Consider the following 72,089-nt stretch of genomic DNA (forward strand, 5'->3'; position numbering starts at 1 on the left):
ACAGACACCCCAAAACACACTACCAGACATGGACCTGCCCACTAGAAAGACAAGATCCATCCGCATCCAACAGAACACAGACGCTAGTCCCCTCCACCAGGAAACCTGCAAAACCTACTGAACCAACCTTAGCCACTGGGGACAGACACCAAAAACAACGGGAACTACGAACCTGCAGCCTGCGAAAAGGAGACCCCAAACACAGTAAGTTAAGCAAAATGAGAAGACAGAAAAACACAGAGCAGATGAAGGAGCAAGGTAAAAACCCACCAGACCTAACAAATGAAGAGGAAATAGGCAGTCTACCTGAAAAAGAATTCAGAATAATGATAGTAAAGATGATCCAAAATCTTGGAAATAGAATGGAGAAAATACAAGAAAATTTAACAAGGACCTAGAAGAACTAAAGAGCAAAGAAACAGTGATGAACAACACAAAAAATGAAATTAAAAATTCTCCAGAAGGGATCAGTAGCAGAATAACTGAGGCAGAAGAACGATTAAGTGACCTGGAAGATAAAATAGTGGAAATAACTACTGCAGAACAGGATAAAGAAAAAACAATGAAGAGAATTGAGGACAGTCTCAGAGACCTCTGGGACAACATTAAACGCACCAACATTCGAATTATAGGGGTCCTGGAAGAAGAAGAGAAAAAGAAAGGGACTGAGAAAATATTTGAAGAGATTATAGTTGAAAACTTCCCTAATATGGGAAAGGAAATCGTTAATCAAGTCCAGGAAGCACAGAGAGTCCCATACAGGATAAATCCAAGGAGAAACACGCCAAGACACATATTAATCAAACTATCAAAAATTAAATACAAAAAAAAGTATTAAAAGCAGCAAGGGAAAACAACAAATAACACACAAGGGAATCCTCATAAGCTTAACAGCTGATCATTCAGCAGAGACTCTGCAAGCCAGAAGGGAGTGACAGGACATATTTAAAGTGATGAAGGAGAAAAACCTACAACCAAGATTACTCTACCTAGCAAGGATCTCATTCAGATTCGATGGAGAAATCAGAAGTTTTACAGAAAAGCAAAAGCTAAGAGAATTCAGCACCACCAAACCAGCTGTACAACAAATGCTAAAGGAAATTCTATAAGTGGGAAACACAAGAGAAGAAAAGGAACTACAAAAACAAACCCAAAACAATTAAAAAAATGGTCATAGGAACATATATATTGATAATAACATTAAACGTGAATGGATTAAATGCTCCAACCAAAAGATGCAGGCTTGCAGAATGGATACAAAAACAAGACCCATGGGCTTCCCTGGTAGTGCAGTGGCTGAGAATCTGCCTGCCAATGCAGGGAACACGGGTTCGAGCCCTGGTCTGGGAAGATCCCACATGCCGCGGAGCAACAAAGCCCGTGAGCCACAACTACTGAGCCTGCGCGTCTGGAGCCTGTGCTCCGCAACAAGAGAGGCTGCAATAGTGAGAGGCCCGCGCACCGCGATGAAGAGTGGCCCCCGCTTGCCGCAACTAGAGAAAGCCCTCGAACAGAAGCGAAGACCCAACACAGCCATAAATAAATAAATAAATAAACTAATTAAAAAAAAAAAAAAAACAAGACCCATATATATGCTGTCTACAAGAGACCCACTTCACACCTAGGGACACATACAGACTGAAAGTGAGGGGATGGAAAAAGATATTCCATGCAAATGGAAATCAAAAGAAAGCTGGAGTAGCAATTCTCATATCAGACAAAATAAACTTTAAAACAAAGACTATTACAAGAGACAAAGAAGGACACTACATAATGATCAAGGGATCAATCCAAGAAGAAGATACAACAATTGTAAATTTTTATGCACCCAACAAAGGAGCCCCTCAATACATAAGGCAATTACTAACAGCCATAAATGGGATAATCGACAGTAATGCAATCATACTAGGGGACTTTGAAACCCCACTTTCAAGAATGGACAGATCATCCAAAATGAAAATAAATAAGGAAACACAAGCTTTAAATGATACATTAAACAAGATGGACTTAATTGATAATTATAGGACATTACACCCAAAAACAACAGAATACACATTTTTCTCAAGTGCTCATGGAACATTCTCCAGGATAGATCATATCTTGGGTCACAAATCAAGCCTTGGTAATTTTAAGAAAATTGAAATCATATCAAGTATCTTTCCTGACCACAACACTATGAAACTAGGTATCAATCACAGGAAAAAAAATCTGTAAAAAATACAAACACATGGAGGCTTAACAATACACTACTTAATAACCAAGAGATCACTGAAGAAATCAAAGAGGAAATCAAAGCATACCAAGAAACAAATGACAATGAAAACACGAGGACCCAAAACCTATGGGATGCAGCAAAAGTAGTTCTAAGAGGGAAGTTTATAGCAATACAATCCTACCTTAAGAAGCAAGAAACATCCCAAATAAACAACCTAACCTTACACCTAAAGCAATTAGAGAAAGAAGAACAAAAAATCCCAAAGTTAGCAAAAGGAAAGAAAACATCAAGACCAGATCAGAAATAAATGAAAAAGAAATGAAGGAAATGATAGAAAACATCAATAAAATTAAAGCTGCGTGTTTGAGAAGTTGAACAAAATTGATAAACCATTAGCCAGACTCATGAAGAAAAAAAGGGAGAAGACTCAAACCAATAGAATTAGAAATGAAAAAGGAGAAGTAACAACTGACACTGCAGAAATACAAAGGATCATGAGAGATTACTACAAGCAACTATATGCCAATAAAATGGACAACCTGGAAGAAATGGACAAATTCTTAGAAATGCACAACCTTCCAAGACTAAACCAGGAAGAAATAGAAAATATGAACAGACCAATCACAAGCACTGAAATTGAAACTGTGATTAAAAATATTCCAACAAACAAAATTCCAGGACCAGATGGATTCACAGGTGAATTCTATCAAACATTTAGAGAAGACCTAACACCTATCCTTCTCAAACTCTTCCAAAATATAGCAGAGGGAGTAACACTCCCAAAGTCATTCTATGAGGTCACCATCACCCTGATACCAAAACCAGACAAATATGCCACAAAGAAAGAAAACTACAAGCCAATTTCACTGATGAATATAGATGCAAAAATCCTCAACAAAATACTAGCAAACAGAATCCAACAGCACATTAAAATGATCATACACCACGATCAAGTGGGGTTTATCCCAGGAATGCAAGGATTCTTCAACATATGCAAATCAATCAATGTGATATACCATATCAACAAATTGAAGGAGAAAACCCATATGATCATCTCAATAGATGCAGAGAAAGCTTTCCACAAAGTTCAACACCGATTTATGAAAAAAACCCTCCAGAAAGTAGGCATAGAGGGAAATTTCCTCAACATAATAAAGGTCATATATGACAAACCCACAGCAAACATTGTCCTCAATGGTGAAAAATTGACACCATTTCCACTAAGATCAGGAACAAGACAAGGTTGCCCACTCTCACCACTATTATTCAACATAATTTGGGAAATTTGAGCCACAGCAAGCAGAGATGAAAAAGAAATAAAAGTAATCCAAATTGGAAAAGAAGTAAAGCTGTCACTGTTTGCAGATGACATGATACTATACATAGAGAATCCTAAAGATGCTACTAGAAAACTACTAGAGCTAATCAATGAATTTGGTAAAGTAGCAGGATACAAAATTAATGCAGAGAAATTTCTAGCATTCCTATACACTAATGATGGAAAATCTGAAAGTGAAATTAAGAAAAAAACTCCCATTTACCATTGCAACAAATAGAATAAAATATCTAGGAATAACCGTACATAAGGAGAGAAAAGATCTGTATGCAGAAAATTATAAGACACAGATGAAAGAAATTAAAGATGATACAAATAGATGGAGAGATATACCATGTTCTTGGATTGGAAGAATCAACGTTGTGAAAATGACTCTACTACCCAAAGCAATCTACAGATTCAATGCAATCCCTATCAAACTACCAGTGGCATTTTTCACAGAACTAGAACAAAAAATTTCACAATTTGTATGGAAACACAAAAGACCCCGAATAGCCAAAGCAATCTTGAGAAAGAAAAACGGAGCTGGAGGAATCAGGCTCCTGCACTTCAGAGTATCCTACAAAGCTACAGTAATCAAGAAAGTATGGTACTGGCACAAAAACAGAAATATAGATCAATGGAATAGGATAGAAAGCCCAGAGGTAAATGCACGCACATATGGTCACCTTATTTTTGGTAAAGGAGGCAAGAATATACAGCGGAGAAAAGACAGCCTCTTCAATAAGTGGTGCTGTGAAAACTGGGCAGGTACATGTAAAAGTATGAAATTAGATCACTCTTTAACACCATACAAAAAAATAAACTCAAAATGGATTAAACACCTAAATGTAAGTCCAGACACTATCAAACTCTTAGCGGAAAACATAGGCAGAACACTCTATGACATAAATCACAGCAAGATCCTTTTTGACCCACCTCCTAGAGAAATGGAAATAAAAACAAAAATAAACAAATGGGATCTAATGAAACTTAAAAACTTTTGCACAGCAAAGAAAACCATAAACAAGACCAAAGGACAACCCTCAGAATGGGAGAAAATATTTGCAAATGAAGCAACTGACAAAGGATTAACCTCCAAAACATACAAGCAACACATGCAGCTCAATATCAAAAAAACAAACAACCCAATCCAAGAATGGGCAGAAGACCTAAATAGACATTTCTCCAAAGAAGATATACAGATTGCCAACAAACACATGAAAGAATGCTCAACATCATTAATCATTAGAGAAATGCAAATCAAAACACATTGATAGGGCTTCCCTGGTGGCGCAGTGGTTGAGAATCTGCCTGCTAATGCAGGGGACACGGGTTCGAGCCCTGGTCTGGGAAGATCCCACATGCCGCAGAGCAACTGGGCCCGTGAGCCACAACTACTGAGCCTGTGCGTCTGGAGCCTGTGCTCCACAACAGGAGAGGCCATGATAGTGAGAGGCCCGCACACCGCGATGAAGAGTTGCCCCCACTTGCCACAACTAGAGAAAGCCCTAGCACAGAAATGAAGATGCAACATAGCAATCAATAAAAAAAAAAAAGACTCCTCATTTCCTCCTCTTCCCCTTTAAAAAAAAAAAACACAATGAAATATCATCTCACACCAATCAGAATGGCCATCATTAAAAAATCTACAAACAATAAATGTTGGAGAGGGAGTGGAGAAAAGGGAACCCTCTTGCACTGTTGGGAATGTAAATTGATACAGCCACTATGGAGAACAGTATGGAGGTTCCTTAAAAAAGTAAAAATAGAACTGCCATACCACCCAGCAACCCCAGCACTGGGAATATACCCTGAGAAAACCATAATTGAAAAATAGTCATGTACCACAACAATGTTCATTGCAGCTGTATTTACAATAGCCAAGGCATGGAAGCAACCTAAGTGTCCATCAACAGATGAATGGATAAAGAAGATGTGGCACATACAAACAATGGAATATTACCTGCCATAAAATGAAACGAAATTGAGTTATTTGTAGTAAGGTGGATGGACCTAGAGTCTGTCATACAGTGTACAGTAAGTCAGAAAGAGAAAAACAAATACTGTATGCTAACACATATATATGGAATCTAAAAAAAAAAAAAAAAATGCTCCTGAAGAAACTAGGGGCAAGACAGGAATAAAAACACAGACCTACTAGAGAATGGACTTGAGGATATGGGGAGGGGGAAGGGTAAGCTGGGACAAAGTGAGAGAGTGGCATGGACATATATACACTACCAAACGTAAAATAGCTACCTAGTGGGAAGCAGCCGCATAGCACAGGGAGATCAGCTCTGTGTTTTGTGACCACCTAGAGGGGTGGGATAAGGAGGGTGAGAGGGAGGGAGACGCAAGAGGGAAGAGATATGGGAACATATGTATATGTATAACTGATTCACTTTGTTAAAAAGCAGAAACTGGGCTTCCCTGGTGGCACAGTGGTTGAGAATCTGCCTGCTAATGCAGGGGACACGGGATCGAGCCCTGGTCTGGGAAGATCCCACATGCTGCGGAGCAACTAGGCCCGTGAGCCACAATTACTGAGCCTGCGCGTCTGGAACCTGTGCTCCACAACAAGAGAGGCCGCAATAGTGAGAGGCCTGCGCACCGCAATTAAGAGTGGCCCCCGCCTGCCACAACTAGAGAAGGCCCTCGCACAGAAACGAAGACCCAACACAGCCAAAAATAAATAAATAAATTTAAAAATTAAAAAAACCAAAAATACCAAAAGGGGTGGATTTGGTCACGGTTTCTGAATCTGGGCTCAGTGAAGTTTTAAAAAATAAATAAATAAATAAATAAAAAGCAGAAACTAACACACCATTGGAAAGCAATTATACACCAATAAAGTTGTTAAAAAAAAAACCCATCTGTTCAATCATGGAGTAGGTGAGTGATTTTTTTTTTTTAATTTAATTTTATTTATTTTTTTATACAGCAGGCTCTTACTACTCATCAATTTTATACACATCAGTGTATACATGTCAATACCAATCACCCAATTCATCACACCACCATCCCCACCACCCCGCTGATTTCCCCCCTTCGTGTTCATACGTGTGTTCTCTACATTTGTGTCTCAACTTCTGCCCTGCAAACCAGTTCATGTGTACCATTTTTCTAGGTTCTACATACATGCATTAATATACGATATTTGTTTTTCTCTTTCTGACTTACTAAACCCTGTATGACAGTCTCTAGATCCACCCACATCTCAACAAATGACTCAATTTTGTCCCTTTTTATGGCTGAGTAATATTCCATTGTATATATGTACCACTTCTTCTTTATCCATTCGTCTGTTGATGGGCATTTAGGTTGCTTCCATGACCTGGCTATTGTAAATAGAGCTGCAATGAACATTGGGGTGCATGCGTCTTTTTTTTTTTTGGGGGGGTTTTTTTTTTTTTTTTAAACATCTTTATTGAAGTATAATTGCCTTACAATGGTGTGTTAGCTTCTGCTTTATAACAAAGTGAATCAGTTATACATATACAATATGTTCCCATTTCTCTTCCCTCTCGCATCTCGCTCCCTCCCACCCTCCCCATCCCACCCCTCTAGGTGGTCACAAAGCACCGAGCTGATCTCCCTGTGCTATGCGGCTGCTTCCCACTAGCTATCTATTTTACATTTGGTAGTGTATATATGTCCATGACACTCTCTTACCCTGTCACATCTCACCTCACCCTCTCCCCATATCCTCAAGTCCATTCTCTAGTAGGTCTGTGTCTTTATTCCCGTCTTGCCACTAGGTTCTTCATGGCCTTTTTTTTTTCCTTAGATTCTGTATATATGTGTTAGCATACTGTATTTGTTTTTATCTTTCTCACTTACTTCACTCTGTATGACAGACTCTAACTCCATCCACCTCATTACAAATACCTCCATTTCATTTCTTTTTATGGCTGAGTAATATTCCATTGTATATATGTGCCACATCTTCTTTATCCATTCATCTGTTGATGGACATTTAGGTTGCTTCCATGTCCTGGCTATTGTAAATAGAGCTGCAATGAACATTGTGGTACATGACACTTTTTGACCTATGGTTTTCTCAGGGTATATGCCCAGTAGTGGGATTGCTGGATCATATGGTATTTCTATTTTTAGTTTTTTAAGGAACCTCCATACTGTTCTCCATAGTGGCTGTATCAATTTACATTCCCACCAACAGTGCAAGAGGGTTCCCTTTTCTCCACACCCTCTCCAGCATTTTTTGTTTGTAGAATTGCTGATGATGCCCATTCTAACTGGTGTGAGGTGATACCTCATTGTAGTTTCGATTTGCATTTCTCTAATAATTAGTGATGTTGAACAGCTTTTCATGTGCTTCTTGGCCATCAGTATGTCTTCTTTGGAGAAATGTCTATTTAGGTCTTCTGCCCATTTTTGGATTGGGTTTTTTGTTTCTTTAATATTGAACTGCATGGGCTGTTTATATATTTTGGAGATTAATCCTTTGTCCGTTATTCATTTGCAAATATTTTCTCCCATTCTGAGGGTTGTCTTTTCCCCTTGTTTATGGTTTCCTTTTCTCTGCAAAAGCTTTTAAATTTTATTAGATCCCATTTGTTTATTTTTGTTTTTATTTCCATTACTCTAGGAGGTGGATCAAAAAAGATCTTGCTGTGATTTATGTCAAAGAGTTCTTCCAGGCTTCCCTGGTGGCGCAGTGGTTGAGAATCTGCCTGCCAATGCAGGGAACACGGGTTCGAGCCCTGGTCTGGGAAGATCCCACATGCCGTGGAGCAACTAGGCCCGTGAGCCACAATTACTGAGCCTGCGCATCTGGAGCCTGTGCTCGGCAACAAGAGAGGCCGCGATAGTGAGAGGTCTGCACACTGCGATGAAGAGTGGCCCCCACTTGCTGCAACTGGAGAAAGCCCTTGCACAGAAACAAAGACCCAACACAGCCATAAATAAATAAATAAAATTATTTTAAAAAATAAAGAGTGTTCTTCCTATGTTTTCCTTTAAGAGTTTTATAGTGTCCAGTCTTAAATTTAGGTCTCTAATCCATTTTGAGTATATTTTTGTGTATGATGTTAGGGAGTTTTCTACTTTCATACTTTTGCATGTAGCTGTCCAGTTTTCCTAGCACCACTTATTAAAGAGACTGTCTTTTCTCCATTGTATATCCTTGTCTCCTTTGTCATAGATTAGTTGACCATAGGTGCATGGGTTTATCTCTGGGCTTTCTATCCTGTTCCATTGATCCATATTTCTGTTTTTGTGCCAGTACCATACTGTCTTTATTACTGTAGCTTTGTAGTATAGTCTGAAGTCAGGGAGTCTGGTTCCTCCAGCTCCGTTTTTTCCCCTCAAGACTGCTTTGGCTATTCGGGGTCTTATGTGTCTCTGTACAAATTTTAAAATTTTTTGTTCTAGTTCCGTGAAAAATGCCGTTGGTAATTTGATAGGGATTGCACTGAATCTGTAGATTGCTTTGGGTAGTATAGTCATTTTCACAATATTGATTCTTCTAATCCAAGAACATGGTATATCTCTCCATCTGTTGGTATCATCTTTAATTTCTTTCATCAGCGTCTTATAATTTTCTGCATACAGGTCTTTTGTCTCCCTAGGTAGGTTTATTCCTAGGTATTTTATTCTTTTCGTTGCAATGGTAAATGGGATTGTTTCTTTAATTTCACTTTCAGATTTTCCATCATTAGTGTATAGGAATGCAAGAGATTTCTGTGCATTAATTTTGTATCCTGCAACTTTACCAAATTCATTGATTAGCTCTAGTAGTTTTCTGGTGGCATTTTTAGGATTCTCTATGTATAATATCATGTCCTCTGAAAACGGTGACAGTTTTAGTTCTTCTTTTCCAATTTGTATTCCTTTTATTTCTTTCTCTTCTCTGATTGCCGTGGCTAGGACTTCCAAAACTATGTTGAATAATAGCAGTGAGAGTGGACATCCTTGTCTTGTTCCTCATCGTAGAGAAAATGCTTTCAGTGTTTCACCATTGAGAATGATGTCTGCTGTGGGTTTGTCATAAATGGCCTTCATTATGTTGAGGTAGGTTCCCTCTATGCCCACTTTCTGGAGAGTTTTTATCATAAATGGGTGTTGAATTTTGTCAAAAGTTTTTCTGAATCTATTGAGGTGATCATATGGTTTTTATTCTTCAATTTGTTAATATGTTGTATCACATTGATTGATTTGTGTATATTGAAGAATCCTTGCTTCCCTGGGATAAATCTCACTTGATCATGGTGTATGATCCTTTTAATGTGTTGTTGGATTCTGTTTGCTAGTATTTCGTTGAGAATTTTTGCATCTATATTCATCAATGATATTGGTCTGTTATTTTCTTTTTTTTGTAGTATCTTTTTCTGGTTTTGGTATCAGGGTGATGGTGGCCTCATAGAATGAGTTTGGGAGTGTTCCTTCCTCTGCAATTTTTTGGAAGAGTTTGAGGAGGATGGGTGTTAGCTCTTCTCTAAATGTTTGATAGAATTCACCTGTGAAGCCATGTGGTCCTGGAATTTTGTTTGTTGGAAGATTTTTAATCACAGTTTCAATTTCATCACTTGTGATTGGTCTGTTCATATTTTCTGTTTCTTCCTGGTTCAGTCTTGGAGGTTTATACCTTTCTAAGTATTTGTCCATTTCTTCGAGGTTGTCCATTTTATTGGCATAGAGTTATTTGTAGTAGTCGCTTAGGATGCTTTGTATTTCTGCAGGGGCTGTTGTAACTTCTCCTTTTTCATTTCTAATTTTATTCATTTGCGTCCTCTCCCTTTTTTTCTTGATGAGTCTGACTAATGGTTATCAACTTTGTTTATCTTCTCAGAGAAACAGCTTTTAGTTTTATTGATCTGTCCTATCATTTTCTTTGTTTCTATTTCATTTATTTCTAATGTGATCTTTATAATTTCTTTCCTTCTGCTACCTTGGGGTTTAGTTTGTTCTTCTTTTTGTAGTTCCTTTACGTGTAAGGTTAGATTGTTTACTTGAGATTTTTCTTGTTTCTTGGGGTAGGCCTGTATAGCTATAAAGTTCCCTCTTAGAACTGCTTTTCTGCATCCTATAGGTTTTGGATCATCGTGTTTTCATTGTCATTTGTCTCTAGGTAATTTTTGATTTCCTCTTTGATTTCTTCAGTGATCTCTTGGTTATTTAGTAACGTATTGTTTAGCCTCAATGTGTTTGTGTTTTTTACATTTTTTTCTCTCTAATTGATTCCTAATCTCACAGCGTTGTGGTCAGAAAAGATGCTTGATATGATTTCAATTTTCCTAAATTTTGCGAGGCTTGATTTGTGACTCCAGATGTGATCAACCTGGAGAATGTTCCATGTGCATTTGAGAAGAAAGTGTATTCTGCCACTTTTGGGTGGAATGTTCTATAAATATCAATTAGATCAATCTGCTCTATTGTGTCATTTAAAGCTTCTGTTTCCTTATTTATTTTCATTTTGGATGATCTGTCCATTGGTGTAAGTGAGGTGTTAAAGTCTCGCACTATTATTGTGTTACTGTCAATTTCCTCTTTTATAGCTGTTAGCAGTTGCCTTATGTATTGAGGTGCTCCTATGTTGGGTGCATATATATTTATAATTGTTATATCTTCTTCTTGGAATGATCCCTTGATCATTATGTAGTGTCTTCCTTGTCTCTTGTAACATCCTTTATTTTAAAGTCTATTTTATCTGATATGAGTTTTGCTACTCCAGCTTTCTTTTGATTTCCATTTGCATGGAATATCTTTTTCCATTCCCTCACTTTCATTCTGTATGTGTCCCTAGGTCTGAAGTGTGTCTCTTGTAGACAGCATATATATGGGTCTTGTTTTTGTATCCATTCAGCAAGCCTGTGTCTTTTGGTTGGAGGATTTAATCCATTCACGTTTAAGGTAATTATCGATATGTATGTTCCTATGACCATTTTCTTAATTGTTTTGGGTTTGTTTTTGTAGGTTCTTTTCTTCTCTTGTGTTTCCCACTTAGAGAAGTTCCTTTAGCATTTGTTGTAGAGCTGGTTTGGTGGTGCTGAATTCTCTTAGCTTTTGCTTGTCTGTAAAGCTTTTGATTTCTCCATCAAATCTGAATGAGATCCTTGCTGGGTAGAGTAATCTTGGTTGTAGGTTCTTCCCTTTCATCACTTTAAGTATATCATGCCACTCCCTTCTGGCTTGTAGAGTTTCTGCTGAGAAATCAGCTGTTAACCTTATGGGAGTTCCCTTGTGTATTATTTGTTGTTTTTCCCTTGCTGCTTTCAATAATTGTTCTTTGTCTTTAATTTTTGCCAATTTGATTACTATGTGTCTCGACGTGTTTCTCCTTGGGTTTATCCTGTATGGGACTTGCTGCACTTCTTGGACTTGGGTGGCTATTTCCTTTCCCATGTTAGGGATGTTTTCAACTATAATCTCTTCAAATATTTTCTCTGGTCCTTTCTCTCTCTCTTCTCCTTCTGGGACCCCTATAATGTGAATGTTGTTGCATTTAATGTTGTCCCAGAGGTCTCTTAGTCTGTCTTCATTTCTTTTCATTCTTTTTTCTTTAGTCTGTTCTGCAGCAGTGAATTCCACCATTCTGTCTTCCAGGTCACTTATCCGTTCTTCTCCCTCAGTTATTCTGCTATTGATTCCTTCTAGTGTAGTTTTCATTTCAGTTATTGCATTGTTCATCTCTGTTTTTTTGTTCTTTATTTCTTCTAGGTCTTTGTTAAACATTTCTTGCATCATCTCGATCTTTGCCTCCATTCTTTTTCCGAGGTCCTGGATCATCTTCAGTATCATTATTCTGAATTCTTTTTCTGGAAGGTTGCCTATCTCCACTTCATTTAGTTGTTTTTCTGGGGTTTTATCTTGTTCCTTCATCTGGTACATAGCCCTCTCTGCCTTTTCATCCTGTGTATCTTTCTTTGAATGTGGTTTTTGCTCCACAGGCTGCAGGATTGTAGTTTTTCTTGCTTCTGCTGTCTGCCCTCTGGTGGATGAGGCTATCTAAGGTGATTCGTTCTTGTTCAGGGCAGGAGACACTAGGAATGAGCACTGCCTTAAAGGAATCCACAATCTGGTGCCATAATAACATAAACAAATGTGGCAGAGTTAGAGATGTACTGTGTTATTTTTGAGATGTACACAAAAACTATTAGGGCTCAGGGAACAATTCCTGGTCCTATGTTCTGTGGTGGGCATTAAGGAAAGGGTAACAGAAGGAACATTGCTGAACTGTATTTTAAGGGATGAAGGGGAGGCTTCTAGGCAGCATAGGGAAAGGCACAGAATCTTTAAAGGAGCTGGTATCCCAATACCAGTGATAAATTCAATGTAATTGAAGTGTAAAGTGAATGACTGTAGAGGCCTAAGGAGATCAATTTGTGAAACAGCTTGTATGCAAAGATAAAACCTTTTAACCCAACCTTAAGATAAGTCCTTAAGCAGGAGAAAGACCTGATTGGATCTATTTTTAAAGGTAATTCCTGGAGGAGGAATGAGCAAAAGAATGGTGGTGAAAGACAACCTACAGACTGGGAGAAAATATTTGCAAACTATGCTACCAACAAGAGATTAATTTCCAAAATATACAAATATCTCATACAGCTTAATATCAAAATAACAAACAATCCAATCCAAAAAAATGGGCAGAAAACCTAAATAGACATTGTCCAAAGAAGACATACAGAAGGCCAATAGGCACATGAAAAGATGCTCAATATTGCTAATTACCAGAGAAATGCAAATCAAAACTACAATGAGATATCACCTCATACCAGTCAGAATGGCCATTATTAAAAAGTCTAAAAATATTAAATGCTGGAGAGGGCGTGGAGAAAAGGGAACCTTCCCACACTGTTGGTGGGAATGTAAATTGGTGTAACCACTATGGAGAACAGTATGGAGGTTCCTTTAAAAACTAAATATAGAGTTACCATATGACCTAGCAATCCCACTCCTGGGCATATATCTAGAGGAAACTCTAACTCAAAAAGATACATGCACCCCAGTGTTCATAGCAGCACTATTTGCAATAGCCAAGACATGGAAGCAACCTAAATGTCCATCAACAGATGAATGGATAAAGGAGATATGGTACATATATATACAATGGAATATTACTCAGCCATAAAAAATAATTAAATAATGCCATTTGCAGCAACATGGGTGGGCCTAGAGATTAAAATACTAAATGAAGCAAGTGAGATGGAGAAAGACAAATATTATATGATATTGCTTATATGTGGAATCTAAAAAAATGATACAAATGAACTTATTTACAAAACAGAAATAGACTCACAGACATCGAAAACAAAGTTATGGTTACCAAAGAGGATGAGGCGGGAGAGATAAATTAGGAGTTTGGGATTAACATATACACACAACTATGTATAAAATAGATAAACTACAAGGTCCTATTGTATAGCACAAGGAACTATATTCAATGTCTTCTAATAACTGATGATGGGAAAGAATATGAAAAGGAATATATATATGTATATGCATATATATCTATCTCAATCACTTTGCTGTACACCTGATACTAACAAAGCATTGTGTAAATTGTACTTCAATAAAAAAATAAAGAATGGTAGTAAAGTGAGAGGTTAAGAGACTGTTAAACAGTTCAAATTAGAAAAGATTAACACAAGATAACATAAGAGCATAAAAGTGTTGTAAGAATGGCTATTTTTAGAGTAGAAGATGGTTTGGGAGTAGATCAAATAATTGATTTAAAAGAAGAGTGGAAGCTGAGAAGGAGCCCAAGTTTTCTAGATTAGGAAACAGGAGAGCTAATGAGTCCTCTGACTAGGGTAAGAAATAGAGAGATACAATAGGTTTTGATGGGAAGGTAATTAGTTAATCTTAGATTAATGAGAAATATCTAACTGGATGTGTTCAGTATGAGTTGAAAATACGGATCTGAAGGTCAGGGCTGAAGTTTTAGATTAAGTTATCATCAGCCTATTGATGGTAATTGGATCTGTAGTGATTGTCAAATCATCCAAGGAGAAAATATACTCACTTGCAGAGTGAGGAAAGATGGACTGCTAATTGCGTCCCTCAACCTCTATCCTCCCTCTCCTCCTAATTTTAATCTTGTGTCTAAGCGAACAGGCAAGGCGTCTTGACTTCTCCAGCAGCTTGGCCTGTGTGGCTTATGGGACATAGAGGATGTGCTCTATGGAATGTCCTGGAAAGTTTCTTAAGAGAGTCAAGGCACTCCTTTCTCTTCTGTCTCTCTTCCAGATTGCCCAGGACAGAATGTTTGGGACATGATGTAAACTTGAGGATGGAAGTTATTTATTACGATGCAGGCTTCCTAAAGACACCATGGGAACATATTCTTGTAGAGTTTTCCATCTTATTTAAGCCACTTGTGTCAAACCTAATCCCAACTAATAAAAATGAGTACTAATGTTATTGCAGTGAGAAACTCCTACATTTAAGGAGTGATCTGAGAAGGAATTGCCAGTTGCAAAGACTGAGAAAGGTGAGACAGAAGGGCATGGCATACTAGAAAGCAAGAGAGAAATACAGCTTGAAGAGGTAGATGGAGACAATGGTGGCAGATGTTTGAAAAAGATCAGGCAGAAGGGACTTGAATATAGGACCTTAAATTTAGAACTCCAAAGTTCCTGTTGACTTTTAAGAGAGCAATTTCAAGACAGTGGTAACCAAGCGAAAGCTAAGTTAAAGTGGACTTCTATGTGAATGAGAGTCAGAGGCTGAATTAGTATTTAATTTCAGGAATTAGGGAAATAGGGCAATAGGTTAAAGATAAGATAAAGTGGAAAAAGAGATGTTTGGTGTCTTTTCTCACGACCAAACTGTATCTCCAATTATCATGATTCTGCTAATATTAGCTATTGTTTATTAAATTAAGAGGTTGCTTATTCTTTGCTAATAAACTCAAAGCCTTCAAAATAAATGAGAAATGAATGGCTCTTCACAATCAAAGTTGATTTCATTTTGGGACCCAATTCTGTTCCTAATAGTGTGATATTCTGGAAAATAAAATACTTCCTACTTCCAACTCCAATTCTGTGGAGGCAGATGTGTGGGTGTAAAGGTGGTAGGCAGAGAAATACTATGGCACTCTAATGTCTGAAATGAATGAAAATCCTTTCAATTTTGAAGAAGTTCATATCCATTTATACAAAGATGTGGGGGACATCACTTATTTGTATGAAGGGTTTTCAACAGCACATAAGGAAATGCAAGAACACTGGGGCTTCATATGTGACTCATTTGCAAGCTCTTTTGCTCACCTTTTTTCTGCTCCCCAGGCACTGGACAAGAGCCCTGGCATCTTTCCTTCTTCTCACCCCTCCTGCCTCCCTCCTTCTTCTTCTCCCTCTCTTCCTTCCTACCTTCCTTCCTTCCTTCCTTCCTTCCTTCCTTCCTTCCTTCCTTCCCTCCTTCCCCTTCTTTCCTTCCTAGGAGAAAGGATGCATTTACATTAGGATAGAAACTTTGCAAGTGAGGGCAATGTACTGGGATCCCAATATGCTTGGAATATTTTAATACATTTCCAAGGGTAAGTGGCAAGTGGTTCTCACTAGAAGAAAATGTGAGTTAAAAATTGGGGCCAGGAGCCAAGTTCACCAAGATCAAAGATGATCTATTTTTAGATCAAATAAAATACTGACCAATGTCAATATGTTGAATTTATGGATATGGCATAGATCATATTTAGTGAGATGGTTTCAAACGAATGTCTTACTTTAATAACAAGTATTACATCACAGGATATACTTTATGATTGGTGAAAAATGAAGTCAGACGAATGTTGTGGGGATTTTTTATTAATGTGTAAGTTCAATGTTTTTGGACTACTTGTAAATATTTAAAAGATTTTAAATGCTTTTTTTCCGTGTATTTTTCTGCAAGAAATTGGTTAGACTCTGGGGAAAAAATTCGATGTGCATTATGGTCTTCATTGGAAGACTTAAGAAGTAGATAGATCTCTATTTCTGTTAGGAAAGAATGCTTCTCCTGCCTTGCTGGATTTGCTTGCCAACAGAAGAAATGAATGTACTTAGTAACTTGTAAATTCCTATACAAAGCCCAGCCAGTGTTCAGTTCAATGATTCATAACTTAAGATATTGGTTTAAAACCGTTCAAGTAGAATGGATGAAATTACTTTTTTACTTTACAATGACCCCATGACTTTGGGTGGTGTGGGAAATGGAGACGTTCTCAGAAAGCCACTCTAAGTGTTGCAGAGAGGACCTTCCACTCAACTCCCCCTTCCTGATGTACCGAGTGTCCCTTGGTGCATTTTAATAAAAATTTTAAAACCCACAGAGCTATTTTAAAGCTTAAAAATTCATATAACTTTATTTTTTAAAGCACTAATATGTCTCAGTTACATTTAGCTACAGTACAAAGAATAATAAAATAGCACCCGAGAAGTTTTAGTAGGCTATAAAGAATCTCGACTCCTATCTCCTCCTTATTTTTTTCTCCTCTTCACTAAACACAGAAACAGAGTGCTCTCACTGCCACTCCTTCAGCCTATTGTGTCCCAAAGGGCCGGATTTTCATGCGAACAGCCCTGAGGGAATAATCGGCACCTCTGAAGGGGACCCAGACCACTCCATTCTCAATCTCATAGGGACTGTTGTCCCTGGGGTCATAGGAGCCCCCGGGGTAGTAGATGCCATTGAGATTGGCTGCTTGGCAGTTGTTGTACCACCAGCCTCCTCCGTAGACTTCGGCACAGTTGTCTTCCCACTTGTCTGCATCCCTGTCGAAGGTGCTGAAGCGCATGCCAGCATGAGAAGTGTACTCTGTCCCTTCCTCTACAGAACCCTCAATCAGAGCATCACCTGCCGTGCCCTCATAGGAGGAGACCTGCAGGGCATAGCCTTCTGCCTCAGAGCCTACCCTCCAGTGATATTCTGCATAAGCCCCTTTCCCAGCCCAGTCTTCTAATTCAACCCGAAGGATGGAGCCTCTCAGGGTTAGTAAGTGGAGGTATTCGTTGCCTAGCCAGAATTCTCCTTCTCCCTTGTCATTTAGGCTGCCGAAACCTTTCTTGTAGTCTTGCCAGGTCCGGTTAAAATTCAGTGAGCCATCCATTCTTTGCTGGATCAAAAGCCATCCTCCCAAACTGGTCTCTTGATCACAATAAACAGAAAAAATCTTACTGGATCCCGGTAGCTTGATATTGAAAATGCCACTTTGGGCACCTGAAGGATGTGTTTGGAGGGCATCATAACAGTCTAAAAAAAAAAATTAAGCTGGTTGGAAGAACTTACTCTCATTTAACTTTACAAAGTTAAATGGCCCAGATTAAATGAAGGCAGATACTGGCTTTCTTTTCCTCCCTCCCTCCCTCCCTTCCTTCCTTCCTTCCTTCCTTCCTTCCTTCCTTCCTTCCTTCCTTCTTGCATTCCTTCCTTCCCTTTATAGAGAAAGGATGTGCTTACACTGGAATGGAACTTATGCAAGTAAGTAGCATTTTATTTACACATTGCAAGGGGGATTTTTCTCAATGAATTTGGAATTTCACTTGCACATACTGATTAATGGCAAGTAACCAGCAAAGATATATAAGCATCATTTAATACTAATATCACTTGTTTTTAACCTGATCTCAATGTCAACTGAGACATACACTAAAAATATGAATAATCAGTTGAGTGACAATTTCCAATGGCACACATTTTGAATGGTAAAAGAATTTGGTTAAACAAATTTAAAATTGAGTTCCAGAGGGATTCATTCATTCATTCATTTAACATGTATTTATTGAGTGCTGACTCCACACTGCTAGGCATTTGGGAATACAGAGATGAACATGATAGACAAAAAGTCCCTGCCCCCATGGAACTTACAGTCTAGCACAAAAAAATAAGCAAAAACCTGTAATTTCAATAAAGCGTGATAGAGGGCTAAGAAAGAAGTAAAAGGTGCTATGGGAGATACATTGTAGGAGTAATGAACTTAGTCTAGGGGGTCACGGAAGGCTTCCCCAAAGGAGAAGTGCGGATACCTCTGGCAGGGCGAGTTTTAGCATGGCCTCTCTTGGTGGCATGTGCTCCTTTGAAGCCAAGATCCTCTTCACTTCCGGCCTCATCTGCCATTTTATAGCCCTTGCTTTCAAACGTGGAGCCTCCTCTGTTGATAGTCATGCTACTGCTTGCAAACTCTTTGCCATGACTTGAAGTTTTACTACTGGAAGAGACCTCAGGTATGCCGCGGTGGTGAGAGCCGATATCCCCTAAGTCTGAGCCCATAGAATGGATCTTACTGTCAAGCTCTTTTAACGTAGAGGAGAAAAAACCATCATTGTGCCTACGAAAGAAATCATCTAGGCTACCCCTGCCAGGCAAGTCCAAATCTGTGTCACTACAGTCAGAACCATCTTCAGAGTTTACCACTTCTTTGGTTGTTTCTGTGTGACCATCGGCATGTGTAACAGTCCTTGTGATGACTTTAGAGCATGAACGACGAGTGGTGGTTGTGCGACCAGAAGTGACCTTCTCACTACCAATCAGAAGCTCTTTATCTCCTTTAGCAGTGACCAGTTTACCTGTGTGGAGCTCTTTCTTTGTCCCTGGACTTACATTTCCTGACACCTCTTCAAATGTGCCCCAGGGCACATCTGGGTTGGAAGGCCTGATGTTCCCATGCCCTGAGCTATCTGGCCTAAAACTTGCAGACACAGAACTTCCAGAGCCCCAAGTGCCAAAACCTCCGGACTCAGGGCGTCCAGTGTTCCAAGTGCCAGCACTTCCAGGATCAGGATGGCCAGTGTTCCAAATGCCACCACTTCCAGGATCAGGGTGTCCAGTGTTCCAAATGCCAGCACTTCCAGGATCAGGGTGTCCAGTGTTCCAAGTGCCAGCGTTTCCGGGATCAGGATGGCCAGTGTTCCAAGTGCCAGCACCTCCAGCTCCATAGATCCCAGGATTCACGTTTCCAATACTACCAGTTCCAGGCTTCCTGGGGCTTTCTGGTGTTGATCCTGTTCCATGAGATGCAGAATCTCCTCTGGCATGCCCATCTCCACCAAACCTCTCTAACTCCATTTTCATCTGCTGCATTTCCAGCAGTGCCTTCCACTCTGGAGGGGCCTCCTGAAGCTGGCTCTTGAACTCTCTGGTAATCGGGCCTGGAACTGGCCTCATTTTTATCAGTGGTAAATATTGACTGTCTCTGGAGGGAAGTAAGTCTATGGCAATAACCTGTTCAAGTTGCTTCTGCTGATCTTTATAGTCTTCCAGATCTACTTTATGTTCTAAAGCCCTACTGCATGACCCTTTGCAAGATCGGATCTTAATATCAATGTCCACCTAGAGGGGGAGGGGAAAATAAAGAAAAAAGGTAGCTATAATAAACTAGGTCTATTGAGTTCTTAGTAGTTAATTTATTTTTTGGAAACTGGTTTCATTTCTTTGACTTGGAGACCTACCAACCAATACTTCATTTATGTAGTATCCTCAGTGAAAGAGAGGTTGGGTATTCTAAGGCTGGCCAGGATAAGCAATAGAAACATCTGGATTTATCTTAGAATAGATCAAGAGCAAAGTGCTATTCCCTCTGAAAGGAGACACTGATGATGTGATCCTCTGTGAGACTGAGGCTGAAGACTCAGAGACACAGTGATGTCAGGGACAAGCAGGGGCTGGAATTAGATGCAAGGACTGAGTATTTGCTTTTGAAATTTACCATTTTACGTGCCCTTGGAAATTTTACTTAATAGCACTGAGTTTTTTTCTTCATCTGTAGAGTGGGGGAAATAATACTTACTTTGTAGGTAGATGATGGCTATAACACATTGCTTTACATAGAGTAGGCATTTAATGAATGACTATTGCCTTCCTTTCCCTGCTATTCAAAAACAAAGAAATCTGGGGTCAGAGCCACATAATTACTCACCTCCAGTCGTTTCATATCTATCAGCTGATCCCTGACATTTTTCTGCAGAAGGTGGATATGCTGTACTTGTTCTATAACTTTGCGCTTCAGAATCTCAATTCTCCTTCTCAGATCTTCTGACACTTGGCTAAATGTATTTTCATTGTCTGAAATGGCAAGTATGGGTACTGAAGTAGCTGCTGAGTGATTTGTTTGTAATTGCCAGCAAAAGAAGGAAATTTGCCTATGGATATTCCCCATTTTACTTCTATAATAGTTTGGACATTTAATTTGGGATTTCTAAATCTATTAGGCATTTGATATTTGGACAATATCCTGCAGTCATCCATGGATATCAATTAAGATGCCTTATTAGTAACCCAAATAAATGCAGAAGACAAAAACTCTTTGAAATTTTAAAGGCATAATTGGGATAAAATAATCAGTTTGATTACATTCCAATTATTTCATTATATCCTTAATCAAGGGACGTGAATATATTCTTGGATTTTCTTACTAAAAAGGTTTTCTTCACAGTTATAGATTTGAATTTGTTCCTAAGCTTTTTTTTTAGGTCAACAGGATCATGCACTTGCCAGTTGCTCTTTCACCATCAACTTTAAATTAGCCAAGTGCCTCCCAAGGATATAAAGAGTCAAGGCAAGGTTTCAGGAGCTGAGGCCTTACTAAACTCACTGCCCATGCCCAGAGTGAGTCCAGAGTTTCCTAGTCCTAATGAGACTTAGTCCTAGGCCAATGAGAAAGAGACAACATGGCTCTATATTTTAAATTAAACAAAACAAAACAAAGCAAAACACTTCATAATAAGCACGGTGGAGTCTGTGGGTTGCACTCCCAGCCCCACCACATGATAGCTTTGCACCTTTGAGCAAGTCCCCTGACCTCTCAGTTTCCTCCTTTGTTAGACAGAAACAGAAGTATCTACTCAAAAGGTAGGGCTCACCTTATTTTCCATGTATATTCTTTAAAAAGAACACACTTAAATTCTAATCTTTAGTCCAAAATGCTGCCTTACTTTGTGACCTTAAAGCAATTCTAAACTAACCTCCTTTTTGTGATAAAAATAACAGAAACAAGCCCCTTCCTTAAAATTCAGGGATATCATAAAGGTATATTTTTCTACATAAAGTACTTTGGAATAAAATCACAGTTGTAATAAGGAGACATCATATCTACTTCTGATTTTTGTTGTTTTTGTTGTGTGCTATAAAGCCAAAGAACTAACTGTAATACTTACTCTTAGAATTGGCAAAATCCCCTCTCAAAATATCCATTATATTCCTGATCAATGTGTTAGACTCCTTATTGTTCTTCTGATAATCAAATAGTGAATTTTTTAGTTTATTTATTCTGTTTGTAAAATCTTGATTGACTTCATCAATCAATCCTTTCATCCTGCAGCCAGAAGGGCATTTGTAGTTCTGGAATGAAGAGGAAAAATTACATTAAGAGTCTATCTCTTGGGAACAGACTTATGGGTGCCAAGCAGGAGGGAGGGTGGGGGGGAGGATCGGGAGTTTGGGATTAGCAGATGCAAGATAGTATATGTAGAATGGATAAACAGCAAGGTCCTACTGTATAGCCCAGGGAACTATATTCAGTATCCTGGGATAAAGTATAATGGAAAAGGATATGAAAAAGAATATATATATATATAAAACTAAGTCACTTTACTATACACTAGAAATTAACACAACATTGTAAATCAACTATACTTCAATAAAATTTTAAAAAATAAAATTAATAAAAGAGTCTATCTCTCTGATCCAGTATAAATTTGAAGGTTTCTATGAACCCCCACTGCTCCCCTCCCCAGTGTCTTCAGGTCATCTCTTGACCTAAACGTAGTTTAAGAGGGCTAGTCAGAGATCTTAAAGAAATTCTGGAATGGGGGTCCACTTAACCATAAATTAGAACCCATGAAATCCAGAGGTCATAATAGTCAGGTTCCTAGTATTTGCCTGAACATACAACTAAAATCCAATCTGTTAATCCCACCAATGACCCAGTGTCTCAGAGGTAATTTAAACAGTGCTCTCAGGACTAAGTTCCTTTCCATCTGTCTTCTTTAATTTGATATGTAAGGAGCTATTAGATTATTTCCCACTGGACAAGTTTTCTGTGACCTAAAGTGTCAGCCTGTGTGCGCTGCCAGCAGCACAGGAAAGGACTGTCCTGCTCTACTCCCTGTGCCTACGGCTCACCCAGTCTTCATCAGAGCAGAAGGGCCAGTTCGACTCTTTGCAGGCAGACTGCTCTTTTTCCACAAGCCTTGGGCCACGCACACCTCCTCCTTCAGCGATAAATTCACCTTCACTGGGATCTGCCGCCTTTAAGGATTCATAAACACACAAAAGAGAGGTCTTTAAGCAGATAAGGAGGAGAAGCTGGCATGCCTGTAAATCCCAAGCAAGGGATCCAAGGGGCTCTGCAAGCTTCAGGTTTCTTATCTTTGGAATGAAAATCCTAATGCCTATTTTGTGGAGTTGTGAGACTGAAGGAGATGAGTGTACAAATCTCAACTGTGTTCTACACTAAACAAGCATTTAATAAATGTTAGGAGTTGTAAAGGATCCATTATAAAAGGAAGATTATTTGAATCAACAAGCTTAGTTAAAAATTACCTTTACATTTTCATTCATGCCTGGAGATAGAAAAATAATGGAAAAACTCAGAGTTCTTTCTCCTCTAACTCCTGTTTTAGTAGGAAAAAACCTACACCATCTTAGCTTCAGGTCTGTCTCTCCTTCAAGTATCCACCACAATGACCTTATGGGTCTATAATTTGAGCAAGTATATACAAGGACACAAATGTAGCCAATTCAGACTCAGAAATGATTTTTGGGTTACTCACATAATAATTTCTTTTTATTTGAAATGAAAAAAAGTACACTGAGAGCAAAAAAAAATGGTCCATGACTGATACTTTTTTTGGAACACCTTATAATTAGAAATACAGATTTTTTTTAAAAATTTCCATTGTGATCAAGTGAAATAGGATATACAGATATTCTTCCAGCAAGATGTTATATCCTAAGAAATCAATGTTGGTTTTAGGTTTTAGCTATTTTTATTTTGTACCACCAAGTTACAAGGATTTTTATGACTATCAATCTCAGTGGTTTATTCTTATTAGTTAACATTTTCTGTCTCATTCAAAAAAATACCCCAATAATAGTAATATTAACTCAAGAAATCAAGAACAACTTATTTAAATGAACAAGTACAATCTTTTCATCTAAGAAATAAAATCATAAATCAAACATACATTGGAAAAAATGGCACAAAAATAAAAACAGGCAAAAATTAAATATTTATACCAATAAGGGAGAAATAAATGAAACATGCATTATGCAAAGTATAACTTTAACAAATGATATTAGTCTTGTTTCCCATAAAAATGTTTACTTATTATTTGTATAAGGGAAAAAATTATGTTAGAAACACTCTTTAGTTTCTTCTGCTCTGGTATTAGGGTTTATGAGCAATAAAGGAAAAGAAATAAAATGGAATAATTCACAGTCTGGAAGTAATTGAGATTTTGGAACATATTTACCAAGTTTTTATAAGATAGAAGTTGAAAAATCTTGTTGAATGAAGTTTCTCTTCTTTTGCATAGGTTTCTGGAGTCAAACTTTAGGAATTATTGCAATATTTGTAATATCTTAAAAGAATACAATTGCTTCCAAAAAACATATTGCCTATCAATTAATCTCTTCTAATTTTGCTATGTAATATGTTTTCAAAGATAACTAATTTGCTTTTTATTTGTCTTAAAGAAACACAAACACAACCTTTCAGAAAAGCTACATTAAACCACTGTTCTGCTTATTATGGATAAATAGCAATAAAATAATAACTAGGTTAAAAATTCTTATCATAAGAATGTTCTGTTCTGTTAACTAGCAATCCCAAGTCTTTACAGCAACAAAGATGGCAAAAATTTCTTCTCTTTGACAAAATCCAATGTAAGACCAAGCTATAGGTGTTGAAGATTCCCCTGTGAATTTATATACTTTGGTCCCGCTAAGTCTCCCTCTGAGGGTGATATTACCCTGTATTCTTGAGGTGTCAAGCCCATCTAGGGACTTGCCTCCTCTGGCTACAGCTTATAAAGCTAATAGTGTGTGAGGACGTACACATGGCTGACTCAGACCTGCAAGCTCTTTGTGGAATAAACACCAGAGAGAAAGAGAAGAGGAAATAAAGAAGGCCATACCTGAACTGCACCCATCACACTCAGGACCAGGCAGAGGAGCCTCACAGAAACCATCTCTGCCGTGGGTGGGGCTGGCTCAAGAGGAGCACTCCAGCTGAAAGAAAGGAGGACTGCCTTCACGCCGAGTTCCCATCACATTTAAGTCTGCAAGAGGTCTGATTAATCATTATCTTTGTCCCGTTGAGACAGTCAACATGCACCCTGCATCTCTTGCTCCTTCTGTAAAGTTGTTGTCCCAGAAGTTCTTGCTCAATTCCCTAAGCTTGTTTGCTTCAGATAAGCTGTTGCAAAGGTAGCCCAGTTCGTGGAAGATCCCACATTCCAGTAACAGGCTGATTTTGGGAATGCAAAGGGGAACATGGGAGGACCTATCTCTACTCGAGTACTTGAAAGAATATAGAGGGTGGTGGAGGCAGGCTAGCTGTAGCCCACCGGCAGAGATCTGACAACTGAGATTTCACTTTATGCAGGAATTGGTTGATCTGACTTTTGACTGACTGTGGTGATGAGCTGATCCTGAAAGCCTTCAGTAAGCTTCCTCTATCCAGAATGGTTAAAACAAGCAGCTCCAGGAGCCAAACATCCTAGGTTCATACTCCCAGCTACACCATTTCCCAGCTCTGCTTTTGGACAAATTACTTTACCTCTTTATACCCCAGATTCCTCATTTTTAAAATGGGGATAGTAATAACCTATCACACATGTTTTTATGAAGAATAAATGAGTTAATCCTTGTAAAGCCCTGAGATTGCCACATATCCAAAGGTACAGAAACTGGAACGAAAGAGCATTTTCATGGCACTTTATGTTCTCCAATAACAATTATTATTTCTTTCCAGTTTCTGTACCTTTGGACAAGCTAATTTATTTTCCCTGATCTTCATCTCCATATCAAATTTTCTTGTCTAAGAGTTGCCAGATTTAGCAAATAAAAAACCAGTTAAATTTGAATGTTAAATTTGAATGTCAGATAAACAGCAAATATATTTTAGAGTAAGTTTGTCCTGTGCAATATTCAGACCTATTCATACTAAAAATGTGTTGCTATTGTTTATCTGAAATGCATATTTAACTGGGCATCCTGTAATATGTCTGCCAATCCTACCTTGTCTCAAATGCTGCTTCCTATGTGAAGCCAATCCTGATCATAGTATAACAGCCAAAATGTATTGAGTGTTTACTAAGTGCTGGGGACTTTGCTGGACACTTTACATAGTACCTGATTTCATGTCTCCAATTGAAAGCAATCTCTTGTTCTTTCATACTTCTTTAGACTATGTACCACTCATGACATTTATTACTGCAGGAACATTGTCCATCTCTTCCACTAGATCATAAACTTGAGAACTGACATATTTTAATGGTCTTTATATTCTCCCCAAAAGGTGTGAGGCTTCATTGAGCAAGAAAGCATGAGCGGATTACACTGTTATGAAATTGAGCCCTGTCTCAGGGCTCTGTGGGAATGTGAAGCTTGCTGTAAATGGGTGAGAGCCTGGTACAAGGCAGCACCCTCCTACACTGCTTGCTCCATGGAAGGTTCTTTGTCTGATCAAGCTCACCTCTGATGTGGCTTTTTTGAAGCAGCTTTGGAGCTCAGAGAGAACTCTAGAGTCTTATGCAGGTTATGAAGGGCAATGACTCCATGGAAAGCTGGGTTACACTTGTCCACAGTGGTTGAACTAGCAAAATGCCAGGAATGTATAGGATCCGAGACTGACTTCCCCAGATGTTTTCCTCTGCCCACAGGAAGTGCCTTTCTTAGGGGTAAACATGGTATATGGAAGAAGTTCCCAGAAAGTAATCTGGTGAGCTTCAGGTGACTTGGTTGGACATAATCTGATTAAAAGTAAGTTAACAGAAACCAGTGTGACTGAATGCCAGCACTCTGGTGCCATGTCTGGGCTTTTCCAAGGTACCACCTGTGGCACGATCCTTGCTGTTCCATGGCTCCTTCAAGTATCTGCATGTCTCACTCCCTTCCTTCATCCAGGGTTCTGCTCAGATAGCACCTCTTCAGAAATGCCTCCTTTGACCACCCTACCTGAAGGGCAGCCACCCTCATGCTATTCTTTTAACCTGAGTTGGTTTTCACTCATTTTACTTTATCACTACTGGACAGTATACATGGAAAAGTATTTGTTTATTTTTTGTCTCTTCCACACTAAGTTTCCTGAAGCCGAGGCACACTGTCTAGTACAATGCCAGGCATAGGGTAAGTACCAGTAAGTATTTGTTGGAGTGATAGAAGGCTGTCACAGTGGCAGCACAGTGTGGTGGAAGGACAGTGGGCTTTGTAGAGAGTGAGATCTGCATCCTAGCTGAGTGACATGGACAAACAAAATTCTCTGAACCAGCTTGCTTATCTGTAAGATAGAGATGACAATAATTATCTTGCAGTGTAGAGATGACAATATTTATCTTGCAGTGTTGTTGTGAGGATTACATAAAATGTGAGGCTATATAACATGTTCGATATACACATTACAAGCTCCAGAAATGGTCCCTAGAATATTCCAATGCCCCTAAATTGAAAGTTCCTATGTTATCTCTCCAGTGCCACAATTCCCTAACCAGGCACCTTTGGGGCTCTCTTTGGGCCTAGCACTGCAGGAATGAGCACCAGGCTGGGCTCTTTACCTCACAAGCAAGCCTTATTATCAGCTATGGAGAAGTAGGTTTTGTTTAGACAGAAAGCCATGCAGGTGAATAGGCAACAAATAATGCAAGGAATATCATTTTTTTATTGAGGTATAGTTGATGAACAATATTATATAAGTTTCAGGTATACAACATAGTGATTCACAATTTTTAAAGATTATAGTTCATTTACACTTATTATAAAATATTGGCTATATTCCTGTGTTGTACAATATATAGGAGTATCATTGTTTAAAATCATGTGACAATAAGGATAACTTTACAAGTGTAAAAGTGGGAAAAAATTAAGAAATTTCCAGTTTCTTAGACCAAAACCACTGTGTATTGCATTTTTCCCACAGATGACTATATCCTATTTTCCTTAGCTCTAATGAGAGGAATGTTTCATTCATTTATCCTTTGAAATTAATATAATTTCTCACAAATTATAAGTATTTAAACTCAGGGATTCACATATTTGTTATGCCATCACATTGGGCAGCACTGGAATAGATTTTATTTGTATGATGTATAGTGTATGTAAAAAGAATAGAAATTCTATAGCTGTAATTATGTTTCACTTTTAAACTGTATCTATGCACCAAAATTTATACATGAGAGTAAAATACATAGCCAGTCATTTAAATATTTGCCACTGTGTAAACATAACTTTAAAATACAAGCAAAACAAAATAAAATAAAACAACCCTCAGCTTTCTTTTGAATGGGGTATTTGTCTTTCTGGGGGCTACATCCCAGGAAAGTAAAAGAACATCCCTTTCTTTACCAATTTATTTTAAATGTATTGAATTCTGAGGCCAGTTCACTTACTTATTCATTGGTTTGAATATAACAAACATTTATTGTATGTCTACTATTTGTCAGTCCTGCATGCCATGTTCTTGAGATAGAAAGGCAAATAATGTATAGCCTTGTACGTTCAAGTTGCTTACAGTTGGGGAGCAAATAAATACATGTGCAGCTAAGAAGTTAAACCATATAAAATTGCCATTTTTGTAGATCAAAATGATGAATGTCTGCAATTTCATATGGTTTAATCTGATATAAAACAATGAAAAAAATTCTGTGAGGTAAGTTCAAAGTACTTTTAGAGCACAGAGTAGAGGCTGAAATACCGTTTCTGCATTGTTTTCTGTCACATTTTGTGTAAAATGTTCCTTAAAATATCAGATTTAATTCAAGCCTAAAAATGAAAGATGCTTTTGAAAAAATACTAATTGTAAGTCTTTTAGCATAAAAATCTGTATGAATCTATAAATTTATTATTCTCCTAATAACAAGAAGATAATGGTACCTTAACAGGAAATATTTTGTTAAAATAATATTAAGTGTACAACTGGAAAGTACCACAATTAATTTCTAAATTTCGAAATGCCTGAATTATAAAAATATAGGAGATTCTGGCCCTTATACTACTCTTTCAGAGCCTCTGCCTCAGGTTTGGACAGCAGTGACGGATCTATAAAGGATTTATTGGAAAACACTGGCAAGGCTCCTTAGCTTTGTGTATATTATTTTCTCTCCTTGTCTCCTGCATTTCAAGAGTATTGCAGAAATTTGTTTTTAACCAATCTGCTTATTGTGAAAGGTGAATGGGATAGTATGATGATCGATCTGAGAGGAACTAATGGGACTTTTACTTTCAGAACTCATCAGTACTCTGACGGCAGATGGTTTTCCTGGAAGTTATAGTTGTAGAAAGAAGTTGGGAATTTCCTTAAATACACAGAAATAATTCTGAACTACACTTATGAAAGTGAGGAAGGAAAAAAAGAGTTTTTCTTGATGGTTCTTGATTCTATCACATTGTATTTCTCTTTAATCTCTTTATTCAGGAAAGAAATCTACTTTATTTCTTGTAATAAAACTGTTCCCAGATGAGTAGCCATTTAATTGAATAATTTTTTAACATTTTTGGAATTAAATTCTGTAATATTCCAACAATAGAATGATCATTCTCTTTTTTGTTTTTATGCATGATTTTCATGGTCTTTTACTTAAGCACTTTTAATCATTTCCACTAAGTCGTTATGTGTGTGTGTGATGTATGTATGTATGTATGTATGTATGTGTGATGAGTGTGTGTGAGAGAAAGAGAGGTGAAGGTGAGGTCCTTGAGTTTTTGCCACTGCTTTATTTCCTTTGGTTTTTAACTGCATTATCAATTAAATAATTCGTTTTTCAAGATAAATTAATTTTACTTATAATGTGCTTTGCTAAATTTTACTGGAATTATCAAATTCTTTGTTGAATGTGTATTAAAGTATAAATCCTTTCTTGAAAAGTAAAACCATTATGCAGATGAATAATCAAGTGATGTATTAATATCAACAACATGAATTCATTCCACCGTCATACAGCTTAAATCCATTTAATTTGGCACACTGTCGATTTCATTGTGGTTCTTCTATTAAAGATTAGCAAACATGATCTATCAGTTGGTATTTATTTAATAGGGATGCATTGAGATCTGGGGAAATAGTATCTGTGAGGTATTTAGACTTTCCACAGCAAGGAATTGTGTGAAAATTATGGGGTAATTTAATTATCAAGATCCATTTAATTCTCTGTGATTCTTCTTGAAACCTATTTTTAACAGGCCATTCTATAGTAAAACCAAGGCAATTTAAAGAAGGCATTTTGGTAAAATTTTGCTTAGATAAAATTCAACAAAAAATTATTGAGCATAACAGAACAGAAACCCAAATTGAGGGGCATTTTACACATACTTGACCAGTCCACCAGAATATACTCTAAACAGTCAAGTTCATGAACAACAGGGAAAGACTAAGAAATTGTTACCAAAGCTGACTAAGGAGATATGACAACTAAATGTAATGTATCCTGGATGGGATCCTTGAACAGAAAAAGGACATTAGTGTAAAAACTGATGAAATCTGAATAAAGCATGGAAGTTAGAAAAGAGTGACTACTAGGGTTGGTTTCTTAAGTTTTGACAAATGAGCCATGGTAATGTCAGATGTTAACATTAGAGGAACTGGGTGACAGGGGTAGGGAACTCTGTATTTTCTTTTCTGCAAATTAAAATGTATTCTGAAATTTAAAATTTATTAAAATATAAAAGCCAAAAAATTAAAGTTTTAAAATTATGTTTCCAAACTTAACTGACATTAGATTCAAATCTCATGCAGCAATACCAATCTTAACAGCAAAAAACAATTCAGTTTTGTTTTTGTCTCTGGAGCAATTTCATATGTGATCTCATTTGACCCTTCCCATAGCTTTGTGATATAAAAAGAGTGATTTAGGAAGGAAAACATTTCCAGTCCAAGGTCTCTTAAATGTTAGATCATTTTTTTTCTAAGTCACACTTTACCTATTTGTCCCTGAGGGTTCGAAAGAGGCCACTTTCATCACAGAATGGAATCTGCCCTACTCTGTTTATTTAGGGAGAGTCAACATTCAGATTTATTTAGGAAGGATTCCCATCTACCTCAGGTTACTCCATGCTTTTAAGTTACCAGCAGAAGCAAACCTGGGTGAAGATCGGGGAAATGGGAGAGAGGGTCAAGAATACTGGATTTGGGATTTGGAAAAGACAGTTTTGAGCCAGTTGAAGACCTGATTAAATGTCATGATCTGAATTTATCCATTTGGACTTTCAAATATTTCCCAATGAAACTGAGATGAACAAGAGCTTGAAATTTCACCAGCCAGCCTTCCCAAAAGGCTTTCAAACCTGCTACAAAGGTGTGTTCTACAAGTCAGTGGTCAAACCTATTATTGATGCTCATAACGGGCCATGGCTACAAGGTCATTTGGGCCAAAGCTCATGTTTACAAGGCCAATCACTATCTATCTTTAGTTCATTTTCCTTCTTAAAGGAAAAAAAATATTAATACTCTTCTTGGATGCAGATCATTATTGGAGAGTGGTTATGATTTATGTACACTTTTATGGGGTTAATTAATTCTCTGATAATTCCTATGTCCCAAAGTAATTTGTGAACTGTCTCTCAAGAACCAGTATCATCAAAATTATGTTCTTTGACCATAATGAAATGAACTTAGATGTTAATTAAAAATACAGTTTTAAAAAGCACAAGCTTTGGAGCCAAATAATATTCACTTTTTAAGTCTTCAGTTCAAAAGGAGATCACAGGAAGTTACAAAATACTCAGATTGTGGGTAGATCTTAACTGTGCTGAATGGAAAAAGTAATAAATACAATGAAGACCTTAGTAGTGTTTCTCAAAGTGTTTGTTCTAAAGGACCAGTTTTATTAAATTTCTAATCAGTCACAGACCTATTAGCTTATAAAATGCAATAAAAATAGTTTCTAGTGAAATAAAATGTAAAAAAGCAAAAATGTAGGTCAATTTTTTAATTATTAGATTCCAAAGACATATAATTACATTTGAATAAATACAATCATCACATACATAATATAGGAAAAATGTTTCTACATGCTAATTCTCAATTTTTTTAGTTATAATGCTGACTAACAAAAAATTTGTGGATCAGCATTCTGAGAAACACCCATGATTTATAAGAATATGTACAAATAAACATGCATCAAATCTATTACAATGGTTGATTATTAAGGGATTAAAGGGAGGAATCAGAGTGACCCAGCACAGATGAATGAGAATGGTGTGCTAGAAGTATGACTAATTTAACTTCTGTCTCTGGGACACACACACACAGACACACACACACACACACACACGGAAAAGGTATATGAAACAGTCTTTCCCACACTCTTGGTCTCTTTATCATCAACTTAGTATTTTCCATCTACTTTAACTCATCTTATTATCTTTAACTCTTTTTTTCCCCATTCTTTCTGAGCTACATCAAACTGATAAGAAATCATCAGTAGATTAATTTTCCCCAGGGTTAAATGTGTATTTTGTTTTTCACTTCGATCATCTGAATTTATATCTACAAAGATACATACTATGTATAACTTGGCTTAGTTTATGCTGTTCAGAGTTAAGAATTTTAGACCTTGTAAATTCTCAAATATGCTGTCTATACTTACACGTTTTCACTTCCCACTCACTTTCAGCCTACCCACAAATCTGAAACATGATCTTTAAAGCCAAACTACTAAATATAACAAAGAATTGAAAAAAAGCTATAGCACTTCAGAGGTATATTTAAAAATCTTGATATTGTCCAATAAATGACTGTTCCTGTCTGCTGATTAAAGAACTCTGCCCTGTAGTTCATGACCTGAAGTCATAGTATAGGTGCATCTGTACCAGTACTCTCCTTTTTGGAAACTTCCCTCTGTGGGTTTTTCAAAGTGTGTGACCATGCACATCTGTTTTGTACTTAGCTGCCCTATTTTGCAGTGACCTGAGTTTTGTGTGCCCGGAAAGTGAAGGGAAGGGTTGGGTAATAGTTATCTGTGATTTGAGCTGTGCAGAAAAGTAATCTGTCGCTAGGAGGCTCCAAACTCTTTGTTTCACTTAAAAGTAAATTTTTAAAAGTTGATTTGTCAAGATAATCCTTTCATTTCTATTTTATTTGTGGAGACACGATCCAATTGAGTGTGGAAGTATATATCTTGCTTCATTTCTTAAGCTATAACCCTTCAATGTTCACCATTGAATATTAATAACTAAACAAGTAAAAAATTTAAATTCACCTTTTTATCTCTACCTAATTGGGTTTTAAATTAACTACAAAACTAATAACATACTCATTATAACAAATCAAACAATGCAGAGGTATAGAAGGAGAAAGTTAGAAGTCCCTTCCCACTAATCAATCCTGAATTACCCAACATATATGTACTCTGGACACCCACAAAAACAGGGGCCTCCAAAATGTTTTTGAAAGAATGTTATAATTGATATTTTAGAAGAAGCATTGGAAAAGTGATCATGGGAAAAATCAGAAACTTTTGGACTTGTTTATATTTATTTTATTTAGTATTTTTATTAAATTTTATAAATCGATTGGGGAGAACAAACATATACAAATAATGCATGTATGTCAAGATTACATTTTGTTCAAAAGTATATGCATATATACTTTTCCATACTTATCATTGTAGAATTGTTTTTCATCTTAAAATTTCACATATTATTTAGTAAATGTTTCTATGCTCATACAGAGATATTATACTTATTATGTAATCATTGCATTCTCTTCCATTGTACTAATAAACCACCTTGCTTGTCCATTTTTCCACTGTTAAATATTTTCTAAATTTCCCACTGCTATTAAATATTTATTTAATATTTAAATATTATCTATATTTCTATATAGAGCTATTTTCTTTTTCAAAAATAATTTTCTTGGGATAAATCACTAGAGTGATATTACTGCATTTAAACTTATGAATATTTACATAACTCATCCTGCCTATGATCAAATTGCTCACCCAAAGGATTTTATAGATTCTCAAAGGGTAGACTATATGCATGCTGAATTTAGAAGCGGTTTGGAACATGATGAGGTGGGAACAGGTAAGGCTGGAAGCAAGATGGAAAACAGGAAGGAGGCATTTGCCATTATCCTGGCAAGAGATATATATTCCAATTAGAACGGTGGCAGTTGGCATAGAGAAGTAAATGAATATAATAAATATTTAGGAGGTGGATTTGACAGGCTTGAGGATATGGGGAGGGAGGAATAAGGAAGACTTATTGCTGGTTTTTTGGAACTTGAGAACTGGACGGAATGGAACAGTACTGGGAGAAAGGAGGATGCTACTATGTGCTATATACCCAGCACAGGGGCTAGTACAATGAAGGAAGTCAATAAATGTTAGTTGAATGAATGCCTCATGCATACATGAATGAATGAGTGCTACAGACAATGAATCAATGTTGCTATTTTCCCAAAGCCTCACAAGTATTTGGCTGTATACCTAGAAGTTGACTTACTGGTTTTTATCTCCTCAATAGGATGTTTTTAAAATCAGGACTTATGAGAACAAGGAAGCGAAAGAGGAAAGAAATTGTGAAAAGGAAGAGAATACAAAGCCAATGCTCAGGACTTCAGAACAACCAGATCTCCCCCCATGACCCCATAAAATTAGTCAATTACTTTTCATGTTCAACTTTATGCCAACTAATGTAAATGCAGCTATTCCTTACAGAAAGTTGGTGATTCCTGATCTCTGGCTACTGCAATAATGGCTTCATTCTGCTCAACTTGTTCAGCAGTGAGGGGCTGAGCAGATTGTTCCCTGGAGCTCTCTGTTCTGAGTTGTAATCCTCTCCAAGTGCCCACATATGGCCACAGGAGCCCGGAGCTAAAAGGATTTGCTGGGAGAATCCCCAAACAGCCTAATGTCTCCAGCTGCACTGGGGTACTATGAACCTGAGTTATGTGATTGTGACATGTATTTATGTTTTTATATCAAATTTTGTCATTTTGGGTTACTGTATTTTTCTGTATTTGTCTTATAACCCCTGGAGGGCAAAAGCCATGATTTCTATTTCCTTCATAACTTCCCAAGAGTCAGGTACAATGTTTAGCATAAAGTGAACACTGAGCAACTACTGATGATTGTCCAACTGTAATTATTAAATTGAAGGAAAGTGATGGTTTTTAATGGTCAATAAAATGTACCATTTATCTAGTCTTAGGAAACAAAATGTTTATTGAAATGGTGTGTAGATAAATTACAACCAGCATAAAACTGTTAGTGGAGTTTTCAACATGGGTTCTTTTTACTCTTAAAATGAAGTGAGGCTTTGCAAGTCCATTGTCCCATAGGAAAAATATTATATTTTTCTTTTTAGATAGAGTCATTTCATAAGTAAATCACTTTTGAAATGGTCTTTTATACGTCTCCAGCCTATGACCAAAGCAAAAAATGTATTAAAAAGATATAATTATATCCATTTAAAAGAATAATTAAAGATGAATGATTTAGGGGTTATAAATATGGAAAAAATATTTAGTCATTTGAAATGCTAGAGTTTGTTCCTATTATATTAGTATATACTAAAATATTTAAGAAATAATTTAAAAAATCACCAAGACACAATGACGTGTGATCATTAAAATGCAAACTATCACAATGATTTTATTACATATTTAGGAAATAAGCTAAAATATTATTATCTCATTAAATAAACAAATTTTAAATAATTCTGCATTCAGTAATTTGGGAATACAGTGCAAAGTGAGTTTTAATTGCCATTCAAGGCTAACTATTCTTAATAAAAGACTTAAAATTAATAAATACAGTAAGAGAAAATGGGAAGAAAATTTCATAAAAGTTTCTGAAACTTTGTGGGTTAATAGAAGTGAACAGCTAATCCTCAGGGTAAAATGACTTAGTCATATTCTATTTCAACATAGTGTTCTGGTCTGACCTGTTTGGCTCCCCCAAGGTGGTGTTGCTGTCCTTCTCCAATGGCGATTCTGTTATATGGGATTAATTTCATGGTGGTTTTCTTCATTGAATACCACCGGGATTTCCAAGTGGCCCAAATAATGCCATTATCATAACCATCAGGAGTAGATGTTTTTGAGTAAGTGCCACCTAAAACAAATTGTAGATGCACATATCACTGCTCTTGAATCTCTTCCCCTCAGAAAGTCTATAAAGAACTGTCTATTATGAAGTCCATTGTCATATACATCAGATTTTACAGTGTTATCTACTAACTGAAAATATCCTTAAAGACTCCTAAATTCTCCATTTACAATTGACATAAACTTATTATTAAACAAACTCTTACAGCTGTGTTGTGCTTTCTGGTCACATCCATACTTTAAATGTATTCACTGCTAACAGGCTTAGAACCCCAAATTTCCCCAATTGGTCTCTCTCCCTAAGTTTAGCCATCCTGGATTCAGTTATTATGGACCAACTTTCTGAAAACAGGTCATAATTCCTCATCAGATGATCTCAGGTCATCTGAAAAACACAATTTTACTGGAAAATACGAGGAGCTCTAGAAAGCGGTTCTGGAATGTTATTTTACATCTCCATTATAAAGTGGAGGCTAGGCTGAAGTGCCTTCACCTCGTTCCTGGACACTAAATTTCATGTGATTTTGTAAGGGATTGTCGGGGTCTAGTACTGGAGGGTACCACAAGATATCAACATGGCTACTCTGGATCATATGGATCAGGCAGCTTCCCTGAGAGCTTCTTCTAATCACATGGTTTGTTGGTGCAAAGCTAAGTTAGGTTTCAAAAAAAAACATTGTGAAAACCAAAAGGTAAGTTTAAGTAGTTTTTAAGAGGATTCCAAGTCACCTCTTGGCTAGAACAGTGCCCTAAGGAGGGAAGATTGCTCATTTTAATGGATGAGGGTTTCCCCATGCATACCTGTTGGGTAGTTACAATAGTTTGTCAGTAAGTAAAACCAATGCTCAGAACTACTCCAGTCTTAGAGCAAACTATAGCTTGCCCTCCTCTTGTCCTAAAATAAGTGTCTACACTCTTCAGGCTGGACTCCTCTCCTCTTAAGCTTTCATGGACATCTGCCCTCACCAATACATCCCTGCTCTTTGCTTAATTCCTCCAGACACCTACTCACTGCTTACTGGATCTATTTGACACATAGCTCATGGGAAGCTGAACCAGGCTACTGTGTTAACAAGCATAAACATGGTAATGTTAGTCCATCCAGATCATATATATGGTAAGCCTAGAGGAGACACCATAACCCAAAGTATTAACTCTGATGGAGGCATGATGAATACCACTGCATAGTTTGCAGCAGTTGGATTTCTTGTAGAAGGACCAATTTCAGGTATAAGCTAGCACTATTCAATTCTGGTTTAAAATAAAGAACTATATAATAAGCTCTCAATATCTTTATTCATTTCCTTATATTTATTTATTACCTTTTATAAAAATATAGACTATGCACAAATTCATGCATCTAAGGAAGAAAGCCATACCTTGGTAATAAATTCCATTGAGGTGGCCAGCATGACATTTGTTCATCCACCAACCAGATCCATCCTGTTCAGCACAGTTGCCTTCAAACTTATCATTGTCATTGTCCCAGGTACTGAACTGCATGCCATTGTGGGATGTGAAAAACTTGTCACTAGTATCCTCGCCAAAATCGTAGCCATCAAACGCATCTCCAGCATCTCCACCAATGAAGTAGGCATATGTCATGCGGTATTTGTCGCTTTCACCTGTCACCCTGAATGTAGCATAGTCTGCAGTACTACAAAGAAGGGAATAAAGACCTTAGACCCTGAGCCTCAGAAGGCATCTCAGAAGTTCTCTCTTTCATAGGACAATTGTTTGGAATCTCTAACTTTGCTTCTTCATCTGAAATGTGCTCATTGAATAAAATTTTCTGCAAATCTGGCAAGGGAAAATGGATGTGGGAACTAGCACCACTCAGGATGGATCTAGAAGCCTTCAAGGAAGGCTTCTAGTCCCAGGAAGACTAAAAATTTCAGCCATCTGAATGTTTTTGCCTATAGGATCCTAATATCCAACCCAGATATGTGGATGAACCTGACTAATTTCATATTTTCCACTTTTATCTCAGTATGTAGCATGTACACACAGTTCTCATAAACCACATTAACTTTCTGACAGTGAGTGACAAACAATGCAGCAAACCTGAAGGAGCTACAGTTCCATTAGCCACTCATACCATCTAAAGTGTGAAGTCCTAAAGGGGTTTTTCTTTCCCAAGGCAGTGTGGCAGTGACAAGAAGGAGGGTTTCCTCAAGCATCACATAAAAGAAGTTCCCTGTATGGCCCACAAAACATGAGCTATAGGATCAGAGAGAGATTCTCCCCTGGAAAAAAGTTGTGAATGAGGGCCAGAAATCTATGGAGTGCAGGGAAGAATGGGCTTTGGTGCATGAACAGAGATTTCCAGAAAACATTTAGCTTCCCTGATCTCTAGGACTTGGGATATAGGAGATGTTCTCATAGGAGGTCTATTGACTATGGTATTACACTTTCTGGTTAAAAACTTAAAAAAGTAAAAATACGTATTTGGGCACAGACTATATTTCATCATGCCATAGACATAACAAGAGGGTTGGATATTGTTTTGAATTTTAATTAGGCATACAACACTCAAAGTGCCCAGACAGCTCTAGCTCACCAAAGAAGCCAGCTGGTTTGATTTTAAAGTAGCTCCTGGATTTGACTGACTGAATGGTCATTAAAGCACTGGGAAATCTGAAGAAGCTAGATTCACTCTTCAACAAGGATAATCACTAAGAGGATGGGTTGTAGAGTTAAACTACCTGAGTTTAAATCCAACCTTTACCATATACCAGCGATGCGACCGTGGAAATGTTAATCTGTAAAATGGGATTAATAGTAGTTCTTGCCTCATGAAACAGTTATTTGGATTAGATTAAATTATAATTTCATGTTCAATTTATGGTACATATTAAATGCTCAGGAAATACTAGCTATTATTTTGTATGGTTCCAGGGTAAGTGGATTGTACCAGAACACTTAGATCCTGCCTAAATAGGACCTAGCATCTTGGACTGCCCAAGAACCAAACTGACTTCTGGGGAACATAGTTGGATGTTCTCTTCACATCTGTCAGACTGTTTTCCTCACTGTTCTGTTGAGAGCTGGAAAGTGCATACTCCAGACTGTCTCTATGGCAAAAAGTTAAAAGTCCTTTCTAATAGTACCTGGTTCTGCCATTCCAGTCCTCCAACTGCACTCTTAATACATATGGGATGGTAGACTGTGTGCTTATCAAATGAATCTTCTCATTTCCCAGCCAAAATTCTGTGTTTCCAGTAGGAGACAGATGTCCAAACCCTTCTTTATATTGAATCCAGTTTTTCTTGAAATCCACACTGCCATCAAGCCTCTAATTACACGATTGCACGGGCAAAAGGAGAGAGTGGATTATCAGTGCACATAAAAAAAATATAAACATTTTGTACAAAATATGGAGGATATGATTTCATCATTTACTAAGTGACCCTGGGCTAGCTGCTTCAGTTTTCTCACCTATCAAGTAGGAATAATGATGCTTACTTCTTAGGGTTGTTGCAGGGATTACACCAGAGAATGTAAAAGTACTTAAAAGAGCAACTGGCACAGCACATGATAAATTATAAACTAGTAGTAGTTTTAAAAAGACTCCTAGAAGACTCCAGAACACCAGCTTGATGTTGCTGATTCTTGTACTGATGGTAGAAAGGTCAACCTACTGCTCAATCTGTGTCTACCAGCCAGAGCTCCCATCACTCACTGGCTCTGAGTGGCCCCTTCAGGATTAGTTGTAACAGTGGTCAAAGGTAAACAGAATGCAAGAGGATTTGCAGTGGGTGCCTGGGGCTGGCAAAGGCAATAGAGGGTCCTGGTCTTGGAACAGCCTAAGTGTATCCTCTGGGTGACATCATCTTCTTGTGATGGGCAGCCCTAGGTCTTGATGTACCTGTCAAGAGAGGTCTCTTCGAGTTCTTTGTCACTATGATATTGTGATTATGTGCCATCATGAATCTACAACAGCAGGGCCAGCATGGTAGAGAGTCACAGCACAGATTGAAACCAGACTATATCCTTTCTCTGTTACTTATTAGTTATGTGACTTTGGGCAAGTTATTGATACTCAGCCTCTTGTGCCTGTTTCCTCCTCTGTAAATAGGGATAAGAAGGCAAAAACTACCACAAAGGGAAGTTGTGAGTGTTAATTGAGTTAATGTTCACAAGGTGCTTGGTAACGTATCAGGCATATAGCAGAACAATTAGGTGTCTATTAAATACACACGATGTGGGAAAAAATACCTTCTGAAACACAGTCCATCCATTTCCAGACCCATCAATTTCACAGTAGACTAAGAACTGCTGCTTAGCTTTCAGAGGTTTGATAAAGTAAAGGCCACTCTCTCTGGCCCCCTTATTGGCAATGTCTTGACAATCTGAAAAAGAAGAAATTATTGTGGGGATTTGAAATCCAGGTAAGACTGTTCCAGTCTTGAAAATGAAATTTTTAACATGTCGTAAACTATTCATTTCCTGAGAAGTATTTTCTTACTTCTCACATGATTATTCCTTTCAAAGTATTTTTTTCAGCCACTCAAGAAAAGTCTAAGCAAACTGTTCAGATTTAATAGCTAGACATTTTCCAATGTATTTGTATACATTCCAATACATACAATCTCCTTTACTTTTTATATTTGCTTTGATGAACTTAATCCCAATATAAAACTTTCACTTACCTTTCCCAGTTGTATCATGTATTTTCACTGTATCTTGACAAGGTTCCTGACACTTTGCTTCCAGCTGGACCACTTTCTGTTTCAGGTTAATGATTTTTTGATTATTTGAATTATATATTTCCTGCAAAAATCTACAAGCAAAATAATAAGATAACAGAGTATTCCTTTTAGAGGAATAGTTTTGTATATTCTTTTAAAAATACCACCTTATTTTCTCAAGAATTATTTCCTGATAAATTACTCCATTCTTGGAAAAAGTGTAAAATGCTGTTAATAAATAAATTGAGGTGAATTAAAATTCTAAGCTTTTTGGAAAAGAAAATAACAAGGTCCTTGCCAATAAACAGTATCATTGTTAAGTGGCCTTTCTGAATTTTATCTTTTGCATAAAGGGCAGCAGATAATGATGTACACAAGTGATGAGCCTGATTAATAGGAAGACCATCTGGTGATTATTCTTGGGACAATATTATTAGGGAAGGAAAGGCCCTGTTCTAAAATTCACATGTGCTGAAGCATTATTCCTTTTCACTTGTGGATTTACTGAGGATCTGTTTGTGGACTTCAATCTTATAACTTACATAGGAAAAGTATCTGGGGCACTACCTTACCTAAAATAAAATAACAGACATTTTCCCTTTCTTCTTAATGTTTCTATTTACATAGCTTCAGAAAAAGGCTGGGGGAAGTGAAAAATCCTGCTTTTGTTGTTTCTCACAGGGTTGCTTGTACATATTCAGAAATGATAGAAAACTATCTACAGTGCATAGACTGTCATCTCTTTCTTTGAGGTACAGGATAGACAAACTATTTGACTACGTTTTTCTCTACTGCACCTTAGAAAATTTCTGCACTGTAGTCTCCTTCAACTTCAATGATGGGCAATGATAATGTAAATCATAATGCTAATAATATCACAATAACAATAATAATAATAGCTCTCTGATATCAAAAAGAGGATAAATCCCTCCTGGGCCACTTTTCCTCAGCCACCATTTATCTCAATTTCTTATACTACTTTGAGAACAATTTAGGAAAAAAATTGAGGAAGAAACTAAAACTGTATCTGAGGCCCTATGTTCAGAAAGTCTACGAGTCCCTGGGAAGTTAACAGAGACATTTTACTTTCAAGAGAAGGGAGGAGAATATGTAATTGCAGGTTCCATGATCAACAGGTAGCTTTACAATGTTTGTTACACTTATCTCTTAAAACACATTTTTTCTGTTCTGCCTTCAATATAATTTACTTTTGCAGCCAAGATCCTTCCTATGTCTCTGCTTACAAATTCCTCACCACACATTTGTTGACATTCTTATAAAAAGAATTTTATTTTCAACACCCATATTCCCATCAGTTTGAATTTACCTTGTAAGACAAATGGGGGTGAGGGGAAACATTTTGGTAAATACGGTCATAAAGCATTTGAAGACACCTAAAACATCTTTCTCCCACATGATTAATTTTTTTCCACATCATTATTAAAAAGCAATTACAATCCAATACAACTCATATTGCCTAAATACTCCTATCTCCACTGTGTTCAAGATGGTCAGGCATCATGTCAATTAGATATTACAAGTAGAAAAAAATAAAAAGATTTCTTCTACTGAAGCTTGGAATATTGAGTAAACACTAGCTCAGTGTTTGGAGAGCAAATTGAAACAAAAAATTCTTACCGAACTGTTGATTCATGTGTTGAAATCAATGTTTCGTATTTCATAATTTCTTCCAACATTTTCTTGGAAATCTTGGTAGCACTGTCTATCCCATCTGTAACATGGGATCAGAGACATAAAAATACGTAAACAAACAGAACCACTGAAATAACAGCAAAAGAACTTCACAGATGAAGTTCTCAGTCAGTGGTGGTTAGATTCTCACTTGGCTTTGCTGGTCCATCAGAGCGGTAGCTGATCTGGATTGCTTTGACCAACTCTCTGGCTTCTGATGTCTTGTTCTCAACTTGACGTAAGATTCCTTCCAAATTCTGTAGATCCTTGTCTACACTGGTTTGGTAAGTAGACAGGAAATCTGCAATTCCACAGGTAGTTGGGCAATAACTACCCTGAAAATACAATAATAGAGTGATTAAAAATCCTGATAAAAAGCTACATAAGATCTACTAATCAAAATAGGTAAAACCTAGACTACGTTTAAAAAAAAAAGTCTAAACTGCCAAATGGTATTTGAGAGAGAATTTCTTTTATTTCTCTGCCCACGTCCAGTGCAAACACAGCGAGAAACATTAAAACTACTTACAAATCTTTCATCTAAGATGCAGCAGTTGTCTCGGGTAGCAATATGCTAGAGGAGGAAAATACAGACATTTCACTAGTTTATCATATATTTTCTTATTTTTAAGCTTTCCGTTTAAAACAAATACGTTTTGTAAACATCACACTTACTGCCAGGCATGTTGAAGAGAGCAATGAAAGAGTGTAGAAGCAGAGGATTAAATTCCGGGGGTGCGAGGACCAACTCATGGTGTCAGGGGTGCCCAGTGGTCCAAGCCTGAAGGGTCAGAACTGTGACATCTCGGCTCCAATTGTCCCTTTATTTAAGCTCCGAGGATGGCAGGACCGCCAGTGGCTGGAGCTGATCACGGGGCTTTCTTACCAGGGGGGCGGGATGTCTTTCCAGTCTCTTTGTCCTCATCCTGGCCCCGGACTAATGTTTAGTCAGGTTCCCAGGTTTTGCACACAGGTCTAAGCTCCTCCTTTCTGGCCCAGCTCAACCCTTCTCCTGAGAAGCCAACTCTTCTGCAAAGGCTAGTGAAGCATTAGCCGTTGCGATGAGGAGGGAGGGGGCCGGGGAGGCTGCGTGTTGCAACAGCTTCCAGTACAGGCAGAGAGAACAAACACACAGCTGACCTCGGCCAGAACAAACCTCCCCAACCTTAAGACGGAGCCTGGTACCATAACTCAAATACACCAAATTACCGCAAGTCCTTTCTTAGACCTGCGATGAAGGAACATCATTACTTTTAACCTGTGCCTATGGCAGGTGGAGGCTTTGCCTTCCACCAGGTCTCAGCACGTCACTCTTGCCAGGAATGAATGACACTGGAAATGTATTCCTGCCCCACTGTGTTGGCCATTTTCTTTTTCTTTTTTTTTTAAATTGAAATATAATTAACATATAACATTATATTAGTTTCAACTGTGCAACATGATTTGATATTCGTATATATTATGAAATGATCACCACAATAAGTCTAGTTAACATCTGTCAGCACACATAGTTACAAAAAACTTTTTTTGTGTGTGTGATGAGAACTTTTAAGATCTACCCTCTTAGCAACTTTCAAATATGCAATATGGTACTATTAACTATAATCCCCATGCTGTACATTATATCCCCTGGACTTATTTTATAGCTGGAAGTCTGTAACTTTGGACCCCCTTCACCTATCTATTGACTATTTTCATAGGCTCTCAGTTTGCAGTGGGCTTTTTTTCCCAGATGGTAGCCTAAGGACACATGCCCCACCTCATTTTATTTCTTTTATTTTGTTAACCTTTTTTTTTTTTAATTGAAGTATAGTTAATTGACAATGTTGTTTCAGGTGTACAGCAAAGTAATTCAGTTATATATATATATATATATGTGTGTGTATATATATATATATATATATATATATATATATATATATACACTTTTTCAGATTCTTTTCTCATTACAGGTTATTACAAGATATTGAATATAACTCCCTATGCTATACAGTAGGTCCTTATTCATTATCTATTTTACATATAGTAGTGTGTATATGTTAATTCCAAACTCCTAATTTATCTTTCCCCCACCCCATCCCCTTTGGTAACCATAAGTTTGTTTTCTATGTCTTTGAGTCTATTTCTGCTTTGTAAATAAGTTCATTTGTACCATTTTTTTAGATTCCACACAAACGTGATACCATATGATATTCGTCTTTCTCTGTCTAACTTACTTCACTTAGTATGATAATCTCTAGGTCCACCTATGTTGCTGCAAATGGCATTATTTCATTTTTTTATGGCTGAGTAATATTCCATTGTGTAGATACCACACAGCTTCTTTATCCATTCATCTGTTGATGGACACTTAGGTTGCTTCCATGTCTTGGCTACTGTAAATAGTGCTGCAATGAACATTGGAGGGCATACATCCTTTCGAATTATGGTTTTCTCCAGATATATGCCCAGGATTGGGATTGCAGGATCATATGGTAGCTCTATTTTTAGTTTCTTAAGGAATCTCCATACTGTTCTCCACTGTGACTGCACCAATTTATCAATACATTCCCATCGACAGTGTAGTGAGCTTTTGAGCTCAACTCCTCCCTCTGTCTGGAAGCACCAGCTGGTGGGGCACCACACCTGCCGCAGAGGGGATACAAGTCAGGAGCCTACTTTGTTTTCTCTGAGGCTCCATCTCGTTACCACAGAGGAAACCCTGGCTACAGGAGGCAGGGGCTAGGAAAATCCACATCCCATATATGTGACTGGGAGCATAACTGAAGGAAAGGGTGCAAAATGAAATATTAAGCGGGAGCTGTCCTTTTCACTCTGCCCCTAGAGCTTCCTTGTATATTGGGACAACATGTTTATCATCATCTCCTATTGATAATTTACAATTATGCAGTATCATTACCCCTACTTTTAATATCCCTCATTTCATTCTCTGAAAGCAAGCTTACTGCAAATTTTGATTAAATATTTAGTGGGAGAAATACATCTAAATTGAAAGAAATACTAATACTTCAATGTTTAATCCTAAATCTTTACAAAGGAATACTTGTTTTGACTTGAAACAAAGATAAATGTTCCTACTCAGTAAATAATCAATAATTATTATAACAAAATGAGTACATCAAAACCAGATTTGTTGCCTTCTCCTTCCTCCTTAACAGTTATCCTCTCTGACTTACCAATCATTGCCAATCACATCACCAACCACCAGCCAATTAAAGCCTCACAGTCATCCTCCTTGCTTATTCATCTCATCAGTTGTTGAAGCTTATTATTAAAACTATTTTCTCACTGTCATTTCTTTTTTTTTATAAATTTATTCATTTTATTTATTTATTTTTGGCTGCATTGAGTCTTCGTTGTTGCACACGGGCTTTCTCTAGTTGTGGTGAGTGGGGGCTACTCTTCACTGTGGTGTGCAGTCTTCTCATTGCAGTGGCTTCTCTCTGTAGTGTTGCAGAGCACTGGCTCTAGACACACGGGCTTCAGTAGTTGTGGCACGAGGGCTCAGTAGTTGTGGCTTGCAGGCTCTAGAGCTCAGACTCTGTAGTTGTGGCACACGGGTTTAGTTGCTCCGCGGCATGTGGGATCTTCCCAGACCAGGGTTCGAACCCGTGTCCCCTGCATTGGCAGTCTGATTCTTTTTTTTTCTTTTTAACATCTTTATTGGAGTATAATTGCTTTGCAATGGTGTGTTAGTTTCTGCTGTATAACAAAGTGAATCAGCTTTACATAAACATATATCCCCATATCTTCTCCCTCTTGCGTCTCCCTCACACCCTCCTTATCCCACCCCTCTAGGTGGACACAAAGCACCGAGCTGATCTCCATGTGCTATGAGGCTGCTTCCCACTAGCTATCTATTTTACATTTTGTAGTGTATATATGTCCAGGCCACTCTCTCACTTCAGCCCAGCTTACCCTTCCCCCTCCCCATGTCCTCAAGTCCATTCTCTACGTCTGCATCTTTATTCCTGTCCTGCCCCTAGGTTCTTCAGAACCATTTTTTTTTTTTTTAGATTCCATATATATGTGTTAGCATACAGTATTTGTTTTTATCTTTCTGACTTACTTCACTCTGTATGACAGTCTCTAGGTCCATCCACCTCACTACAAAAATCTCAATTTCATTTCTTTTTATGGCTGAGTAATATTCCATTGTATATATGTGCCACATCTTCTTTATCCATTCATCTGTCAATGGACACTTAGGTTTCTTCCATGTCCTGGCTATTGTAAATAGAGCTGCAATGAACATTGTGGTACATGACTCTTTTTGAATTATGGTTTTCTCAGGGTATATGCCCAGTAGTGGGATTACTGTGTCATATGGTAGTTCTATTTTTAGTTTTTTAAGGAACCTCCATATTGTTCTCCATAGTGGCTGTATCAATTTACATTCCCACCAACAGTGCAAGAGGGTTCCCTTTTCTCCACACCCTCTCCAGCATCTACTGTTTGTTTGTAGATTTTTTGATGATGACCATTCTGACCAGAGTGAGGTGATACCTGATTGTAGTTTTGATTTGCATTTCTCTAATGATTAGTGATGTTGAGCATCCTTTCATGTGTTTGTTGGCAATCTGTATATCTTCTTTGGAGAAATATCTGTTTAGGTCTTCTGCCCATTTTTGGATTGGGTTGCTTGTTTTTTTTATATTTTGGAGATTAATCCTTTGTCCGTTGATTCATTTCCAAATATTTTCTCCCATTCTGAGGGTTGTCTTTTCGTCTTGTTTATGGTTGCCTTTGCTGTGCAAAAGCTTTTAAGTTTCATTAGATCCCATTTGCTTATTTTTGTTTTTATTTCCATTTCTCTAAGAGGTGGGTCAAAAAGGATCTTGCTGTGATGTATGTCATAGAGTGTTCTGCCTATGTTTTCCTCTAAAAGTTTGATAGTGTCTGACCTTACATTTAGGTCTTCAATCCATTTTGAGTTTATTTTTGTGTATGGTGTTAGGGAGTGTTCTAATTTCATTCTTCTGCATGTAGCTGTCCAGTTTTCCCAGCACCGCTTATTGAAGTGGCTGTCTTTTCTCTGTTGTATATTCTTGCCTCCTTTATCAAAGATAAGGTGGACCATATGTGTGTGGGTTTATGTCTGGGCTTTCTATCCTGTTCCATTGATCTATATTTCTGTTTTTGTGCCAGTACCATACTATCTTAATTACTGTAGCTTTGTAGTATAGTCTGAAGTGCAGGAGCCTGATTCCTCCAGCTCTGTTTTTCTTTCTCAAGATTGTTTTGGCTATTCAGGGTCTTGCGTTTCCATACAAATTGTGAAATTTTGTGTTCTAGTTCTGTGAAAAATGCCGTTGGTAGTTTGATAAGGATTGCATTGAATTTGTGGATTGCTTTGGGTAGTGTAGTCATTTTCACAATGTTGATTGTTCCAATCCAAGAACAAGAACATATCTCTCCATCTGTTTGTATCATCTTTAATTTCTTTCATCAGTGTCTATAGTTTTCTGCATACAGGTCTTTTGTCTGCTTAAGTTAGGCTTATTCCTAGGTATTTTATTCTTTTTGTCACCATGGTAAATGGGATTGTTTCCTTAATTTCTCTTTCTGATCTTTCACTGTTATTGTATAGGAGTGCAAGATGTTTCTGTGCATTAATTTTTTATCCTGCTACTTTACGAAATTCATTGATTACCTCTAGTAGTTTTCTGGTATCATCTTTGGGATTCTCTATGTATAGTATCATGTCATCTGCAAACAGCGACAGTTTTACTTCTTCTTTTCCAATTTGGATTCCTTTTATTTCTTTTTCTTCTCTGATTGCTGTGGCTAAATCTTCCAAAAATATGTTGAATAATAGTGGTGAGAGTGGGCAACCTTGTCTTTTTCCTGATCTTAGTGGAAATGGCTTCAGTTTTTCACGACTGAGAATGATGCTGGCTGTGGGTTTGTCATATATGGCCTTTAGTATGTTGAGGAAAGTTCCCTCTATGCCTACTTTCTGAAGAGTTTTTATCATAAATGGGTATTGAATTTTGTCAAAAGCTTTCTCTGCATCTATTGAGATGATCATATGGTTTTTCTCCTTCAATTTGTTAATATGGTGTATCACATTGATTGATTTGCGTATATTGAAGAACCCTTGCATTCCCTGGATAAACCCTACTTGATCACGGTGTATGATCCTTTTAATGTGCTGTTGGATTCTGTTTGCTAGTATTTTGTTGAGGATTTTTGCATCTATGTTCATCAGTGATATTGGTCTATAGTTTTCTTTTTTTATGACATCTTTGTCTGGTTTTGGTATCAGGGTGATGGTGGTCTCGTAGAATGAGTTTGGGAGTGTTCCTCCCTCTGCTGTATTTTGGAAGAGTTTGAGAAGAATTGGTGTTAGCTCTTCTCTAAATGTTTGATAGAATTTGGGTAGGTGGATTCTTAACCACTGCACCACCAGGGAAGCCCTCACTGTCACTTCTGTTTTATTGCTATTTTCTATTTACATGGCCAATGTCCTAGAGAAGACTCTTTTTTTTCTTGTCTAGACTGCTTGTTTATGCTGCCTATTAACTGATTTCCCTTCCTCCACTTCAGTTACCTCCTGCTCCATATCAGTTGTCATATTGCAGACAGATTCATCTTCCTATAAATGGAGCTCTGATTATTACTTTCACCTGCTCAAAAACCTTCCATGACTTTCTATATCCCATCACAGTGAATGTAAACATAATAAATGTCCCTTCCTACCACTGCTACTTTTTCTCTCTTGATTGTATTTCCTGCACTCTCTAGTCTAACCAAACTGAATCACATAATATCCCTAATGTGCACCATATTGTCCCATCTCTCACATGTGTTTCTTGCTTTACATGCTGCTCCCTCAGCCTAGATTGCCTTCACACACACTCCTGCATCTCTGGCTGTGTCTTGATTCCTGCTTCCTCCAAAACCAAAACCCAAGCTCTGGAGGCCAGCTCCACTTCTTTCATAGCATTTATAGCAACCTAGAATTGTATATACACAGGCTGCATCCACCTCATTAGATTGTAAACTGATTTTTATGGCTATTGTCCCTAGCATAACAATATTAAACACTCAATAATGATTTGATGACACTAAATTGAATTGGGCTGGAATAAATAAAGTTTAAGTAAAGTTTACATTTCTAATAGCCCTTAAAACTTCCAAATTGCAAAAATAAATGACTTTGGCAAGGGTAATTATGTAAAGGTAAATGAATAATCAATTAGAAAGTAGCTATTGGTAAGGTGGTTATATAAAAATTACTAATTAGAAATCAATATAGCCATCGTCTACAGAAACAACCAGTTAAAATATATAACAGAAGAAAAAAATTGCACTTATAATTTCCACCACACAGACTCAACTAGATAAAATATCTAAGGAAAAATTTAACAAGAAATAAGCAAGAAGATTGATATTATTAAAAATTCCAAATAATACTATCAGGATACAAAATAAGAACTGGAAAAAAACTCATGCTCTATGCCTAAATAAAAAGAATCAATAAAAGTATCAATTATTTCCATGATAATTTAGAACTGTATTGATATTGCAATAAAGCTAAAAATGAGATTTTTTTTCTTCTTCTCCTTCCTTTCTTTCTTCCTTTTTTAAGAACTAGATAAGATGTTTCTAAAGCTCAAATGAAAAAAAGAGAGAAAATTATCTTGGAAAATTCTAAACAAGAGGAAGAAAAATGAGGGCAAAACTATCTCTCAAATATTAAAGCATATTATAAATCCATAATTTTTTAAACAATGTGATATTGATTTTTTAAATAATGTAATACTGTAGGTAGATAGATAAATATTGTTGAGATATAAGCCTAAATATAATTTGGTGTTTAGTACAATCAAGTTGGCATTGCATATCAGTGATGACAGAAAAAATTATTCAATATATGGCATTAGTACGGTGTTAGGATAATTGGGACGCTATCTGCAACTAACTGCAGGTTGATACTGTAATGCTCCCCAGAGGAGAGAGCATCTTGTTGTCTAATTTAGGTGGAAATGCCACCTAAATTAATTCTACCCATCAAAGATGAAATGATAATAGAACCAGTATGCTCGCCTTATGAAAAGGTGTACGTCCTACCAGTAAGTGTGTTGGGCAGAGCATGTTGTCATTGTAGTTCTTTTTGTTGAAGACCATAAAATATTGATTTCTTGAATGTAAGGTAACAATTTATAACTTTATGTTTACCCTTTATGTTAACATATATATAATATATATATAACTTCATACTCACAAGGTTAATAAACAGTTAAATTGAGGAAATTGGAAATTCTATCTTATCCAGTTTTAGAAGTGTAGTATATTCTGGTTTTTGCTGACTTGCCTTGGAATCTGATATGTGTTATCAGAATTTTAAAGAAATGACTTGTTTTTTTACCACAATCTCAAGTCCTAAATCTGAATCCTATCAGAAAAGATGCTCTCTGAGAGAAAATGGCCATCAGTGACTTAGTGACCTACATTGGCCTTGCATTCAGTCACTTAGGTTTGTTAAATTTTAACTAGTTGTTCTCATCCATGTTTGGGACACTTTTTTTCTCTGATAAATTGTAAATGATTAATGAATTCCAGGAAAGAAGAGTATTTCTTAAATCAAATTTTTTCTACTTCCCAGTTGGTTTTCTGAGAAAATAGCAGAGGTAATATTTAAGCCAAAATAATCATTTTATTTAATGCAGAGGTCAATGAGCTTGCTTACTGGAATAATAATTTTCCAAATCACCTATTATCCAACTATTTGTGCTCTGATTTGAAAATATCATTTTCAAATATTTCAAAATATTGCTAACAGTCTTCATGTATATTGATCATTCACCCTATGAGCTCCCTTTTCTGTTTTGTTCACCTCTGCTCCAAATTGTTTGCTGAATTTGAACTGGATTATGTAGAGTTAAATTTAAAACATCCTGACCTGTGACAAATGATAAAGGCCTAAAGGAATAATAGAAAGAACCACTGATTCTGAGCATCATCTTTATGTTTGACGTCATGCTGTAGTTTAGTTGATGTTGTTTTGTATATTCTGTCATTTATCCTCACAACAAACCTTGGAGGTAGATCTGATTATCTGCATCTTATGAATGAAGAGAGTCTTTGGGAGGTTATGGTGATATATGCAAGGTCACTGTGCCAGAACGGGGTTCCAAACCCTTGGTTTCAGTGCCTGCACTCTTAACCATGACTATAAATAGAATCATGAAACACTTCTTAATCTAAGGTGATATACAGATACAAGATGTTATTATGAGAACCAAAGTTATTCACTGATGGAATGGGTTGCTAGTGGAGTTTATGGATTTTAAAAAATAATGTGTGTATGCATATGCACAGGTGTGTGTGATTGTATGAACATATATTTACATCTATCTTATCTAGCTAATCTGCCTATCTGTCTTCTTCTCTGGATTAGAAACAAGGTTGGCTGTTACTGTCTTTCTCAAACCTGAATTTTAGTTATTTTATAACGCTTGTATTTTCAGTCCAATTTTAGATGGAAGCAGTTTTTCAATGCTGACCACATGGTTCAAGTAAATAGGAGTTGATGAATTGAATTCTCTCAGTAGCTTAAAGGAAGATACATCAATTGGGTGGTCCAAGGAAGCTCAAATCAATGCTGACAATGATATGTCTATTTTTCTAACAAGAAACCATTTATAGATCTAATTTATAGCCTTACTCTTCAGAATTGGATTTCCTCAAAATAGGCAGAAAGAAATGACCTGTTGACACTGTTGAAAATCAGTCCAACCTAAGTTGTCTGTTAGAATATTTGCTTTGTTTATAAAAATAGCCCAGGGAAAGTGAAAATGAAAATGTTTTCTTGATAGTCTATGAATAATGTGCTTTTGGTTTCACTATGTAAATCAAAGACAGAAAAACAACGTGTGGCACATAATATAGAGTTCTCCCTGGGGGTGGGGCAGCAGTCACAGGTTGGGTTTTGAGCTTCTTAACTTTACAAAGAAATTTTCATTGGATGTGACCATGGAGGCATCTGGCTGAGGGCAGGGATGTTCAAAAAGTGCTACGGATGAGATTTAATTAATTATGGATGAAATTATGCAACTAAGTGCGTTAAGAGAGAAGGATTATCCTAATCTGAATTACATCCAGAGCCCAAAATGGCCAAGAATCAGCCATTTTTAATACTGGCCGGAGATTAAGGAATGTGCTGAGGCTGCCCTGGATTGACACAAATTGGAATGGAGAAGTTAGATTTAAGTGTTTGCTGTGCCAAGTTGGTCCATTACTGAGTTTCTGGTGTGTTTGTTTGTTTGTTTGTTTCTATCTTCATGAAATTTGCAATTTGAGATCCCTTGTCCTATGAAAGAATTTTCGCTATTAATTTTCATTCCTCTGAGAAACTCTGGTCATTTTTGTCCAACAAATTATCTTTGGAGAAAAACAATTATCTATTCCCAAAGAAGGAGGGAAAATAAGAATGCTGTCAGATCAACAAAATGATTCATCTTATCTCACTTAATGCCTACATTTACTTTAACATTCTGTCTTGAATGAGGGCAAATAAACATTTGTAAGACTTGTATCTTTGTTTTAAATTGTAACTGCTTGGGTTAGTTTACTACCTTACTGTGATTGTACTATAATCCTTTCTGTTCCAAGTTAAGTTCACAAAGAATACACTGTGTATAAAGGCTAACTTCTTATTGACATTTCGAAGGATGTTGCTTCATCCCTGAAAGGTGACATGTGTTGCTACTCTTCTTCCAGCAGAGATTGCTGTGTATGTTTTACCTTGAGTGATGGCGCAGTGACCTCTGATCAGTAAACAAAGATATGATTTGTAAAAGCCCAAATATTTACTGAATGTTTTGCAAGGAAGACCAGAGTGTAAACCACACTCTTGGTTGATTACTATTGTGCCTGCAGGACTAACTAGGACAAACTTATCCATCAAGAAACAAAATAAGTCAAAATTCAGAACACTGTGTCTCATATTTTATAAACAACACAGGGGAAATTCCATTAACCAAGATCCAGGAAACCAATTGCTTAATCATGCACCCCTCTAGGTCAGAAAATACCCAATATTCTTATTTCAGCACTTCCTGTGGATCTCACCCAATATGCCATATTAGGTTAATTTCATTGATATCTAATTCTGCATCATCGCATTATGGGTGTGGAAGTTCCCTTCTTCACACCCCTCCTCATGTCCTCCTCACGTGGCAAACTGCCTCTGGCTCTGACACACAGACTGTATAGCATCATCCTAGAAAAATTCCTGAAATAATGCTTAATCAAATATGCACCCCCAAATTTGGTTAAAGGGTCACTGAACACCTTCCCATGATGCTCCTCCACTGGATCTCAGGCCAAATGCTTATTGAGCATGTACTATACACCAGGCCCTCCTTGTCCAACACAATAAGCAAAATAGACAAAATCCTCCTCTTAAGAAGTTTACCCTCTAGTGGAGAGAAGGAGGCGATAAACAACATATTATGTAATGTCAATCGGTGACAAAGACTGTGAACAAAAATAAAAAAGACCTCAGGGAGTCAGTGCTAGTTGAGGTCTGGTGATCTGGGAAGCACTCTGCTGAGTGCTGTGACTTTGTTGGGTTTGTGGTGGGAGAGTTGCCAAGTGCATGGCTGGCTCACCATTGCCACTTGGAAGTCCCCTGGAGGGTGGTTGGTTTGGGGCCAACATACATATTTTTTTGATTTGGGGTTGTCAGAAATTTGACAAGCCCACGTAAGTGACAGAGTGAGAATAAAGTAGAGGAACCCTGTGAAAATTAGCCCCAAAACACCACGAAGTCTATCTACTCACATCTACTCACTACTGTCAAGTCTGGGATCCTCTGATGATGCCATTTTCCTCATCAAAAGCCTCCAAGGACTCCTTATCTCCTACCCAATTAAATATAAACTTCTTGGCCTTGTATTTAACCTTCTCTGCAAAAATATGCCCAGTATAACTTATCAGCCAGATCTTCTAAGTCAAATTGAGGTTATCACAATACCATAAAATTTTAAGATATTATTATAATCATGTAATAACTAATTAATTAAAATAAATTTTATGAAGCCCCATGAAGGCAAGGATTCTTATCCACTGTTATCTGCAGCCCTTCAAACAGTGCAATCAATAAATATCTGTTGAATAAATAAAACATATTTCATGAAAATATTACTAAATACTAAATATTACTGGAACAATAAAATAAAATATTAAAATGTAGTTTGAGGGCTTCCCTGGTAGCGCAGTGGTTGAGAATCTGCCTGCCAATGCAGGGGACACGGGTTCGAGCCCTGGTCTGGGAAGATCCCACATGCCGCGGAGCAACTAGGCCCGTGAGCCACAACTACTGAGCCTGTGCATCTGGAGCCTGTGCTCCGCAACAAGAGAGGCCGTGATAGTGAGAGGCCTGCGCACCGCAATGAAGAGTGGCCCCTGCTTGCCGCAGCTAGAGAAAGCCCTCGCACAGAAACGAAGACCCAACACAGCCAAAAATAAAAATATAAAAATAAATAAATTAATTTTAAAAAAAAATAAATAAAATAAAATAAAATGCAGTTTGAGGCAGAACACATGACCATTAAGGGGCTTACAAGGTCAGTCAAGAAAAGAAAAGACAAAGTACACCGGCCTTGAAAACATGTTTCAGAGCGAAATCTGTTCTCAGATGCAGCAAGACAATCAGATACCACAGGGCGGGTCAGTTATAAAATGGGAGCAGTTGCCCATGGATGAACCATGGCGATTCTTCTATGTCTGCATTTGAGTGGCATCAGGAGGGGAGATAGACACTCACTGTGACTTTGTGACTGAAGGGGACCTCACATGTATTTAATTTTTGGAAAACAAAAGCAAAACTATATAACACTTTAAAACAAATACAAGTTTGAATGATGGCCATAAAATAGGCTGGACAAGTTCCCAGATGCCAAACACCAGGAAGAACTTCCAGGACCTGACAGTCACTGGAAGCCTCTCTGGATCCTCTCTGGATCCTCTCTATGAAGTGTAAGGAGAGAAGGCTACACACAGACCTCTGAGCTACTCCCACTTGCCTGGAACAAGTGGGTTCTAACCAAATAGCAAAACCTTAACAAAGTTAAATAAAATTCTAGAAGATGGGAAATAGAAGAATTTATAATAGCATTGTGTTTGGGAGCTACATCAGGCCCCTGCACTAACATAAGAAAGTCTGGAGCATGCTGGACTTGGGTTAGTGTGTGTGGTAAGGAAAGCAAAAGGCCCTTCACCTGCCCTTTCCCTTAGGCTTGTCTGCCTGGTCCCGTGCTTTAGCCCAGCTCACTAACCTGTGCTCCAGGCCAGCATTAATATGAGGGGTCATGGCCTATATTTGGGAATCTTGCAGGGTTTTGTGTTCCTGAGCCCATTCCACTCCTCAGCTACCATTTGCAATGAGCCTCAGACTGCCACACCCCTGCCTGCTGTGAGGAAACCCTGGCCCAGCTCCCCAGCCTACTTGAGCATGTTGTGACACCTTCTTTCTCCTTTCAGGAGTCTTGCCTACTTCCTGCTCTTCCAAAAACAGGGTCTGAAACACTCATGTGGTATGAATGGATTGATCTACCCTGAGGTGTTACTTCTACCAAGATTGAAATTTAAACTTGAGATAAAACTAGAAACCAAAGATATGAGCTTCTAAAGATAGGATTTTAGGAAACAGTCAGCTCTTGGGAGAGAATTACGGGATCAAATAACATAAATGAGGTGACTAAGAGTAGTTGTATAAAGCAATTTAATGGTGTAAGGACAATATTTTATTTCTATATTAAATACTTGGATTTTCTTCTACGTGACTTTTTCCTTAAAATGCTCCTTAGATTTCTGTTGTAGTTTGTTTAAAGACGCAGATTCCTCAACTTCCTTCCAAATCTACCAAATCAGTGTATCAGGGTATGGACCCTACTATGCCCAGGAAAGTAGGGGAATTCCCTGCCTTACACTGGACTGCAGAGTCATCACACCTGCTTTACATAAGGGGCCCAATTTCTACTCAGCAATCTCAAAGCTCGCATAATTCCGCTTTGTTATATTTTATTCTGAAGACACGTGAAATTATTTACTGTGACAAAACGAATAAAAAACCAAACTGCATCAGTTCCTTCTATTTAAGTTAAAATTAGATTTTTGGTAATTCAATTTATTGATATGTACTGCTTTATGAGTTTTGCTTCAATGCTGCCAAAAGAATGAAAAGTAGACTGGCGCCAAGTCCAAGGCCTTAACACAGCACAGGAGTCCTTGCACGTACAAAGGGCTCAAGAAATAGTTTGGAGAGATGCAAGCACTTTACAGAAATAGACTAGAAAGGACTTAGGGAAGGACTGAATTGGGAGGATGTGGAAGGGAGGAAAGGGTCAAAGATAATAACTCTGAGGAGTCGAGGAGATGGGAGACCATTAACAGAAATAGGAAAATGAGAAGAAGAAAGTGGTTTAGGGGAGAGAGAAGATGGGACCAATTTCCAACATTTTAAGTTTGAGCAGTAGCAAGACCTGTAATAGGTGATAGCTTAGGAATGCTGGAGACAGAGCTTTGGGAATGAGAATGGACGTTTAGTCAATGGTAGACAATGAGAGTTTCCCAGAAGAAAATATGGTATGAAAATAAAAGGGCCTGAGAACAGAACTTGGACCTGAATTTCAGGCGCTCAGAACAGACAGATAAGGAAAGAATGGCTCTGTTCCTGCCGCACGCCCCAATCCTACAAACGTACAAAGACTTTCAGATCTCCAAAGTGAAATCCCTCAGACTTGAGTTCACCTATTTATATGGGCCTTGGAATGCTTTCAAATTAAAAAACAATAAACAATATTATATAGAGAGAACCTTCTCTGTTGGATAATATGTCCAACAGTACAGAATGAGTAGTGGAGTACTCATTTTATTTATTTCTTGTCCTATGGAGCCAGGAGCAGGTAGACTGTCTAGTGAATAGATTTTGTTTTGTTTTCCAAAAATTAAATACATGTACTGAATTTCCTGAGGGTCTTGGAGGAATATGCTGGATTGCATAGTGAATGGGTTTAATATCACACGTGTTATTGTAGATGTCCATGATTACGTAGGGCTTGGCTAGAGCTAGTGACCAGAGTATAAGGAATTTTAAGCATGCTTTCTTTTCAGGCCCTAGGGTGGAAGGCAGACCCTCTCCGATATGTAATGTAACAGCGCCGCCTGCTGGTGAAATTAGACAACAGTCACACGGGTGGATGCACACCTCTCCACTCAAACTGCCTCATAGATTCTTGCAGGTAAAATATCCTCCTACCCATTCCTTTTGCATGTATATTATTTATTGTCTGAATGTTAGATTTCTCTGCTTTTGTGCTGATGAAGGGATGGTGAGGTGGGAATCAATCATCAGCCACTGCCAATGACCAGCATTCAAAGTGGGTTCTCAGGTCAGAACCCTGAACCTAGAATTCGGGTGTGCATCAGTTTGGGCCTGGTCGAGCTGTGGGTGCTGGGTATGTTTGGCTGCATTTCCTACTGGGTCTTAGGATGTTACATAAATAAGCCAAAGATGGCCCCTGTATATTGGCTCCTGACTTGTGAAGACAACAGGCTGGGATCCATGAACTCAAAAGCCTGTGGGCACCAAAGCCAAATTTTCATATTTACAATGTATTCAGTTGTTTTAAACACAGCCTAGATGAGCAGATTTTTAGCTGTTTAGAAATGGCCTGCTTTGCATACCCTGAGAAACCGCATCCAGTATCTGCGAGCCATAGACCAGAGAAACTTCGTAGCTGTTAAGAGACTTCACTCTGCTGCTGCCCTTTGGTAGAGTCCTGACACAGAGACTCCCAGAGGGGCTGCTGAGCGCGCTCATCTAAATGTGTAGGTCCCTCCCCCACCCCCTCTCCCTGGGAGTTCCCTTACCCTCCTGCTCTTCTGGGTGCTGCCCTGTTCCGCCAGAGCCTCTGATGGTCCCATGCTGTGTGGGACTCCCCTCCCCACCTCCTGCATGCAAACCTATCAAAGTGTTGCCCCAAACCTTTGGTCCTATCTTTCTCCTTGATCAGACCCAGTATCCCTTGAACTCACTATATTGGGCAGAATAGGCCTTGCCTGGGCAGGGAGAAAGAGATGAGCTTCATAAACGGACATAAACCAAGTTGTTGTATGGTCATGGCCATACACATCCTCTGTGCTTCCTCTTTGATTGCTCTTGTTCCCCTTCAGAAAACAACAGTATTTCCCAAATAGGAGCCCAGAGGGATTGGTGGTACTGGCTGTCCCTTCTCAAAGTGTCCTGGAGGCCCGGCTGCAAAGAGGATGAAAGCTCAGTGTGTAGGTGCTTAAGTATGCTGTGCGCTCCTCAGGGAAGAGATGTCCCCTCTGTGTACAATGGCAGGACTGTCTAACTCTGCATTTAGTCAAGGCCGCCTGTGTTCTCAGCATTGCTAGTGGAGTGCAGGAATGATGGAGATGCTTGGAGAGAAAGTCCAGCTCAGCATTAAGCCTGAGAAAGGGCATGAGGGACTGAGTCTAAAGCCCAGGGGCTCAGTATTTGAAGGTTATGAAAGCTTCACATGCTTTCCAGGCAATTCCTTCTCTCTCTGGATGGCTAAATGTACAAAAATAGCATCTCTCTTCCTGTGGTTAGTTAAGGATCAGACTGATGGATACCAGTCCAGTCTTGCCTGAACCACTTACCAGCTCTGTGATCCTGGACAGGTCCTTAGCCTCCCTGTGCCTACATTTTTTGCCTGTAACATGGAGACAATAACAATACCCACCTTGTAGATTTGCTGTGAGGATTAAGGGAGGCAGTGTAACATGAGAGCTCAGAACACTGACACTGGAGACAAGACCACCTGTGTTTTTTTTTAATTTTTAATTTCATTTTATTTTATTTTTTATACAGCAGGTTCTCACTAGTTATCCATTTTATACATATTAGTGTATATATGTCAACCCCAATCTCCCAATTCATCACACCACCACCATCCCCCTACCACTTTTCCCCCTTGGTGTCCATACATTTGTTCTCTACATCTGTGTTTCTATTTCTGTCGTGCAAACCGGTTCATCTGTACCATTTTTCTAGGTTCCACATATATGCACTAATATACGATATTTGTTTTTCTCTTTCTGACTTACTTCACTCTGTATGTCAGTCTCTAGATCCATCCACGTCTCTACAAATGACCCAGTTTCGTTCCTTTTTAGGGCTGAGTAATTTTCCATTGTATATATGTGCCATATCTTCTTTATCCATTTGTCTGTTGATGGGAATTTAGGTTGCTTCCATGACCTGGCTATTGCAAATAGTGCTGCAATGAACATTGGGGTGCATGTGTGTTTTTGAATTATGGCTTTCTCTGGGTATATGCCCAGTAGTGGGATTGCTGGGTCGTATGGTAATTCTATTTTTAGTTTTTTAAGGAACCTCCATACTGTTCTCCATAGTGGCTGTATCAATTTACATTCCCACCAACAGTGCAAGAGGGTTCCCTTTTCTCCACACCCTCTCCAGCATTTGTTGTTTGCAGATTTTCTGATGATGCCCATTCTAACTGGTGTGAGGTGATACCTCATTGTAGTTTTGATTTGCATTTCTCTAATAATTAGTGATGTTGAGCAGGTTTTCATGTGCTTCTTAGCCATCTGTATGTCTTCTTTGTAGAAATGTCTATTTAGGTCTTCTGCCCATTTTTGGATTGGGTGGTTTGGTTTTTAATATTGAGCTGCATGAGCTGTTTATATATTTTGGAGATTAATCCTTTATCCGTTGATTCATTTGCAAATATTTTCTCTCATTCTGAGGTTGTATTTTCATCTTGTTTGTAGTTTCCTTTGCTTTGCAAAAGCTTTTAAGTTTCATTAGGTTCCATTGTTTCATTTTTGCTTTTATTTCCATTACTCTAGAAGGTGGATCAAAAACGATCTTGCTGTGATTTATGTCAAAGAGTGTTCTTCCTATGTTTTCCTTTAAGAGTTTTATAGTGTCCAGTCTTACATTTAGGTCTCTAATCCATTTTGAGTTTATTTTTTGTGTATGATGTTAGGGAGTGTTCTAATTTCATTCTTTTACATGTAGCTATACAGTTTTCCCAACACCACTTATTGAAGAGACTGTCTTTTCTCCATTGTATATCCTTGCCTCCTTTGTCATAGATTAGTTGACAAACTAAAACTAGACGCATGGGTTTATCTCTGGGCTTTCTATCCTGTTCCGTTGATCTATATTTCTGTTTTTGTGCCAGTACCATATTGTCTTGATTACTGTAGCTTTGTAGTATAGTCTGTAGTGCAGGAGACTGATTCCTCGAGCTCCATTTTTTTCCCTCAAGACTGCTTTGGCTATTCGGGGTCTTTTTTGTCTCCATACAAATTTTAAGATTTTTTGCTCTAGTTCTGTAAAAAATGCCATTGGTAATTTGATAGGGATTGCATTGAATCTGTAGATTGCTTTGGGTAGTATAGTCATTTTCACAGTGTTGATTCTTGCAATCCAAGAACTTGGCATATCTCTCCATCTGTTTGTATCATCTTTAATTTCTTTCATCAGTGCCTTATAGTTTTCTGCATACAGGTCTTTTGTCTACCTATGTAGGTTTATTCCTAGGTATTTTATTCTTTTTGTTGCAGTGGTAAATGGGACTGTTTCCTTAATTTCTCTTTCAGATTTTTCAACATTAGTGTATGGGAATGCAAGAGATTTCTGTGCATTAATTTTGTATCCTGCAACTTTACTAAATTCAGTGATTAGCTCTAGTAGTTTTCTGGTGGCATCTTTAGGATTCTCTAGGTATAGTATCATGTCATCTGCAAACAGTGACAGTTTTACTTCTTCTTTCCCAATTTGGATTCCTTTTATTTCTTTTTCTTCTCTGATTGCTATGGCTAGGACTTCCAAAACTATGTTGAATAACAGCGGCGAGAATGGACATCCTCGTCTTGTTCCTGATCTTAGAGGAAATGCTTTCAGTTTTTCACCATTGAGAATGATGTTTGCTCTGGGTTTGTCATATATGGCCTTTATTATGTTGAGGTAGGTTCACTCTATGCCTACATTCTGAAGAGTTTTTATCATAAATGGGTGTTGAATTTTGTCAAAAGCTTTTTCTGCATCTATTGAGATGATCATATGGTTTTTATTTTTCAATTTGTTAATATGGTGTATCACATTGATTGATTTGCATATATTGAAGAATCCTTGCATCGCTGGGATAAATCCCACTTGATCATGGTGTATGATCCTTTTAATGTGTTGTTGGATTCTGTTTACTAGTATTTTGTTGAGGATTTTTGCATCTATATTCATCAGTGATATTGGTCTGTAATTTTCTTTTTTTGTAGTATCTTTGTCTGGTTTTGGTATCAGGGTGGTGATGGCCTCATAGAATGAGTTTGGGAGTGTTCCTTCTTCTGAACATTTTAGGAAGAGTTTTAGAAGGATGGGTGTTAGCTCTTCTCTAAATGTTTGATAGAATTCACCTGTGAAGCCATCTGGTCCTGGACTTTTGTTTGTTGGAAGATTTTTCATCACAGTTTCAATTTCATTACTTGTGATTGGTCTGTTCATATTTTCTATTTCTTCCTGCTTCAGTCTTAGAAGGTTATACCTTTCTAAGAATTTGTCCATTTCTTCCAGGTTTTCCACTTTATCGGCATAGAGTTGCTTGTAGTACTCTCTTATGATGCTTTGTATTTCTGCAGTGTCAATTGTTACTTCTTCTTTTTCATTTCTAACTATGTTGATTTGAGTCTTCTCCCTTTTTTTCTTGATGAGTCTGGCTAAGGGTTTATCAATTTTGTTTATCTTCTCAAAGAACCAGCTCTTAGTTTTATTGATCTTTGCTATTGTTTTCTTTGTTTCTATTTCATTTATTTCTGCTCTGATCTTTATGATATCTTTCTTTCTGCTAACTTTGGGTTTTGTTTGTTCTCTTTCCTCTAGTTCCTTTAGGTGTAAGGTTAGATTGTTTATTTGAGGTTTTTCTTGTTTCTTGAGGTAGGCTTGTATTGCTATAAACTTCCCTCTTAGAACTGCTTTTGCTGAATCCCATAGGTTTTGGATCGTCACGTTTTCATTGTAATTTGTCTCTAGGTATTTTTTGATTTCCTCTTTGATTTCTTCAGTGATCTCTTGGTTATTTAGTAACATATTGTTTAGCCTCCATGTGTTTGTGTTTTTCACATTTTTTTCCCTGTAAGTCATTTCTAATCTCATACTGTTGTGGTCAGGAAAGATGCTTGATATGATTTCAATTTTCTTAAAGTTACTGAGGCTTGATTTGTGACCCAAGATATGATCTATCCTGGAGAATGTTCCATATGCACTTGAGAAGAAAGTGTAATCTGCTGTTTTTGGATGGAATGTCCTATAAATATCAATTAAATCTATCTGGTCTATTGTGTCATTTAAAGCTTTTATTTCCTTATTAATTTTCTGTTTGGATGATCTGTCCATTGGTGTGAGGTGTTACAGTCTCCCACTATTATTGTGTTAGTGTTGATTTCCTCTTTTATAGCTGTTAGCAGTTGCCTTATGTTTTGAGGTGCTCCTATGTTGGGTGCATATATATTTATAATTGTTATATCTTCTTCTTGGATTGATCCCTTGATCATTATGTAGTGTCCTTTCTTTTCTCTTGTAACATTCTTTATTTTAAAGTCTATTTTATGTGATATGAATATTGCTACTCCAGCTTTCTTTTGATTTCCATTTGCATGGAATATCTTTTTCCATCCCCTCACTTTCAGTCTGTATGTGTCCCTAGGACTGAAGTGGGTCTCTTGTAGACAGCATATAGATGGGTCTTGTTTTTGTATCCATTTAGCGAGCCTGTGTCTTTTGGTTGGAGCATTTTATCCATTCATGTTTAAGGTAATTATCTATATGTATGTTCCTATTACCATTTTCTTAATTGTTATGGGTTTGTTTTTGTAGTTTCTTTTCTTCTCTTGTGTTTCCCACTTAGAGAAGTTCCTTTAGCATTTGTTGTAGAGCTGGTTTGGTGGTGCTGAATTCTCTTAGCTTTTGCTTGTCTGTAAAGCTTTTGATTTCTCTATCGAATCTGAATGAGATCCTTGCCAGGTAGAGTAATCTTGGTTGTAGGTTCTTCCCTTTCATCACTTTAAGTATATCATGCCACTCCCTTCTGGCTTGTAGAGTTTCTGCTGAGAAATCAGCTTTTAACCTTATGGGAGTTCCCTTGTATGTTATTTGTCATTTTTCCCTTGTATATTATTTATCGTTTTTCCCTTGCTGCTTTCAATAATTTTTCATTGTCTTTAATTTTTGTCAATTTGATTACTATGTGTCTCAGCATGTTTCTCCTTGGGTTTATCCTGCCTGGGACTCTCTGCACTTCCTGGACTTGGGTGGCTCTTTCCTTTCCCATGTTAGGGAAGTTTTCGACTATAATCTCTTCAAATATTTTCTCTGGTCCTTTCTCTCTCTCTTCTCCTTCTGGTACCGCTGTAATGCAAATATTATTGCATTTAATGTTGTCCCAGAGGTCTCTTAGGATGTCTTCACTTCTTTTCATTCTTTTTTCTTTAGTCTGTTCTGCAGCAGTGAATTCCACCGTTCTGTCTTCCAGGTCACTTATCCGTTCTTCTGCCTCAGTTATTCTGCTATTGATTCCTTCTAGTGTAGTTTTCATTTCAGTTATTGTATTGTTCATCTCTGTTTGTTTGTTCTTTAATTCTTCTAGGTCTTTGTTAAACATTTTTTGCATCTTCTCGATCTTTGCCTCCATTCTTTTTCCGAGGTCCTGGATCATCTTCACTATCATTATTCTGAATTCTTTTTCTGGAAGGTTGCCTATCTCCACTTCATTTAGTTGTTTTTCTGGGGTTTTATCTTTTTCCTTCATCTGGTACATAGCCCTCTGCTTTTTCATCTTGTCTATCTTTCTGTCCGACCTGTGTATATGTTCCAGCTTTATGACTTCTAGCTGTGTGACCTTCTCTATCTCTCAGCCTCAACTGTAAAATGGGGATAATTACAGTATTCATCTCATAGGGTTGTTTTATTTAATGTGTTAATAAATGTAAAATATTTAAAGCAAACTCATAAGAGCTTATATTTATTATAAAGTAAATAAAACTCTTAGAATAGGTTCTGGTAAGCAGTAAGAACTCAATAAATGTAAACTATTTTATTATTAGTCACATAACTCCCCAGATAATTCATAAAATTTATTAATCATCCTCTAAAGAAGCAAGGCCTGGTTTCTGTTTCCTTCCTTTTATTTTACTTCTTCTAACTTGAACTCTTGCTTTGCTAAATTCAAACTAGGAAGAGAGCCAGCACCAGAGGACTTGAAAGAAAGATAAGTGCATTAATGGTAACAAAACGATTCAAATATTAAGTTTAAAAAAGGAGACTGGTTCCCCTTTCTTTGTTCACTAATAATTAACTAGATTGTAACTCCTTGTGCATGGTTCTTTTGCATGCCTTTAAGTACCTAGGAATTAATATTTGCAGTCATCCTGTGTACCAGCAGGCTTTGATTGGATGGTATTTATAACTATACAAAACAAAACAAAGCAGGTTCCTCATGGTCCTGGCTGGAGAAACAGAGCTGACCTTCATACAGTTCTCTAGCTCCTTGGAAGAGAATTTGGGGGCTCCCATATCTTTATCTTGTTGCATTTTTCCTTCTCAAACTCAGAATTTGGAAGGGAATGGGGAGTGCAGGGAGAATCTTTAAGTTTTTGGCACAAACTCCAAAAACAGAGGGAAGGAGCTGAGCCAGCAACCGTAAACAACATTTTGCGGTCGTGGTTGTTGGAATCGATCTCAGGGGGACCTGACGTGGGGCCTCAGAGCCGAGCTGGGCGTGGTGGGGCCAGGCCAGCAGGGGGCGTGTGGGCGCCGTCACCCCGCGGGTTGGCAGAGTGGGGTGCGGGCATGGACGCAGGCATCTGGGCTTCCCAGTGTGCGGCCATGTGCAGGGCCCTGTGCGTTGCACCTGTTGAGGGTGACTCTCCCGCCCAGGCTCGGGGTTCCGCAGCCGGCCGCCTCAGGCATGGGGCCCTGCACACTGGGCACCCAGGCTGAGGCAGGCGCAGGTGCCAGTAGGGGCTGGAGGGCCGTGCCGTGCTCCGCTCCATGCTCTTGGGCTGCGCATCCGCCTTCTGGGGACACACGGTGGTGTCAGGTAACTGAGCAGCGGCCCGCGATCCCAGAAGGAGAGGCGGGAAGGGAGGCGCACCGAGTCAGCTGCGGCCCTGGAGAGAGACCCCAGGTCTGGGCCCGAGCGGTGGCACCTGGACTCTGCCAGGCCGGAACCTCACCACATGCCCAGCTCCAGAGGAGGGTCGGCCACGTGCACCATAGTGCAGCCTCTCGCTGGCCAGGCGAAGTGCCTGCCTTCTCCACTTTCCTGGCCCGTGATAGTCAGTCCCTCCCTCCCCACCCCGTCTTCAGTGACTTTCCTGTTCTAAGCCTCATCCAGCTCCTTTTAATTCATCCCCCACTCTTCTTCCCTTTAGAAATCTTCATTTCCTAGTCTGCAAAATCATTCAGCAGACATTGGCAACAGAGTGGATTCCTTAAATGATCCAGCCTCTTTGGCTGTTGGGGGTTGTGAGTTTGAGGGGAGGGAAAGGGACTGTTTATACCTGAATGGTTTAGGACTTTCTTGTGCCTTTGGCCCCCTAAAAATTTTGTTTGAATTTTTTAAATTGAAAGTGAAAATATATCTTCCCTCTCTCCCCCTTTTTGAGCACCTTGATAAGTCAAATAAAGGAAAGAGGATGGGGGATCTGATCCCCTCTATTCAAGTCCTGATTACATGTAGTACTAGTAACATATGGTAATCAGGCCTGGGGGTATTGATTCATCTAATTATTTACATGGGAATCATCTAGCAAAACACAATGAACAGAGAATTCATTTTGAGGAGATGCAATATTTCTTTGCATCGAAGTGTTTGACACCTGGGCCTGCCCTGGTTGCAGAGTCTGTCTATTTGATTTGAGGGCCATTGTCTCTGTCATGAAATGCAAACCATTGTCTGACTGTCATTGTGCCCAAAATTCTACTGACATTTATTCCTGTTGGTTTGTGGTCTTAGTGTTCTTTTAGAGCCCTCCTCATGCATGGCAGTTACCATGGGAAGGGTGGCATCATAATAGGTTACTGTAGAAGAGCCTGATCTGGGATTCAAGAAACAGGGCTAACTTCTGAAGGCCTGTGTTCAGTGCTTTCTTCTGGGCCCAGTTCTGTTGCCAATTGGCTATTTGACCTTGGTTGTTCAATTTATTTAATCTCTCAGAACCTTGTTTTTCTCATTTCAGGGAAGCTAGTAGTACTACTAACCTCCATCCATTGGCCAATGACTGTGCCAAATTCAGTGGTCAATCTTGGCCCTCATCCTTCTTGACCTATCAGTGGTATTGGACCAAATCAATCACTCCCTTCTTAAAATGCTTTCTTCTGGAAGTCTTGTGAAGATTTCTGCCTTCCTGCCTGCCCACTCCTTCTCAGTCTCCTTGACTGGATCCTCTTCGTTTCTAGAAGTTAAGGTGTGGAGCGTCCCAGGCCTCTCCTCTGTCTCACCTACTCTTTAGGATTGATAGACTCCACATTTATGCCTCCAACATGGACTTGTCCTCCTGTAAAATCCGTATTCAGGTATCCTGCTGCCTTTTTGATATCTTTTGTAAAAGGCATCTGAGAAATAACATGTTTAAAGCTGAACTCCTGATCTTCACCCCCAGATCTGATCCCCACCCCCCACCCTCAGTCTTGTCCATCTCCATAAATGGCAACCCTATCTCTCCATGCTCAGGCCAAGACCTTTGCAGTCAAATTTGTCTTTCACCATCATTCTAGTATATAGCACCATCCCTCTAATTGGACTATAGCAATAGCCTCCTGCCTAGTCTCCCCTTGCCCTTCTGCAATCTGTTCTCCTCACAGCTGCAAGAGCAATCATGCAAGTTAGTCATGTCCTGCATCGGATGAAAACTGTACAATGGTTTATCTCCTTCAGAGTAAAATCCAAAGTCCTTCCAGTGACCTAAAAGACTATGTGATTTAGTCTGGCCTCATCTCTTTCTTGCCACCCTCCCCTCCCACTACTAACACTGCTAGGGGCTTCCCTGGTGGCACAGTGGTTAAGAACTCACTTGCCAATGCAGGGGACACGGGTTTGAGCCCTGGTCCGGGAAGATCCCCCATGCTGCGGACAAACTAAGCTCGTGTGCCACAACTACTGAGCCTGTGCTCTAGAGTCTGTGAGCCACAACTACTGAGCCCGCATGCCACAACTACTGAAGCCCACGCACCTAGAGCCCGTGCTCCACAACAAGTGAAGCCACCTCAATGAGAAGGCTGCGCACCACAATGAAGAGTAGCCCCCGCTCGCCGCAACTAGAGGAAGCCCGCGCACAGCAGCAAAGACCCAATGCAACCAAAAATAAATAATACATAAATTAAAGAAAAACACTGCTGGCACGTTGACCTCCCAGCTATTACTCCAATAGGCCAAGAACATCCCTGTCTTGGGGACTTTGCACTTATTAGTCTCTCCATCTGGAACACTCTTTCCTCAGACAACTGATGGCTGGCTCCACTTCCTTCTGCTCACTCAAATATCTTACAAAACACACATGCCCTTGACCACTGCACATCCAATAGGTACAATTCTACCCAATCCCTCTTGGTACCTCCTAACCCCTTACTTTGCCTTATCTTTCTCCAGCGCACTTGCCAAATATCTGTTGGAATTTTTTTTCCTCTTCCCACCCCCTTCCCAGAATGTAAACTCCAAAGACAGTTTTGATCACTGCTGTGTCTCCAGTGTCTAGAACAGTGCTTGGCATATGTCTTAGTCTCTTTGGGCTACTGTAACAAGATACCAGAGACCAGGTAGCTTACAAACAACAGAAGTTTATTTCTCAGGGTCCTGGAGGCTGGAAGTCTGAGACCAGGGTGCCAGCATGGTTGGATGAGGCCTCTCTTCCAAGTCAAATGTTCCTTGCTGTATTCTCACATGTCAGAAGGGGCTAGGGAGCTCTGTAGGGTCTCTTTTATAAAGGCATTAATCCTATTCATGACCTAAACACCACCCAAAGGCCCCACCTCCTAATACCATCCCAGTGGGCATTAGGATTTTAGCATATGAATTTTGATGGGGACACAAACATTCAGTCCAAAGCAGCAGGTAAAGTTATCAATACATCTTTATTGAATGAATGAGTCTGTAAAGTGATTTGTAATATTTATATATTACATAGACCCATAGGCCATATTCTTAAGACTCTAAGTTTAGAAGCTTCTAGGGCACTGCTGTGGGGTGTGGGGGCTGAGACCCAGGCCTAGTTTTGTATTCTTATGGGTGGAGATTTAAGGATCATAGTCTATAGGACTGCTACATAAATGGAGACAGCCTCAAAACCTTCTTGAGGATTCCCAAGCACTCCTACTTAGGTTGTGATGTGCCTTTTAAGGTGTGATGTACAACACCTTCTTTAATACGTGCAGCTTCAGAATGACTTCAAGAACCCAGGTACCTGCTGAGGTTTCCCTAGATCCACACCCCACCTCCCTGACAGCCCCGCCTGAACAAGGCTAGGCTCCCTAGGGGCCCAAGCAGAGCACACCACCTGGTGTTGAGAGGGAGATGATCCCAACGTGTGAGGGTTCAACCAGGACAGAGTTGTCCTAGACCTGGAGAAGAGATGGGTGTACTTGACCTTGGGACATTACACTTGAAGAAGAGACTTCTTCAGTTAAGAAATTGGGTATGGGGCTTCCCTGGTGGTGCAGTGGTTAAGAATCTGCCTGCCAACGCAGGGGACACGGGTTCGAGCCCTGGTCTGGGAAGATCCCACATGCCGCGGAGCAACTAAGCCCGTGTGCCACAGCTACTGAAGCCTGCACTCTAGAGCCCACGAGCCACAACTATTGAGCCCGTGTGCCACAACTACTGAAGCTCATGTGCCTAGAGCCCGTGCTCCACAACAAGAGAAGCCACCGCAACGAGAAGCCTGCACACCACAACAAGGAGTAGCCCCCGCTCACCTCAACTAGAGAAAGCCGCGTGCAGCAACGAAGACCCAATGTAACCAAAAATTAATTAATTAATTAATTAAAAAGAAATTGGGTATGGTCAATAAATGCCTTTATTTTTCAATAAAGTAAAGACGGCCTGGTAAGCACTCACAAGACTGGGACCAGGTTTTATTCATTCTTGCTTGGTACAGTGCCTCTCACACACAGTATATCCATCATTTATTGTACATTGATTTATTCTTTAGGAATATCTATGAGTCTCATATTTATTCATCAGGAATTCTGGAACATCTACATAATTTGAATTGTTTTAGTTTAGTATTTACTTAACAATAAATATTTCTTGAGCACCGTACTGGGCCTTGGAAATACAAAACAGAATACAACCTATTTCCTGAACCCAAGATCATTTCTACTGGTCTTTGTTTTATCTCCAGGTTTATAACAAATTCATCATGTTGTTTACCTTTCAAAAACCCAGGGCTCTCAACAAACAACAATAACTTTTTAAAATGTAAATATAAACCATAGAGAAATAATTTAAGATGATTATTTTTATATTCTCATCTCTATTTACTTTTTTAAAAAGTTCTAATTAACACAGTGTACAAGCAATGTCATTCATTTAATTCTTCAGTAGCCCTCAGCCCCATAGTTAGAGTGGGACAAAATCAGATCCAACTCCGACCCTCAGCTCTATCTCCACAGAGGGTGAATTCAGTGAGGATGCCTTACAGCCCTTGGGAGAGAGGCATCTAGCTAGGTCTCTGATGCTTCTGCATCCTTGCACCTTCCCTTTTTGGCTTGGGCTCCTTGCATGTTCCTGTGCACTGTGGGGAAGGCAGACTGACAGCCAGTTCTGCTCCTTCTTGAAATTTTCCACTATGTCTTCCACTTGTTCAGATACCTTTTTTCAAGAAGGCAGATTTCGTGAGCCACTTCATTTGCTTCTGGACTATTGAAACTCTCACTGGCAGATATGATGATTTAAGAATCTGAACAAGGAAACATTTAAAAATACATGATACTCATTTGCAATGTGGTTTCCATCTCTATCTTGGAGTTTGCATTGTCTCTGCAGCCTATGGTGGTCATGTGATTATCTGTCAGCCGCAAAGCGGGCTTTGTCTGATCTTTGTGGCATCCATTTGTTCTTGTTTTGCTTTTCTCCCTTCCCACAATATTCCCACGATCGCAGACACAACCACTTGTTATGACTTGTTTGAATTTTGCACTTTTACTAAACATCTTGACCTGAAATCCCAAAGTGAGATTTGTCATCATTCTCTGAAATCCCTAATGAAAAGATTCTGTTGCGTGCAGTCTGTAGAACAGTTTAATTGGAGACTGACGGACGTTTCATCAGATGGTTCTGCTTCTCATCTCAAAGTAGTTTCTGTTGACCTTTCTGAGCTGAAATGTCCTGGAGAAATAACATAGAATTAATTATAGAACAATTTGTCTTTCAATAATTTCTCCTCATATTTTAAAGGGTTTTTTGTATGTATATCACATCATGTCTGAATTTACTCTTATGATTGTAAAAGCCATCCATCTGTCTTATAGCATACTGTAGCTGCATTATATAGGGAAAAATGTGTAAATGACTTCTCAGTAATTAAGCAATACTTCTACACTGCACTTATTTTATGTATTCACATAAGGCTTTGCTGTGCCAAGGTCTCTGACGTAGTGGAAAATGTTTCCCTGTGAAAAACTTTTACATAGAATCTTTACAGTAGGTCTGGGAATTTCAACAGGTCAGAAGAAAGGGATTCTATGGCAGTTAATAAGAAATTAGAGGTTTAAGTACTCCTTGGTTATGCATAATAACTTATGAAAAATGAGAGATATGATGTGAAGGAACCTTTAAGAAGAAGAACTGTTTTGAAATATATTCTCTTATTCATTCAGCCCTTAATTCAACCAACTTTTGCTAAGTGCCCATCGGGTACAGTACTGGAGACTTCGGGACCCCACATTAAGACAAAGCTCCTACCTTTAAACATACCACTGTTTAGGAGGAAACAATATCTTTTGATAGTATTTTTCTTTAGACTTTTTATACCTCTGTTTTGCATTTTGGGAACTGCCTTTGAGGCTTTTAATTAGGAAATAACTTAAAGACAGCCAATTATCTTAGAACCATGGAAGGAGCAAAACTAGGGGCTTGGTCAGAGCAGATTTCCCCTTTGACCTCTCATATTTGCCTCAGACCAAGTTTCGTGAGGGGCAGTGTTGATTTTTGCCTGAATTGATTACAAGCTTGGAATAGCAAAGATTTAACACCTGATGAATTAGAAATATATCATTTCTTTTACCAAGAGATCCTTACCATTTGAGGGAAATAATTTTTGGAGCACATTGGGAATAGGAATATCTGCTACCACTGCTATAGATATGTTTCTGTTTTCTTGTCTTTTCTGTTACCCTGCAATAATTTACTTTTCCTTTAATCAGCAGGGTTCAGTATGTGGATTTTCACCCTAAAATGACAGTGCTTAGATGTAAAGTACAATGACCAAAAACTCATTGCAATAGAAAGGGTTCCCAGGGCATAACCCCAAAAAGCATAAGTATATAGCTACAGCTTCTGTATTTGGAAAATGTAAAGCAAATGAGATCTTACACATTTTTTCCAATTTTGATTAAATTATTATTAAACTTAAATTTTAAAAAGTAAATTACACTTTGTGCTTTACTTCCAGTTCCTCAGCTACTATACGGAGAGCAGCTGGATTATTTGTTTTTGATTATCTCTCAGAGATGTGTCTGCTAACTGCTACAAAAGAAAAATCGTCTGTAAGTTAAGTACTGTGGTCATTTTAATGGCCATGTAGCCACACATGGCTAATTATACGAGACAATGTTTATGTGACTTATTGTAAGACTTTAAAATGTGAGGTCTTCTTGTTATTGAGAAAAAATGTAAGTCATTTGGCTATTTACCATCAGTTTGTCAGAATTGTCTTAAGGAAATA

General features: G+C 38.2%; 2 protein-coding genes across 3 annotated transcripts; both read right to left on the reverse strand.

Moving 5' to 3' along the window:
• Window positions 1–17,016: 17,016 nt before the first annotated feature.
• Window positions 17,017–24,677, reverse strand: FGA (fibrinogen alpha chain). The gene is made up of 6 exons (XM_059923957.1): window positions 24,608–24,677; window positions 22,593–22,718; window positions 21,626–21,809; window positions 20,389–20,534; window positions 18,500–19,802; window positions 17,017–17,726 (listed from the first exon to the last, which is right to left on the reverse strand). Exons 1-6 carry the CDS (start codon window positions 24,659–24,661, stop codon window positions 17,017–17,019), a joined length of 2,523 nt encoding a protein of 840 aa, XP_059779940.1. The 5' UTR covers window positions 24,662–24,677.
• Window positions 24,678–34,873: 10,196 nt separating this feature from the next.
• On the reverse strand, window positions 34,874–42,894 carry FGG (fibrinogen gamma chain). 2 transcript variants are annotated; one of them, XM_059923959.1, is made up of 10 exons: window positions 42,795–42,894; window positions 42,649–42,693; window positions 42,271–42,454; window positions 42,066–42,159; window positions 40,389–40,519; window positions 39,955–40,088; window positions 38,847–39,031; window positions 37,116–37,393; window positions 35,574–35,743; window positions 34,874–35,050 (listed from the first exon to the last, which is right to left on the reverse strand). In XM_059923959.1, exons 1-10 carry the CDS (start codon window positions 42,870–42,872, stop codon window positions 35,036–35,038), a joined length of 1,314 nt encoding a protein of 437 aa, XP_059779942.1. In that variant the 5' UTR covers window positions 42,873–42,894; the 3' UTR covers window positions 34,874–35,035. The 2 variants fall into 2 exon arrangements, with proteins under 2 accessions (XP_059779942.1, XP_059779941.1); XM_059923958.1 differs by lacking the exon at window positions 34,874–35,050 and having other exon boundaries at window positions 35,387–35,743.
• Between the last annotated feature and the right edge of the window lie 29,195 nt (window positions 42,895–72,089).

The sequence above is a fragment of the Balaenoptera ricei genome, chromosome 5 (genome assembly GCF_028023285.1).
Source record: "Balaenoptera ricei isolate mBalRic1 chromosome 5, mBalRic1.hap2, whole genome shotgun sequence".
Taxonomy (NCBI): domain Eukaryota; kingdom Metazoa; phylum Chordata; class Mammalia; order Artiodactyla; family Balaenopteridae; genus Balaenoptera; species Balaenoptera ricei.

Coding starts and splice junctions, on each gene's coding strand:
- FGG (XM_059923958.1), bottom strand. CDS start 42,872: ATGAGTTGGTCCTCGCACCCCCGGAATTTAATCCTCTGCTTCTACACT. Junction 42,455..42,648: donor GCATCTTAGATGAAAGATTT/GTAAGTAGTTTT, acceptor TTGTATTTTCAG/GGTAGTTATTGCCCAACTAC. Junction 40,520..42,065: donor ACACATGAATCAACAGTTCG/GTAAGAATTTTT, acceptor TTTTGCTTGTAG/ATTTTTGCAGGAAATATATA.
- FGA (XM_059923957.1), bottom strand. CDS start 24,661: ATGGTTTCTGTGAGGCTCCTCTGCCTGGTCCTGAGTGTGATGGGTGCA. Junction 21,810..22,592: donor TCTGCTCTGATGAAGACTGG/GTGAGCCGTAGG, acceptor TCTTCATTCCAG/AACTACAAATGCCCTTCTGG. Junction 20,535..21,625: donor GGATTTTGCCAATTCTAAGA/GTAAGTATTACA, acceptor TTGCCATTTCAG/ACAATGAAAATACATTTAGC.